Source organism: Schistocerca nitens, chromosome 3, assembly GCF_023898315.1.
Source record: "Schistocerca nitens isolate TAMUIC-IGC-003100 chromosome 3, iqSchNite1.1, whole genome shotgun sequence".
In the NCBI taxonomy this organism is placed as follows: domain Eukaryota; kingdom Metazoa; phylum Arthropoda; class Insecta; order Orthoptera; family Acrididae; genus Schistocerca; species Schistocerca nitens.
In genome coordinates this window covers 558,197,526-558,269,614 of record NC_064616.1, presented here as the reverse complement: position 1 = coordinate 558,269,614, position 72,089 = coordinate 558,197,526, and positions in this window count along the sequence as shown.

Genomic DNA, 72,089 nt, shown 5'->3' with positions numbered 1-72,089 from the left:
CTGCTCCGTACCAATTCGTCAACTTGATATCCACTTTCCTGAACCTGTTTGTTCCAATTTTTCTTTCTTTTAGCTGCTTTGATCCTAGCTAAGGCTAAATCCCTCTTTTTGTCAACTGAAATATAATCTCTCTGCGGTAAATTTACTATCTGTTCAATTACCCTTGGTACATTTTTCCCTGTTAACAGATCTCGTGGTGGTATTTCCGTGGCAGAATGCGGCAATTCATTCATAACTCTCTCCAATTCTTCCTTGTAACTAATTTAGCCACTCGTGATGTTTTCTAGAGCAGTGTGTATTCGACAGTCTACTAAATTCTCTCGTGACTCTTTCACGCATATTTCATTGAGGATGGTATTTAGCTACATATATAGGTCTTATGCCAATGTACCTCAACATATTTTTCCAGCTCTCTGATATAAATTGTGGTCCATTTTCACTGATGATCCTATCTAGTTTACCTACCATCGTTACGTTGTCATTCTTGAGTTTATTTGAAAGCGACATACCTGTAGCTTTTCCCAGTGCATACAGTTTTACATGTTTAAAGAACATGTCCAACACGACGAACAGATATCTGTACCCTCTTTGTGAGGTGGGAGGGGTCAATGCATAACTTTTCCAGAATTTTTGCTAGGATAATTCTACGCACATCCACTTTGCTGCACAGGTAAAATGAAAATGCCGTGTGGCTAGTGCCTCCCGTCGGGTAGACCGTTCGCCTGGTGCAATGTTTCGAGTTGACGCCACTTCGGCCATTTGCGTGTCGATGGGGATGAAAATGATGGTGATAAGGATAACACAACACCCAGTCCCTGAGCAGAGAAAATCTCCGACCCAGCCGGGAATCGAACGTGGGACGTTAGGTATGACATTCCGTCGCGCTGGCCACTTTTTTTTCCTGCAAATTCTGCAACATTTGACGCCTTGCGACAAACCACGCCGACAACAGTTTGCTGCGGATATGCTGCAGCGTATTGATATGGATGCCAGCTTCCTGGAAATATGAAACTTCCTGGCAGATAAAAACTGTGTGCCGGACCGAGACTCGAACTCGGGAACTTTGCTTTTCGCGTGCAAGTGCTCTACCAACTTTTTTTTTTTTTTAAATACAAAATTAGGCAGTTCACAAACACTAAATGAAATGCATCCTCTGCAAAAAAAAAAAAAAAAAAAAAATCATTGTAAAACAAATCACAAATGTAAAGGAAAAGGGATACAGGGATGTTGTTTTTTATTTATTTATTTTCCATAAGGACCACTCTGTTAAAAGGAACATGTAGATCATTTCATGGTATAGTATGTGCATTACATATGGAGCGGTGAGAGAAGCGTGAGGTTCACTATCAGCTGTCAAATGTGCACACCGACTGCACCCGGCACATCCCAACTACGTGGGGGGTCGAGGAAGACTGCCTGAAGATAGTTGGCAAAGGTTTTCCGATAGTGTGACCATCTATGAACCTCATTGTGGGCTTGCTGCAAGAAATACCAAAAGTCGAGTCGCGACTTGGCAGCATTCCCATAGAGGTACGCGATCGTCCAACCTTTGACCCAGATGATCGACTGTGATTTAGTCGCCGGAAAGTAGTCACTCTCCGGATGTAAGAAGGAAGCAGCTGTAATATGTTGCGGGGTCACACGGAGGTAGCAAGCCACCATCTGTCTTCCTAGGAGCCATACGTCCTCCACCGCGATACAAGTTAAACGGTGATGGTCGTCATCAACTTGGCGACATTTCGGGCATAGTGGAGTGTCCATTAGTCCAATTGCATGGAGTCGTTGGTTGGTGTTGAACTTGCCACACGTGACAGAGAACCACAGTGCCCGAACGAAGGTAGGAAGGAATTTTTGGTGCACATGTCTCCAAATCTTCGGCCAATGCAACTTGGGGTGTTTGAGTTCAATGACATTACGACTTATCCGTCGTAGCAGCCAAACATAAAAATCCTTCGTGCATGGCGGTCTCGTGCGCGGAAGCTCGTCTCTGATATAACTAAGTTCCACGATAAATGTTGATACATGCGCAAAATGTGGCGTAATGTTGCCCACCGCCGCCGGAGGTGTGAGGGACGCTGGAACTAGGAGATCCAGTAGGCGGGATGTAAGGGAATCACGCCCGCTACGCCATTGCTTGTACAAAGTGGCTAGAAGGAGCGCCGTCGCTCGGCAGTGAACATTCGTAAGTCCGAGTCCCCCCTTGTCCGTAGGGAGCGTGAGCGTTGCGTATCGCACCTTGAGGGGCGACCCAATCATCACAAAATAGCCTAGTGCTGACTGAAGTCGACGTCCGAGCGTGAGTGGGAGGTGCAGGATCTGCGAAATATGCACCATTCGAGAAACCACATAAGTGTTCAGATATTCGACTCGCTGCAAAGGATCAAGGCGCCGTAGGAGATGTTGTCGGACCATGGTACGTGTTGTCTGTAAAATACGTCGGTAGTTAACTGCCGCAGTATGTTTTACAGATGAGGTAAAGTCTATGCCGAGATAGCGGAATCGTTGCACATAAGGAAACGGACTGATTTCTTCCGCGTAAGGCGCCTTCCAACCGCCATTGCTGCAGATTTGTTCATGTTCACTGCGCTACCCGCCGTCACACTGTGGTCCAACAACAGTTCAAGGACCGTCTTCACCTCTTCCTCAGAACGAACGAGCAGCAGGAGGTCGTCCGCATAGGCACGACATTTGAAGGTGTAGCCCCGCAGTTCCATCCCAGAAAGAGAATTTGTTAGCCTCCCAGTCAATGGTTCCAACGCTATCGCGAACAGCAGCATCGAAAGAGGGCAGCCCTGGCGAATGGATCGTCGAATTTGAATGGGCCCTGCTATACGCCCATTAACCTGTACCAAGGATTGTGCGCCCCCATAAATCCTTCTAATGAGACCAGTAAAACGGTCTGGAAATCCCATTTGTTCCAGTACAGCGTACAGATAGTTGTGGCGCACCTTATCAAAAGCACTGTCAAAATCAACCGCCACCATCGCCGCTTTAAGCCGGCACTCCTCCGCCAGCGCTATCACATCACGGCATTCGCCAGTAGCTGTTTGCACATTCTCCGATCCACCCGGTGTCGTCTGTTCTGGAGAGAGAACGCTACGAATTAATATACGACATCGGGACGCTAGCAACCGTGCAAAGACCTTATAGTCGGCATTAAGCAGGGTGATGGGGCGATAATGTGTGACCGTAATTCCTGGCTTCGGTTTATGTACTGGCACCAAGAGGCCTTCCATAAAAGCCGGTGGAATAGGCGCATCGGAATTTAACATCTCGTTGTACATTTCCGTCCATCGCGGTGCCATTTCGTTGCGAAATTCTCGATAAAATTCAGCAGGAAGTCCATCGATGCCTGGGGACCTATTCAACGCACCCTTTGCGATCGCATCATGTACTTCCTCACAGCTAATGGCTTCCAGTAAGGTTCCCGCGGCTTCCACCGTCAGTGTACGGGAGACGTACGTGGCTATACGCTCGAGGTCATCGACAGGGGCTGCTTCTTCCCGATAGATGTGTTGGTAATGGTCGACGAATGCAGAGACAATGTCCGCTTGACGCGTCACTCTTCGGTCTTCGCGGGTAATTAATTCCCGTACCAAAACGCGTCGTCGGTGCTTTCGTTCATTCACGACGTGGTGCATGGAAGGAATCTCGTGCATTATCGTATCGTGACATCTGGCGCGCACCATGGTTCCCTGAAGATGTTTCTGAGCTAATGCCACTAGTTTAGCTTTTATCCTTTTGCGTTCGATCCAAACGTCCTGTCCCGGAGGACCATCGTCCAGGTCGCGCAGCGCTGCAAAATAAAAGTCGGTCGTACGGCGGCGCCATTCTGCCATCTCCCTGCTATATGAGATCAACCCATGTCTCAAGGATCCGTTGACGGCATTCAGGATCATGTAGATGTTGAATGTTTAATTTCCACGGGGCCTTACTGTTCAACACCTCTCTACGGGGAAGAAGCACCGTACAGATGTAAGCGCTGTGATCGGAAAATGCCAATGACCAGTGTTCCGCGTCCTGGACATCAGTTGCATGAGCCCGTGAGATATAAATGCGATCTAACCTGCTCGCCGAATGACTTGTCACATAGGTGTATCCCGGTGCATCTCCATGTCGTAATTCCCACGTGTCACTAAGTACAAGGTCGTTGACAACGATTCGCAACTCTTGGCTGATGTTTGCTTGCGGCCATTGGTCTTTCTGGCTGAGAACACAGTTGAAATCTCCACCAATTATTACACATTCATAACGTCCATGGAAAAGTGGGGCAATTTCCTCTGCATAAAATCGCGCCCTTTCCCGCCGCCGATTGTTTCCCGACCGTGCATAAAGATTGATGATGCGTGTCCCAAACGTCGTGAAACCCATTCCCCTGGCCGACGGAAGGTAACACACATTTTCCACTGGGAAGCCATCTCGCACGTAAACTGCCACCCCACTCCAATTGTGATCTCCATGTGACGAATAGGATTGGTAGCCTGCGATGTATGGGAGTGCAGCTATGTGGACTTCCTGCAGCAAAGCAATATCCACACAGATGCACAATCGTTTCCTTCAGTAGGTGTATTTTGGCCGGTGAACGGACGTCATTTATATTTAATGTCGCAATACGGTTCGCATGGCGTTGAATCCCATTCTGTCGAGGCGCAACAACATCTCCCTGCATCGGCGCTGGGGGCTGAGTTAGAAGACGTTCTCTCGCCCCTCTCCCTTCACCTTCAGCAATTATTAGGCCGTCTTCGTGAGTGCCGGCTGCCTCTGTATGACGTCCGGCGCCTCCTCAATATCGTCATACCACATCTTTGCAGGCAGTGATATATTCGTGTCCATAGCCACAGCATCTGCGTCTGGAGAGCCAACTGGTTGTGAGTCCTTTTCAGCATCACCACGTCCCGGTACCGTCAATATGACAGACCGCTGCGGGTCTGATCGAACAGTTTCCATTGCCTCATCCTGTTTCGTAGAGGCTGTTGTGTCATCTTGGTCCACAGGCACATCGTCGTCGGGGCAAGGGGAGTCATCCCTAGGAGATGTCGTGCGACGACGCCGTTTCCTCCTTTTCGGGGAACGTTGTTTGCGTGATCTTCCTTCCGTGTCCTCAGATTGTAGGGAATCATGGCTGCCCGACAGAAAAGCATCCGTAGGAACTGGAAGTGTTTCGAGTCCCATCGTTGTACTTGGCGGGAGTTCGGTCGAAACTGATGTTGTCGTCACAGAGTGCGTTCCAGACGGAACAGCATCCGTAGTGGCTGGAACTTCTTCGTGTACTATCGGTGTGCTTGGTGGGAGTTCGGTCTCATCTGATGTTGTCGCCGTAGATTGCATGCTCGATGGAGCAGCAGCCTCTGTCATCCCGACGTCTGCTACAAGGTTTCGGAGAGTGCCATCTTGATCTTCCACCGGGGCTGTGTCCTTTCGGTCATCAGCGGACGCAGTGAGAGCCTTGGCATAGGTGATCGGTAGTACTGTCATCGCCGGCGACGGCTCCCGGACATCTGAAGGCAGTTGCGTAATCCGCCGTTGCATACAGTTCGACCTGAGGTGTCCCTCCTGGCCACAGCCAGAACATGTACGTGGTTGACCATCGTAAATCACCACCGCCCGACAACCACCAATTGTCAGATAGGACGGTACATGCTTCTGAAGATCAATAGTGATCTGTCGCACTCCGTTAAGAACGGGATACGTGGCGAATTGTGTCCAGCGTTCTGCTGTGTGACCATGTACCGTGCCGTATGGCTTAAAAGCCTCGATAACTTCGTCAGCCGGGAGCTCAAATGGCAGCTCAAAAACACGTATTGTCCGTACACCCAGACCAGCATGTTCTACAGTTACCGTGCCGACATTCCCGTCACTATGGTAAAATCGGAGACCAGCTTTTGTCGCCTGTAGAATTCTCTCACACGTCGCGTCATTTACCATCTTAACATAAACCGTGGGACTAACGATGGACAGGTGAATTCCGACAATATCGTTTGGCGGTATCTTGACGTCCTCTCGAATGAATCGTTCCACTGCTAAGGCCTTTGGTCGTTCGTAGTCTTTGCAGAAATTGAATCGTAATGTAGTTTTCCTGTACTTGTTCGCCATGATCGTTGTTACTAGCCCGCGCGCAGACTAAGTCCACAAGTAAACAAACACTCGCACACGCCGCACAGACGGAAGTATCGGACCTGCGCTTCGCACGGCCGCTAGCGCTGAACTGCGAGGCCACTCAGCTACCAGAGGCGGACGCTGCGCAGGTGTGAAGCTTTTATTTTTTTGGCACACTTTTCATAACTGTAGAACTTTGTTTACCCTTTTTTCTAATTATCAAAACAGCAATTTTCCTCTATTTTCGCCACACATTTCTTGGTATCAAAATGAGCATATGTGAAATGTGTGAACTACACAAGCCTTTCAGTTTCATTTTCTGACCAATACACCTTCCACTGCTTTTTTTCTACGCTAACATACACTTTTGTATGAAATAGTGCTTCCTTACCTTGTCTTTCGTTTTCATACTTCAATCACTTTTTATCATCCCTATTGTGTTCCCTTCTCATACATTTTAATATGGTTTTTTTTGTATTTTTATTGTGTTTTATTTTTATTGTGTATAACCTGGAGACTTTTGTTTGTTCCGAATCATTAAAGTCTGTTTTATCCATACTCTCAGGCAATCTGGATAACGGAGCAGCTACTGTATTCTTTCTCCCGGCAAGTGCTTTATTGTGAAATCATACTCCTGAAGCACTAAAGTCAATCTCGTTAATCTGTAATGACTCGGTCTACAATCGGTCAGAAATGATAGTGCCTTGTGGTCTGTAAGCACTTTTACTTTCCTCCTCATACCATACACTATGTGATCAAAAGTATCCGGACACGTGGCTGAAAATGACTTACAAGTTCGTGGCGCTCTCCATTGGTAATGCTGGAATTCAATATGGTGTTGGCCCACCCTTAGCCTTGATGACAGCTTCCACTGTCGCAGCCATATGTTCAGTCAGGTGCTGGAAGGTTTCTTGGGGAATAGCAACCCATTCATCACTGAGTGCTGCACTGAGGAGAGGTATCGATGTCGGTCACTGAGGCTTGGCATAAAGTCGGAGTTCCAAAACATCTGAAAAGTGTTCTATAGGATTCAGGTCTGGACTCTGTGCGGGCCAGTCCATTACAGGTATGTTATTGTTGTGTAACCATTCCGCCACAGGCAGCGCATTATGAACAGGTGCGCGATCGTCTTGAAAGATGCAGTCGCCCTCCCCGAATTGCTCTTCAAAAATGGGAAGCAAGAAGGTGTTTAAGACATCAATGTAAGCATGTACTGTGATAGTGCCACGCAAAACGAAAAGTGGTGCAAGCCCCTCCATGAAAAACACGACCACGCGATAACACCACAGTCTCCGAATTTTACTGTTGGCACTACACACGCTGGCAGATGACGTTAACCGGGCATTCGCCATACCCACACCCTGCCATCGGATCGCCACATTGTGTACCGTGATTCGCCACTCCACACAACGATATTCCATTGTTGAATCGTCCAGTGTTTACGCTCCTTATACCAAGCGAGGCGTCGTTTGACATTTACCGGCTTGATGTTTGGCTTACAAGCAGCCGCTCGACAATGAAATACGTGTTTCTCACCTCCCACCTAACTGTCATAGTACTTGCAATGGATCCTGATGCAGTTTGGAATTCCTGTGTGATGGCCTGGATTACTCATTACGACCCTCTTCAACTGTGTATGTCAGTCAACAGACGAGATCGGCCTGAACGCTTTTGTGCTGTACGTGTCCCTTCACGTTTCCACTTCTTTATTACATCGGAAACAGTGGACCTAGGGATGTTTAGGAGTGTGGAAATCTCGCATACAGATGTATGACAAGTGACACCCAATCATCTGACCACGTTCGAAGTCCGTGAGTTTCGCGGTGCGCCCGATTCTGCTCTCTCACGATGCCGAATGACTACTGAGGTCGCTGATATTGAGTACCTGGCTGTAGGTGGCAGCACCATGCACCTAATACGAAAAACGTATGTTTTGCGGGTGGCAGGATACTTTTGATCACGTAGTGTAGTATCTGAATTTCTTAAACGATCACACCACCCGCAATCGTTTCCTTTTCTGCTACCGAATATCTTCTCTCCAATTTGGTCAGTACTCGACTGGAAAAGGCAATAGATTTTGATTCCACACTGTGTCTGTTTTCTATGAATCAACATAGATGAGCTCCCAACCCGTATTCTGAGTGATCAGTAAGGATGCAAAAGGTACCTTTAAATCTGGGTGTGAGTGTGGTATCGATAACCACGATGCCACGGCAGAAGTGCAAGTACCTAAGTTGACACTACGACCTACACCGACGATAGTGCCCTCTAGCAGGCGCTGTGCAGATCTAAGAGCTCCGCTGCAGATTCTACCCATTTGATGAAGAGCAGACGGCCGGGACACTTTGCTTCAACTTCGCACCTCATTGCAAAGTTATGTATTCTTGCTAGAGTAAAGGTGATTTAAATTCATACTGCAGTACCGACTTGTTTTACCTCACCCTCTCCTGCTCGCTTCCTTCATTCGGCCAACCTTTCAGTTACCGGAGCAGACCCACGCGCCGCCTTCCAGGCGGGATACAAAAGTGAGAAAACAATTATTACATATTTTACCTTTTGTTTTTTGAAATTATTGTTCGCACTCCTGGATCCTGATCCATGTGACAGTCTTCTTCGTCATTTAAAATAGGGCTTTCGCATTACGTGCTTGATTTGTCGCAGATTTGCTATAGAATACGATTAAACTGAAGAAGGCTTTCATCTGCTTTTTGTTCTTAGGTTTTGGAAAGTTTCTTACGGCATTTAACTTCTCTGGGTCTTGCCTGATACCCTCATCCGCTACAATATGCCCTCTACATTAAATTTCCCATTTTCAGAATTCAGATTTGTCCAAATTTATAGCCGCTCTCCTTGAACCTTATCTAAAATACATATAAAAGCAGCTGTTGAGATCTTTAAACCAAATGGAGTAATACTTATTGGTAACTTCGTCCTCCATAAACAAATTCGGTAAATATTCTGCAGTTTTCTACTAGTGGGACGTACCAGCATCTGGTGGTCAAGTCTACACTTGTTCGTATCTTGACGCCATTGAACTTCTGTAGAAGCTTCTTTAGTGCCTCACGCCCATCCATCTGCGGTAAAATGACTTTGTTTAAGGCTCTGGCATGCAAAGTTATGTGTAATGGACCGTCTTCCATTGGCACAGTTACAAGAGAATTAAAATAATTACTCTGAGATAGCTCGAAAGTCTGCCATTCAATCACTTTCTTAATTTCTTTATCTACTGAATCTCATTTTGCCAACGGAATAGAATATGATATAAACCTAAACTGATTATGTGGTTTCATCTGGAAACCATATTCATAATCCCCCATGTACCCTGCTGTCCTTCAAAAAGCTTTTTCATGCTATAGTATTAATTTTTCCAACTCAAGTGCCTCCTCCTCACTTAATCCCTCAATAACTGCGACTTTTTCCTTGGTTTTAGCTTCTACGCTACCTCTTCATCTGGGGCCACCCCCATTTGCAAATACATGCTTTCTTCTGGTTCATAGTTCCAGTACATGCGTTCCATCATAATTTGTACTCTTGCATTAACACCTTTATTTTGTGTGGCCTCATTTCCAATAAATTGGAATACCTGTTCCTCCTGTTCTTCTTTTATCCCCATTACACCCTCTGAAAAATCTTACATTGCCCTATTAGCAATTAACCAATTTGTACTCAAAATTAAATGGACGCAAATTCTGGTCACCACCGTAGCATTCACTGAGAATCTTCCGTTTAACATCTTAAATTTGATTAAAATCTGCTTCTTTATCGTTTTACTTCTACACCCACACGTTGTAACCACTTTAACTCCTTGTACAGAATAATTTTTTATTTCTTGGTATAAATTACTAGAAGCAGCACAAATTTCGCAACATGAATCTAAGATCACAGTTGTTTTCATGTTTTGTATTTCAATTTCAATTGCCAGGTGGTACATTTCCTTTAATTCCTGCCTTCTATGAGTGTAATCCTTATTCCATTTATTCCATCCCTTTCGTCACACCCCAAGAACTTTACTGAAGGTCCATTACACTCGGCCGTTCGGGATTGGACCAAGTCCAAAGGGCTCACTAATTTTCTGGCTCTGTATGATTACTATCTCTTTCTGCAGCATGTTCAATAGCCTCCTCTGATCATACCGCTTTGAAAGGTGCCTCTCCCTCTTCTGGACAGGTTGCAACTGTGACGTTGTCTGTTTTCATCTCTGTCACGTCATTCATCATATCGACTCGTACTTCTGTTTCGGCTTTGATCGCTATCTTTACGGTTGTCTGTCCTCCACCTGTTCTTTCTTTAACCCTCCGGTAGTTGCCTGTTGCTGGACAACGCTTTTAATTGCTCCAGCACGTGCATTAGGCAACGGACGTCACTTTTATTTAGAGTGATTAACTTCCCTTTCATTGACACTTGGAATTTAAGTATAACAACTTCTATTATGTCAGGTTCACTTAATGGGTCGATTAACTATTGTTCCTTTTCTTAGTAATGTTGGAAAAAACTGTTTATATTTGCTACAACCACTGCTCACAAGGCTTCTGTCCTCAAAAATTTCATTTCTGCTGTTTTGTGTGCTAATAGAACAGTATTGATTTAAAAATGCTTGCTTAAATTCGTTATGTTTTATATGACCTCTGTTCCCCATGATATTATTTCTGCTTCTGACCTACTGTCCCCGAATTTGTTTTTTTTTTTTTTTTTTTTTTTTTTTTGTTATGTCATGTTTTCAGGAATGATGCCCTCAGACTGTCTAATGAAGTCTCCTGGTATTATAGTTCCCTTACTAGAGAAATGATGCAATTTATATACATTAGCGTAATTTTCTACGTCACTTACAGGAACAATGCGTTACTTTCTTTCTTGTTGACACCAAATTTCTTCTTGTTTAATTTCATTTCCTATTTTGTCTTGCATATCAGGACGTGCTTTTTGCTCTATTTCTCTCAATTTACCGTGAATCGCAATTGTGTTGCCTTTTCAAGAATAGGTACTCTACATGTGAAATATTACGACTACCTATTTCATGTCCATTTTGGATACTCTGTAAATTACTCGATTGTATCTTATATTTATCATTACATGCCTTGATAGCTCTGCTTTGCTCTTTCCTTACCTTACTTACGTCAGTAAGTGTTGTTTGTACTACCCAACTTTGATGCTGCAAATCCTTATTTAACTTTTTTATTTCGTGGTCAACCTGTTGATGTATTTTTGACTTACAAACTTCTAATTTTTTACCCCATTCTTTTGTCTTATAACATCTTTTCTTCCAATATCCCTCAGCTTTAGCTTCAAGATTTGTAACCTTTTGTTCCAAAGCGTTGAACTTAGCATTAAGTTGAGCCAGTCTTAAATTAATTCATTTAACCCCTTATTTAATTTTACTGTTTTGTTATGTACAGAATTTCTCTTAATTCCTTCTTATTTTCCTTTTGTGCTACTTTTTGTTCTTGCAAAATTAATTTTAGCGTAGATCTTACACCTGATCATCATCTTGAGTTGGCAAAGTGTCAGCTGATGCTGTATCATGACTTAATGTACGTAACTCATCTGTCGGCTCGTTAATAATGTCGTCGTCAGATTCATTTTCTCAGGAATCGTCATTCCAACCACTCACTTCATTTTGAGTAGGTATTACATGTTCTTGATTCGCATTATCATTATGTTTCACTGAATTTACATTTTCGCTGCAATCATTATTAGGTAATTCTACATTCCCAGTGAAATCATTTATGGCTACTTCAGAAGTCTCAATCAGATCATTGGTATTTGAATTTACGTACTATATCGGATACATCACCAAAGTTTTCATTTGACATAGCATTAAACTATAAATTCACTGCTATTTATCTATATCTGATCCTCCGGATCGTTACTACTACTACGAGACTGAACTACTCTGCTTCCGAGAGCGCACCTCATTTCCCTTTTCCCAGACATTTTACTAATACTAACATTCCAATTATAAACCTTAGACTGCTGTATGTTAGCGCAACACTTACATTAAGTTTCTTCCTCCACGACGCTGATTCTAGTAGTTGTGGGCTGTGTCGCAGGTTGCAACTTCGCTGTCGTGATGTGCTGAAACTCGCACGTCAGACGCGTCCTGTAATAACTGCACCGATCGCTGCTTGCTGCCGCCGCATGTGTTGTCCGTGGCTCCCTCCCACTTCGTTACAAGCTGCGGCGTCTCTTGGCGTGAAGAATCTTGAAGTGATGACTTTTACGACTCCCATGCTCCGCGCACACAATGTTAATCTTTATTCTCACAGCACTTCAACACTTCCTATTCTTGCGTTTTACCGATACTGATTTCACGGTAAAAAAAAATTTAATTTTGCGACATCAATTATTATAGTTCAACTAAAGTTCAAAAACAATTCTCTTGTTATTTGCAGTTCGAACGGATCACAACCCTTACACAAGTTTCTGGTCGGTTACAGTTCACAGTTCGCGCTAATAAAATCTAGTCTCATAACTATAACACACTTTCACTTCAAAGACGTACCCACCAAGGATGCCATGCACGGCAAGGAAAAGATATAGCGAGAGGGATTTTCGTGAGTATGATAAATACCTTCCCTCGAAAATTTCCTCCCTTCATACTTCCTCTATGTGGCCACAGATGATCTGTCACTGATCTCATTTGTACTAAGGTTGCATTATATGTGAAATACCTAGTTGCTTCCAACACCCTGAGTGGACTGCTTAAGTTCTGAATAACGTTCAGCAACCTGCAGTCTTCTATAGTTGTAGTCGCCTGCTCCGAAAACAGCATGTAGGTTGTGAGTTCATTATCTTGAGGGTGTAATAAGCTGTTAGCGAGGAACTGGTATTGTAACAATTATCAAGTTTTGAATTGGTTTGTTGCAACGGGTGCAACTCGCTTTTTATTAGCAGAGCACAAAACACTGCATGAATCACAAATTATTTCCATTCTTCACACTCTCACAAAGAATAAACAAAATAATGAAATGCGTGTTAACGTATTTACTATCACATTATTCCTCAATTACATGTCCAAAAGACCAGAGAATATTAATTTCAATTTTAACCAATAACGTGAAGAAAACATGTCTGTCCTCGAGATTACCGATCGAGCTACACATTTGCAAACCAGAGAATGTGAATTAAGTCTTAACTGATAACAACCGCCTCAGACAACAAGTTTGTTCTCCGAGACTGTCGAACTAGCTACGACCCGACAGCCGAACAACATCCCCGCCATCCAAGTTAGGCGTGACCCGAAAATCTCTGAAGTGCTTCATCTGCCTTTTCGTTTAACGATTGTTTATTATTCTGCTAGTAACTAACCATTTTGAAATAATGGAGTGATAGCCTTCCTACTATTAAGAGATGCTTTTATGTGCAATGCAAGTAAATTCACTGTTTAGTTTTTCTAATATATATATATATATATATATATATATATATATATATATATATATATATATATATATATATATATATAACAAATGTTCATCACTTTGGTGCGCTATTTCTGAAGACGGCAGTCACTCGTGGGGAAGGACCACAATTTGAGCGATCTTTCTCACGACGCATGCACCGAATAATCTTCTGTCACCCGTACCTCACACCACATTACATCTTCCCACTGCTGCCTTCTCGACTGCTCTGCGCTTCTTGTAGCTGAATGTGATGCCGTAAAGCCAGAAACGTCACAAGCTACACTTAATTTAACTATAAAGAATGTCCCATAGGTGCGGCCAGAACAGTGTCAGAGAGAGTTTGAGAGTATCAAGGAGGCCCTTTGCAAAGGAGTAATACTGTTCCACCGAAGATAAGACCAGGATTTTTGCGTATCTACTGACATTTCGGATTTTGAAACTGGAGTTCATTTATTCCAAACGGTGTACAATAACGATCAGTTAGCTTCGCTAGCAGCATGCTAACGAAATGTGAACATAACTACAGAGTTACTGAACAAAGAGGGTTAGCAATTGCGTGGCCTTTAAAAAAGTTCCGCTGCTGTTTGGTAGGGAGGGAAGTAAATGTATATATCCACCATAAGGCACTTTCTTTCATTAAGGGATTACCAGATGGGCCATTACTCTCCACGAATACCAAATCGGCTTACATTACAGTCCAGGCAAAGACAACGTGGTGGCGGACGCATTATCCGGATTGTCATTGGTAATAAACCAAAGGGAACAGAGTGGGTGTGATTCTAGAGAGATACGTTTGTTTTGCATGACAGGAGTATGGTACGAAATTACACGAAAAACATACGATAGCAACAAGAGAAAGACCCGACTTTGGCTGTGGCAGAGAAAAATAGGGAAGGAAATCAGGAACCCAAATTAAGGAAATATTAGTATATGGAAAAAGGGGTATTTAATGTGGGAGAACTGGAATCTGTATTTACCTGAATACCATAGAAGAGTTCGTGTGGTATATCCACGTTAGCTATGGTCACTTTGGACCCTAAAAGTGTGCAGAAAAGTTCAAAGAAAGACGCATTTTTAACAGTTTTGGTGAAGAGGGCTAGGAAGGTACTAGAAAAATATGAGAAGTTTCAGAAAACGGAAACACCTACGACCAGTTACAAGTGTCAGATGGGTTGCATCATACAAAAAGAAGGAGATGAGTTAGCTGCAGCCGACGTGTTAGTGCCTGTTTGGACCAGCAGAGGATGTTTCAAATATGTACTGGTAGTAATGAATGTATTTTGCAAATGTTTTAGATTATATCCACTGAGAAAATGTACTTAGTCATTAATAGCTAGAAACTAGGACAAATTATGTACACACAGTATGCAAACCTAAATAAATAATCAGAGATAATGTATCTCACTTTTTATCGAAACCTTGGAAGAATACACTGAAAGGATTAGGTATGAAAGCTATATATAGCTTCCATCAGTTTTGATCCCTTGAACCCCGTGGAAAAGCTATGCAGAGCTTTCAGCCATAACCATTGTACTACTTGGAGATTGTACGTCAAAGAAGTAGAGGAAATACTTCACGAACATCGACGTTCAGCAGCCGAGATATCACAATATCAAATACTGAGAGGTAAGAGACCTTAAACTATAACCGAACGCTTGTTGAAATTTCCGAAAAGAACTGTCATGGATTTGGAAGAAAAGCGTAAACTAGTTTTGGAAAGAGCAGTAGCGAAAGGGCAGTCTCCAAATGCGAGACATGACAAGAAAATGACACCAAAATAATACGTTGTGGGTGATACTGTACTAATAAGGGCTCATAGGAAATTGGTCAAGATACACGAGAAGATAAAGAAATCCTATGAAATTTTTGTAGGGCTAAATGTGCTTAGCAGGGTACCCCATCCAAACGTCATGCAAGCAGTAAATCCTGAGTCACAAGTAATAAGAGGCATTTACAATATAGTGGAATTTAAGAGATTCCGTGGTAGTTTAAGGGAAACCTAAAGACTACCGAGCCTGAATACGAGCTACCAACGAGAATATCTCTCTAGTAGGAAAAAAATGAAGTATGCCCTAAACGACCCAGATATGACTTATTGTACATGGTGGCACTGTAAGCATATTAAGGGAAACATTAGTTCTAAGAACCTTGAAATAACGCGTCCTCAATTCTTGTTTATTTTTATTAAGTAGCGGGGATTTGACGAACTGTACGAGGACCTTGACGAACTGACTATGACGAAAAGGTTGGTTGGTTGTTTTGGGGAAGGAGACCAGACAGCGAGGTCATCGGTCTCATCGGATTAGGGAAGGACGGGGAAGGAAGTCGGCCGTGCCCTTTGAAAGGAACCATCCCGGCATTTGCCTGGAGCGATTTAGGGAAATCACATGACAAAAAGAACCAGTGCAGACGGTGCAATGTTAATGGCCTCTGATGCAGCCGGGTGAGTGAATGAATCGACGTCGGCATTATATAATCAAGGATGCATCCCAATAGATCTGTTAGTAGACATATCAGGTGGAGGATATTGTCCCCAAGGAAGAGGTACAAACAAAATTTGTAAACTCGTTTGTTACACATAGGGGATTAATTGTTACCGTTAAATGATTACTTAAAGACTAATATAATGAACTCAGTGTTGAATAGACTTATAATTGGGAAATAATTCTAAGAAAATAGGGAAAATAATAGTATTTCATCTAATGAATTAATTTGTTATGGACTAAATGACTAAAAATTTTTTTAAAAAAGATGAGTTCACTAATTAATAGGACTAGCAGTTTGTAAAGTTTTTGAATTTTGCCACTTGGGCAGAATAAAAATTATGATTACTAAAACACTGGTTGTAAAACATGTTTCTTTTTTGCGGGTACTCATAATATATATAATCTTGGATGGAAACACGGGAAAATTCGGAACACACACAACCAGATTATGTGCACTGACGGCAGATGAACAATGAGCAGCAAGAGACGCGTGTGTTAGACACGAAAAATAATAATTTCTGTAACAGAGCGAACTTAGGTCGTAAATACTTCTTCAAAATGTGTTATGGTGAGCAGTAATACTCCATAGTGGGGTAAAGAGAAATAAATTTCCCATGTGTATTGTGTATAATACGCTTGAGTATTCTGTCTATAATACGTCTGTATAGTGCAAATCATGAAGAAGAGCTCCGATGGATTTCTTTGGGACCACCAACTAGCAGCTGGAAAATGTAAACAAAATGTGTTTATTATTTTCTAAAAGTAGGTAAAGTCAGACAATATCTTGCTGATGTTCTGAGCATATTTTATGTGGATAATCAATATTCTGAAACTTACGTTTACTCTCTTTGATGTTGTATTTGATGTGTTACGTTTCATATGTTATTAGTGTTCAATGATCTTCTATTTGAAAGAGTGATGATATTTAATTTTACGTGAGCATGGGAGGTAATATCCCAACGTTCTGTTAACACAATTAACCGGGAAGCTACGAAAAGCTGTTTATTACCTGATAATATAACAATACCTCATCAAATAGATTTTTTAATATCCTATAACGAAATAACAAAATTAATATGATGGTAAATGAGGAATATATAAAACAAACGGCGTAAAAAAATGAACTGACCTAAATTGTACAGGCTGCTTCTAAGAGCTGAAAGACGGCATTCCCAGTGTTTCCCAAATTACTATTTTCTTTTTAAAAAATCACAATGTGAAAAGAAATTACCGAGATGTGCCAGCTACACCTTCCGTTCTAGCCACAATTTATTTCCATTTATTTCCAGTTTTACAGTTTTGCAGACGTCACGTAGCATTGAGAGAGTAAAACGGTACTGCAGATCGTACACAGTGGGGAGTAAGATTTCATTTCACACGCTGGCTGAAGGAACGGTGGACCATACGGCATTGCCAGTGTAAGATGGTGTGAGGCGCTGCGGCTATACACGTGAAAAGTACAGTTATTCTAGCGCGGAGCAAATAAGCAAGTAATCTTACTTGATAAATGTTTGCTAATAAAAGTCGCTTTTGCCCGCACAGACAGCTACATATTTTGCAATTTTATACAACCCTCGCTCACAGAAAGTTCCGTACCTAAATACTGGAAAATTGCTCAAGTCACACGAATACCCAAATAGGGAAATAGAAGTAATCCGCTGAATTACAGGCCCATATCACTAACGTCGATTTGCAATAGAATTTTGGAACATATACTGAATTCGACATTATGAAATACCTCGAAGAAAACGAATTATTGACACATAGTCTGCACGGATTCAGGAAACATCGTTCTTGTGAAACACAACTAGCTCTTTATACTTATGTACTAAAGAGTGCTATTGACAGGGGGTTCTCAAGTTGATTCCATATTTTTAGATTTCCTGAAGGCTTTCGACACCGTTACTCACAAGAGTTTTCTTACCAAACCGCGTTCCTATGGAATATCGCCTCAGTTGTGTGCCTAAGTTCGTTACATACTGCCAGAAAGGTTCAAATGGCTCTGAGCACTGTGGGACTTAACTGCTAAGGTCATCAGTCCCTAAGGTTACACACTACTTAACCTAAATTATCCTAAGGACATACACACACACCCATGCCCAAGGGAGGACTCGAACCTCCGCTAGGATCAGCCGCACAATCCATGACTGCAGCGCCTTAGACCGCTCGGCCACTCCGGCCGGTCCTACCAGAACGGTCACAGTTCGTAGTAACAGACGGAAAATCATCGAGTAAAACAGAAGTAATATCCGGCATTCCCCAAGGAAGTGTTATAGGCCCTCTATTGTTCCTGATCTATATTAACGACATAGGAGACAATCTGAGTAGGTACCCTCTTAGTTTATTTGCAGCTGATGCTGTCATTTACCGTTTAGTAATGATATCAGATGACCAAAACTAATTGAAAAATGATTTAGATAAAATATCTATGTGGTGTGGAAAATGGCAATGGACTCTGAATAAAGAAAAGTGTGAAGTTATTCACATGAGTACTAAAAGCAATTCGCTAAATTTCGATTACGTGATAAGTCACACAAATCTGAAGGCAGTAAATTCAACTAAATACCTAGGGATTACAATTACAAGTAACCTAAATTGGATGGATCACATAGATAATATTGTGTGTAGAGCAAATCAAAGACTGCGATTCACTGGCAGAACACTTAGGAGGTGCAACAGATCTACTAAAGAGACTGCTTACACTACACTTGTCCGCCTATTCTACATTATTGCTGTGCGGTGTGGGATCCGCATCAGGGGGGCCTGACGGATGACATCGAAAAAGTTCAAAGAAGGGCTGCTCGTTTTGTATTATCGCGAAACAGGGGAGATAGTGTCACAGACGTGATACGTGAACTGGAGTGGCAATCATTAAAACAAAGGCGTTTTTCGTTGCGACGGGATCTTCTCATAAACTTTCAAGAACCAGTTTTCTCCTCCGATTGCGAAAACATTCTGTTGGCTCCCAACCTACATGGGGAGAAATGATCCTCACAATAAAATAAGAGAAATCAGGGTTCGCACGGAAATGTTAATGTGCCTTGTTTTTCCCGCGCTCCATTCGAGAGTGGAATGGTAGAGACAGTTTGAAGGTGGTTCAATGAACCCCTCGCCAGACACGTAATTGTGAATATCAGAGTAATCACGTAGATGTAGATATTAGGAGTTGGCTACATGTGATAAGTACATTCTTGGGACAATGTTACAACGCCGGGAATCGATCATCTAAATATAGAAACGAATAATGTTTAAACTAATGAAAACGTACGAACTGCTACGAAATGTCACAAGCTTAAGTACGAGGTACTGGCTGCGCGCCATCGGAGCCAGTCGCCGTTAGGCTTAGCTCTGCCGTAAGCAAATTGTTAGTTTTCAGTTAATTATCATTAATTGTGTCTATATCATCAGTTAATGTGGTATCTAGTAAATAAATACATCGTAATTGAGTCCCTATGGAACGTTACACTGAATAATATAACGTCCCATATCATCACATAGAATCAGAGGACGTAGAACTGCACTTTGCAGAGAATCCGCCGGCGCTGATACCGCTTCTGAGAGGGACATTCTTGGCAAAGCAGGTAGAACGAATCCTGCGCGACGACTCGCTAAGATAGTCCAAGGACGGGCATGGCCAGACATACTGTACGCCTCTTATACCGTCCTCTACGGACTCACTGGCTGAACGCAGATATTTCTGGAGGTTTAGTTCAAGTGAGGGGTTGTTGCAAGATGCTTCAGGAACAAAAATGGAAATCCCCAGTGGGGAGGTGACGTCCTATTTTAAAGGAAGACTACAGAGAAAATTCAGAAAACCGGCCCTGGAAGCTGACGTCAGAACGGCTGTATTGCCGCCAACGTACATTCCACGTAAGGACCACGAAGAAAAGGGAAATTAGGACTCGTACGGAGCCATATAGTTAGTACTTTTTCCTCGCTCTATTCTCGAGTGGAACAGCAAAGATATTGGCTAGTAGCAGTGCAAGATACCCTCTGCCACTCACAGTACCGTGTATTGCAAATTATGTACGTAGATACATATGTAGATATAGCAAGCATTTCTATGCACTTCAGATATTAAACAAATTTGTGTGTGGTGTCTCAATTGTCCAATGTAACGCGAACATTGGGTCTTCGGTGTTAGGTCACGTGTGGTGGACTGCTGTTGAAGTTGCTCGTCAATATTTTATAAAGTTTTAGGCTGCAGTTACTTATTTTAAAGGTTATTTGTGTTAATATTTGCTGTAATAGTAAATTATTAGTGGATTTTGATTAATATCTTCCTTCTTGTGTTATTGGCTCGGGAGGGCTGTCACTCGTGTGTGAGCCTACGTCGTTCGTCCAAGACTCACGCCTCAGTAGTGTGTTCAGATTTTGCGGCGTGCACTTCCATCTGTGGCGCGTATAAAGCTAAGTACTGACCAAGTTATTTGTGCACAATTATGCAGTTGATAAATTTCATAGCTTTCAGCGGTTTTTCGTGCTGTTTGTAGGGAAATAAAAATTTAATAAACTTTTGGAAACTTTCGCTTGCTGTGGAGTTTTTTAGAGTTTTCTGTGCGTTGAAGTCGTTTAGTAAATCTAGTGCTTTAGTTTCCAGCTAACGATTCCTATTGATTCTAGTGAAATATTTTAGTAAAATTTTCATTCACTATTTTAACTTCGTTGAGTGTTCCAGTGGCCGATTGAAATTTTTGTTTTAGCTAACGATTTTGTTAGGTTTTGATGGTATTGGTACTAGTTTTAATGTAGTAGTAATAAAAGTAGTTGATTTCGTAGTAGACAGAGAATTTCGAGACCGCTATTGTTACTCCTACAAACAGATGTATTAATGTAACTGAACTTAGGTAACGTAGACGTAGTTTCTTTCAGTAACTATAAAATTTTACCATGAGTGAGAAGTCTGGGTTCTGTCGTAGGTTGGTGAATAGTGTATTACGATGTGGGATTTGTTCATAGTACTTTCATTGAGGGGAATGCAGTGGGGAAGCCAGTGGGCATTCTAGAGAGATAGTCTGCTGGGAGTACAGAATCTGTAGTAGAAATAACCTGATACAGGAGCAGGAGCGTAAGATATGTGCCCTCCATGTGCATTTACAACGCGCAGAGGAGGAGCTATATAGGTTGAGGAGGGTGAAGTGTGGTGAGGAATGGGAACTGGCCGTTGGCAAGAAGGAAGCTACGAGGAGGGGATATTCAGACAGTTATACTTTGCGTATATGCAATAGATTGACCAACCGTCAGAGTTGAGTGGAGAGGACCGTCTTGTAGCTGTAGGTGTAGGAAACATACAACAGTCCACAGCAGTTAGGTCGCCTAGGTCAGCTGCAAAGTCTAACTGAAAGAAGAAAATTCTGCTGCTAGGTACTTCGCACGGTAGAAGTGTGGGCCAGCAGTTGCAGGAAGTGTTGGAGTGAGAACCAGGTCACCAGAATTGTGAAGCCAAGTGCAAGGATTTTACAAAGGAGGATCAGGTAGTGCCAGTTGGTGAGGAAGGGAATAGTCTTGATCGGGAGGGGGAATATGATGTAGGTAGTAACCTGGTAAAGATAGCTACTCAAACTGGTGGCACTAATGTGCATTTCGTGCAGCTGTTTCAGTGTCATGATCGGCCACATCTTAATGCGGCTGTAAGGCGCGTTAACATGGGGCTGGAGGGGGGCTCATGGCAGAAGGCATGGGTCACATTTCAGTGGTGCCAGTTGAGTCTGTCAGGTTTCACTAGGCATGGCCTGCACCTCAATAGGTATGGGAAGGGGAGGCTGGCAAAGTTTATATGTGGCACTGTAGTGAGTGGTGGTGGGACCACCCATGGACAAATTCCTGTAGTAGTTGGTGTTACAGGTGCAACTTTCTTAGATTGAAGTCAGCTGATAAGTATACCTGCTTAAAGGAAGTCCCTCTAGCTCACCTTCAGAGGATGTCATGTTTCCAAGTAGAGAACGAATTAGTATATTTCAGCAAAATATAAGATGTATTAGAGATAAACTTCGTGAACAACTTCCTGATGTCGACTTTGATATTATTGGTATGTCGGAGCACCACTTAAATAATTTGACAATTCAGAGGCTTCCTTTACCAGGATACAGATTAGCTGGCTGTTTTCAAGGTGTTCCTTGCAGGATGGGGGAGTGGCCATGTACGTAAAAATCAGTATTCCATTTGAGTCCATAGACGTATCACGACACTGCACTGAATAGATATTTGAACGTTGTGCAGGGGCAGTTGAATTTAGAGAAGCTAAACATCTACTTGTTGTTGTTTATAGGTCCACTAACTCTTAAGTCAGAGCATTTCTGCTCAAGCTAGAGAGGGCACTTGATTCACTTTGTAGGAAGTACCAGAAATTAGTTATATGTGGTGACTTCAATACTAATTTTGTGTATGATGGTGCAAGAAAAAGTATGTTGGTAGATCTCCTAAATTCATATGAGCTGATGCAGACTGTGTTTTTTCCAACTAGGGTGCAGGGGAACAGTAGCACAGCCATAGATAATATTTTTATTCATTCTTCAGTACTAGATGGGCATTCTGTTAGTTAAAGGGCGAATGGCCTTTCAGACTACGATGCACAAAATTTGACGCTAAAAGCCTTTTGTACTCAAACAAATGTAACATATAATTACAAATTATGTGGGAAAGTTAATCCACCAGCAATAATTTTTTAAAACTATTCAAGGTACAAGAGTGGCAGGATGTTTATATTGCCGATAACATAGATGATAAATATAATGCTTTCCTTAACACATTTGTCATGTTCTTTGAGAGTTGCTTTCCATTAGAACGTTGTCAGCGGGGTACTAGCATCAATAGGCAGCCTGGGTGGCTGACTAGTGGGATAAGGATATTATGTAGAACAAAGCGGGAATTACATCAAAATATTAGAAGTAGTTACTGTCAAGCTGCAGCTGTCAATTACAGACAGTGTTGTAAGGTGCTTAAAATGTTATTAGGAAGCCAAAGAGTATGTAGTGCCCAAATCGAATAGCTAATTCACAGGATAAAACTAAAATCATATGGTCAGTTGTGAAGGAAGTGTCTGGTCAGCAGCACATGATTGGCGATGTAAAGTCAATTCGCAGTAAAAATATTTCTGTTACTGATAAATCAGATATATGTACAGTATTTAACAATCATTTTCTGAGCATTGCTCGTGAATTAAATAAAAATTTAGCTTCTACACGGAATCATATAACACAATTGGCAGATGCCTTTCCGAGATTGATGTCTGAATGCTCCTCTGTGATACAGACAAGGGGGAGATTGAGTCAGTAATTAAATCACTGAATACTAAGGACTCTCATGGTTATGATGGAGTGCCTAGCAGAATATTAAAGTACTGTGCTGCACATGTTGGCCCTGTATATTGCCATATTTGTATTTTTTCCTTTAGGAAGGGTCTGTTTCCTGACCGATTAAAGTTCTCAGTAGTAAGACTCCTTTATAAAAATGGAGAAATGGATATTGTAGACAATTTTAGACCTGTTTCTATGCCATCAGTGTTTGCTAAAGTTACTGAAAAGGCTGTGTATGTAAGGATAATTGATCATTTTATATCACACGAATTCTATCAAATGTACAGTTTAGCAGTAGGGGGGCTACAGGATTTGCCACCCCAAAGTACTTTTATCCAACATGGCAGCAGTGCATCAGCTGATGACGTCATCAAAGATGGCGGTAATGACGTCAGATGATGAGGCAAGTACGTGACGTCACATGACTTTAGCTGATGACGCGACTGACATCATTCATGATGACTGCCGTGCCGTCAGCTGATGACGCGAGTGCTCTTCCCAAAGATGGTGGGAACGTGCGAACACCCCTGGCGGAAAGTTTGAATTTTGGAGGCAAGATAGTTCAATTGGGCTACCTCCATTAACCTAAGAAAATGGCCGGAAAGAAAGGGCACTTTGGCTATCTCTACTAGACTAAGAAAATGGTGGGAAAGAAAGAGCACTGGGCTACCTCCACTAACCTAAGGAAATGGCAGAAAAATAGGTCACTTTGACTACCGCCACTAACGTAAGTCATCCGACTGCCACCTCTTCCTAGGCATTCATGTGAAGAGAACTCGGCCGCAGTTGGACATGTGTTAGCGCTGGACCATTATTTCCTCCCATGTAACCCCCTGCGGGTCAGGGTTAAGAATAGGCACGAGGTATTCCTGCCTGTTGTAAGAGGCAACCAAAGGAGTCTCACACACATTTCGGCATTTATGTGATGGTACCATGTAGAGCTTGCTCTCCTTTCTTCAAAATTTTTCTGAAGAGCGAGCCAACTGGGGAAGGGCGCCTTACATGGTGCATTGTGTCCATCATGCCTTGAGATCTGTACCCCGATTGCTCGTCGTCGCATTGGAGTGCGAATCATTTCCCATCGCTTGGGCGAGGACACATTCCTGAGTGCGTTTTCCACCACGCACCATGCACAATGTAGTGTCGCTTTCTGCGCCGACAAAGGCCGTGAACTTGTTTACACCTGATAATCAACATGGTGGCCAGTCAATTGTGGCGGGACCGTCATGTACAATGATGGTTGTAGCCTCCTGACAACACAGGGATCGCTCTGCTTGTGCCTGTGCCGTTAGCGCCCCATGGAAGCCAAGGAGTAGATGCCCGTCACTCTGGGGCATCGGACACCCGAAAATCGCCATCCTGCCAGGAGGCCCTTGCTGTGGCTGCGTGTCGCCCATGGAGAGGGCCCCTGGACGGAGTGGGTGGCATCAGGGCAGATGACGCATGATGAAGCGCACCATGTCATCACTATATTATGTCTGTATAGTGCAAGAAGAGCTCCGATGGATTTCTTTGGGACCACCAATTAGCAGCTGGAAAATGTAAACAAAATCTTTTTATTATTTTCTAAAAGTAGGTAAAGTCAGACAATATCTTGCTGATGTTCTGAGCATATTTTATGTGGATAATCAATCTTCTGAAACTTACGTTTACTCTCTTTGATGTTGTATTTGATGTAAACACTTAGTGTTTAATTTTACGAGAGCATGGGAGGTAATACCCCAACGTTGTGTTAACACAATTAACCGGGAAGATAAGAAAAGCTGTTTATTACCTGATAATATAACAATACCTCATCAGAAATAGATTTTTTAATATCCTATAACGAAATAACAAAATTAATATGATGGTAAATGAGGAATATATAAAACAAACGGCGTAAGAAAATGAACTGACCTAGACTGTACAGGCAGCTTCTAAGGGCTGAAAGACGGCATTCAAAGTGTTTCCCATATTAATATTTTCTTTTGAAAAAATCACAATGATAAAAGAAATTACCGAAGGAGATGTGCCAGCTACACCTTCCGTTCAAGCCACAATTTATTTCCATTTTTTTCCAGTTTTACAGTTTTGCAGACGTCACGTAGCATTGAGGGAGTAAAACGGTACTGAAGAACGTACACAGTGGGGAGTAAGATTTCATTTCACACGCTGGCTGAAGGAACGGTGGACCATACGGCATTGCCATTGTAAGATGGTGTGAGGCGCTGCGGCTATACACGTGAACGCCCGTTGCGTCAGCGGCGAGGTACGTAGGAAAAGTACAGTTATTCCAGCGCGGAGCAAATAAGCAAGTAATCTTACTTGATAAATGTTTGCTAATAAAAGTCGCTTTTGCCCGCACAGACAGCTCCATATTTTGCAATTTTATACAACCCTCGCTCACAGAAATTTCCGTACCTAAATACTGGAAAATTGCTCAAGTCACACGAATACTCAAAAAGGGAAATAGAAGTAACCCGCTGAATTACAGGCCCATATCACTAACGTCGATTTGCAGTAGAATTTTGGAACATATACTGAATTCGACATTATGAAATACCTCGAAGAAAACGAATTATTGACACATAGTCTGCACGGATTCAGGAAACACCGTTCTTGTGAAACACAACTAGCTCTTTATACTCATGAAGTAAAGAGTGCTATTGACAGGGGGTTGTCAAAATGATTCCATATTATTAGATTTCCTCAAGGCTTTCGACACCGTTACTCACAAGAGTTTTCTAACCAAACTGCGTTCCTATGGAATATCGCCTCAGTTTTGTGACTCAATTCGTTATTTCCTGCCAGAAAGGTTCAAATGGCTCTGAGCACTGTGGGACTTAACTGCTGAGGTCATCAGTCCCCTAGAACATAGAACTACTTAAACCTAACTAACCTAAGGACATCACACACATCCATTCCCAAAGCAGGATTCGAGCCTGCGATCGTATCGGTCGCGCGGTTCCAGACTAAAGCGCCTAGAACAGCTCGGCCACTCAGGCCGGTCCTGCCATAACGAAAAAAATGTTCAAATGTGTGTGAAATCTTATGGGACTTAACTGCTAAGGTCATCAGTCCCTAAGCTTACACACTACTTAACCTAAATTATCCTAATGACATACACACACACCCATGCCCAAGGGAGGACTCGAACCTCCGCCAGGATCAGCTGCACAATCCATGACTGCAGCGCCTCAGACCGCTCGGCCACTCCGGCCGGTCCTACCAGAACGGTCATAGTTCGTAGTAACAGACGCAAAATCATCGAGTAAAACATAAGTAATATCCGGCATTCCCCAAGGAAGTGTTATAGGCCCTCTATTGTTCCTGATCTATATTAACGACATAGGAGGCAATCTGAGTAGCCCTTCTAGTTTATTTGCAGAGGATGCTGTCATTTACCGTCTAGTAATGTCATCAGATGACCAAAACGAATTGAAAATTGATTTAGATAAGATATCTATGTGTTGTGGAAAATGGCAATGGACCCTGAATAAAGAAAAGTGTGAAGTTATTCACACGAGTACTAAAAGAAATTCGTTAAATTTCGATTACGCGATAAGTCACACAAATCTATGGATTACAATTACAAGTAACCTAAATTGGAAGGATGACATAGATAATATTGTGTGTAGAGCAAATCAAAGACTGCGATTCACTGGCAGAACACTTAGGAGGTGCAACAGGTCTACTAAAGAGACTGCTTACACTACACTTGTCCGCCCATTCTACAGTATTGTTGTGCGGTGTGGGATCCGCATCAGGGGGACCTGACTGATGAAAGTTCAAAGAAGGGCTGCTCGTTTTGTATTATCGCGAAACAGGGGAGATAGTGTCACAGACATTATACGTGAACTGGAGTTGCAATCATTAAAACAAAGCAGTTTTTCGTTGCGACGGGATCTTCTCATAAACTTTCAAGAACCAGTTTTCTCCTCCGATTGCGAAAACATTCTGTTGGCAACCTACCTACATAGGGAGAAATGATCCTCACAATAAAATAAGAGAAATCAGGGCTCGCACGGAAATGTTAATGTGCATTGTTTTTCCCGCGTTCCGTTCGAGAGTGGAATGGTAGAGACAGTTTGAAGGTTGTTTAATGAACCCTTCGCCAGACACGTGATTGTGAATATCAGAGTAATCACGTAGATGTAGATATTAGGAGATGCCTACATGTCATAAGTACATTTTTGCGACAATATTACAACGCCGGGAATCGATCATTTAAATACAGAAACGAATAATGTTTAAACTAACGAAAACGTACGAACTGCTACGAAATGTCACAAGCTTAAGTACGAGGTACTGGCTGCGCGCCATCGGAGCCAGTCGCCGTTAGGCTTAGCTCTGCCGTAAGCAAATTGTTAGTTTTCAGTTAATTATCATTAATTGTGTCTATATCATCAGTTAATGGTATCTAGTAAATAAATACATCGTAATGGAGTCCCTATGGAACGTTACACTGAATAATATAATGTCCCATATCATCACATAGAATCAGAGGACGTAGAACTGCACTTTACAGAGAATCCGCCGGCGCTGATACCGCTTCTGAGAGGGACATTCTTGGCAAAGCAGGTAGAACGAATCCTGCGCGACGACTCGCTAAGATAGTCCAAGGACGGGCATGGCCAGACATACTGTACGCCTCTTATACCGTCCTCTACGGACTCACTGGCTGAACGCAGATATTTCTGGAGGTTTAGTTCAAGTGAGGGGTTGTTGCAAGATGCTTCAGGAACAAAAATGGAAATCCCCAGTGGGGAGGTGACGTCCTATTTTAAAGGAAGACTACAGAGAAAATTCAGAAAACCGGCCCTTGAAGCTGACGTCAGGACGGTTGTTAGGTTTAAGTAGTTCTAAGTTTTAGGGGAGTGATGACCTCAGCAGTTAAGTCCCACAGTGCTAAGAGCCATTTGAACCTTTCTGGCAGGATGTAACGAACTTAGGCACACAACTGAGGCGATATTCCATAGGAAATCTAAAAATATGGAATCAACTTGACAACCTCCTGTCAATAGCACTCTTTAGTACATAAGTATAAAGAGCTAGTTGTGTTTCACAAGAACGATGTATCCTGAATCCGTGTTGACCATGTGTCAATAATTCCTTTTCTTCGAGGTAATTCATAATGTTCGAATACAGTATATGTTCCAAAATTCTACTGCAAATCGACGTTAGTGATATGGGCCTGTAATGCAGCGGATTACTCCTATTTCCCTTTTTGGGTATTCGTGTGACTTGAGCTATTTTCCAGTATTTGGGTACGGAACTCTCTGTGAGCGAAGGTTGTATAAAATTGCAAAATATGGAGCTATCTGTGCGGGCAAAAGCGACTTTTATTAGCAAACATTTATCAAGTAAGATTACTTGCTTACTTGCTCCGCGCTAGAATAACTGTACTTTCCCTACGTACCTCGCCGCTGACGCAACAGGCGTTCACGTGTATAGCCACAGCGCCTCACACCGTCTTGCACTGTCAATGCCGTATGATCCACCGTTCCTTCAGCCAGCGTGTGAAGTGAAATCTTACTCCCCACTGTGTGCGCTCTACAGTACCGTTTTCCTCACTCAATGCTACGTGATGTCTGCAAACTGGAAAACTGGAAAAAAAGAAAATAAAATGTGGCTTGAACGGAAAGTGTAGCTGACACATCCCCTTCGGTAATTTATTTTCACATTGTGATTTTTTCAAAAGAAAATAGTAATTTTGGAAACACTAGGAATGCGGCATTTCAGCACTTTGAATCAGCCTGTACGATTTGGGTCAGATCATTTTTTACGCCGTTTGTTTTATATATTCCTCATTTATCATCATATTAATTTTATTATTTCGTTATAGGATATTTTAAACTAAAAATCTGTTTTTGGTGAGGTATTGTTATATTATCAGGTAATAAACAGCTTTTCTTAGCTTCCCGGTTAATTGTGTTAACACAACGTTGGGATATTACCTCCCATGCTCACGTAAAATTAAATATCATCACTCTTTCAAATAGAAGATCATTGAACACTAATAACATATGAAACGTAACACATCAAATACAACATCAAAGAGAGTAAACGTAAGTTTCAGAATATTGATTATCCACATAAAATATGCTCAGAACATCAGCAAGATATTGTCTGACTTTACCTACTTTCAGAAAATAATAAAATCATTTTGTTTACATTTTCCAGCTGCTAGTTGGTGGTCCCAAAGAAATCCATCGGGGCTCTTCATAATTTGCAATATAAAGACATAATATAGACAAAATACTCAAGCGTATTATACAGAACACACATGGGAAATTTATTTCTCTTTACCCTACTGTGAAGTATTACTGCTCACCATAACACGTTTTTTCAGAAGTATTTACGACCTAGGATCGCTGTGTGACAGAAATTATTATTACTCGATCCCAAATTAAGCATAGTACCCCAGTATCGATGTCATTTGACAGAAAAGGTTTTTATTGACACTTAGATCCAATCAGTTCCCAGGTATGGCATTCTGAGTATTCTAATCAGATTAATTATTTTCTAATTTGTCACAATATTTTCAGCAGTAACGAGGTGAGCGTAATTCTGTGGTATCAAAATAACTTCTCAGTTTATAGGTTATAAGTAAGTTCTGTTTGAAAAATAATCATATTTTTTATTCTCCCGACAAATGTTAGATTTGACACATAGAGAGTTTGGCATTTCATCTCTTCAAATGTATTCTTTAGACTTTCATAAATACACTCAGTTTTATGTAAAGGGATCATTATTTTCAGTACACTAAAAATACTGTACAATGATGGCGGATCAAATTCGAAAATCACTTAAGGTAAATGGCAGGATGGTTGCTTTGTAAAGGACATGCGCGATATCTTTCCTTAATACAAGCTTGTACTCTGTCTTTCGTGGTCTCGTCGTCGACGGAACATTGAATCCTAATCTGCCTTCCTTTTGTTATGACGTGTTATAAACTAAATTTTGCTTGCATATGGCAGAAAATAACGTCCCTTCTTGTACAAATATTTTAAAAACTATTTGAATATGGTAATGAAGTTACAACTATAGCCAACAGATTTCATTACTAGAAGGAAAACTTCAATATAATATTTTATATTACGTTAGTGCGTACGCTCGTGGCGTTTTTGTTTTGCATGTTAGTATTCCGATTGCTTAGGGGTTATTTATCGATTATCATATTATAATTGTAGTTCAATGTTGCTATTTTTGTTTACATATAGTTCTTTTTGCCATTTGGAGATGGTGAATGGAGCTCTGGACGCTAGAAGATGGAGTGCCAAACGAAGAAAATGGAACATTTCTGACATATTCTTCTGTTTGTGTTCAGTAGAGGGGCGAGAGCAGCGGGGGCAGCCAAAAACATTTTCACCGTGATGGGGACAATGCCACTGGATAGTGCATTGCAAGAAAGTGGTTTTCTTTTTTAAGGAGGATCGTTTTGACATTAGCGGCGTCTTTATGACCTCTTAGACAACTTTGAAGACTGATGCGAATTTTTCATACCTTTCTTTCCTCTAAGAGATTTTTGCGCTGTATATTAGGATACGACCTACTTAATCTTTGCAGAATTTTCCGATTACGTATTTTTGTCTGTCAGTCTAAGGGTCTTTTGAATCTTTTTTGTTGCATCTGGCTCATTGTCGTTGACTCAAGCCTTGGTCTGAGCGTTGACTCAGGAGTGAAAACTGTTTGTTTCTAACATCTGCTTTGCTATATTTTTGTGTTTGCGAATGCTATTGGGCAGTTTCCAAACAAATTTCTTGTCGGCTGCCATGTGTGCAGCTGTGATGATCACAGTCTACCACAGTTAATTTAACAGTTTCTGCACTAAATCCGGAGATTGTACAAAATGTTGAAATTAATCGTCTGTGTAATTTTAGGTAGCAGGGGAGAATGGTTTCGGTAATCGAATGAATGGCCAATCTAAAAGTCTTATCCCTGACATCTCGTGTAGCCATATAAACCAGTATTAATGCTAATGGTATCTCAGGCACGTTATACGTGTTGCTTCATCCGCACATTTGCTTTTAACGTCTCACAGTGCCACGGCATCTGTGAAATCAGGTCTCAGCTATTTTCGAATGAAAGTTACGGTAATTCTGGCTTATAAACGGTACAAGAAGAAGGATTAATTTCTGAAATTAATATTTTAAATTTAACAAATAACAAACAACGCAGTCTAATTTACGAATGGATTAATTTTTCTCTTGCAGGATTTTCATATCAGACTGTTTCAAAGGGTAAACGTCCAGTCGCGATCGAAACGCAGCTGTTGTTCAACAGGGACGAAACAGGAAATCGATTGTTAACTTATTTAAGAAACTGTACCAGCATTCACGTCAAGTAATTTAATAAAATTATAGAAAACGGCAGTGAGGTGCACCGAATGGGGATTTAAATATCGGTATTTTCGAAGTCAAGTTCCACATTCCGCTATCTCGTAGGCTGTCAGTTGTTCGGATTGTGGGGCGCTCAACTGCGCGGTCATCACCTCCCGTGCAAAGTCCCTACTTTTACACAATCAAATCTAGCTACAGTCAGGAATCATAATGATGAAATGATGAGGACAACACAAGCACACAGTCCACGGGCAGAGACCATCCCCAACACAGCCTGGAATCGAAACTGGGGTAGCCGCGCGGTCTTAGGCGCCTTGTCACGGTCCGTGCGGTTCTTCCCGTCGAAGGTTTGAGTACTCCCTCGGCCATGGGTGTGTGTGTTGTCCCTAGAGTAAGTTAGTTTAAGTTAGATTGAGCAGTGAGTAAGCTTAGGGACCGATGATCTCAGAAGTTTGAATCCCTAAGACCTTACCACAAATTTCCAAGATTTTCCGAAACCGGGATCCCGTGATCCAGAGGGACAACGCTAGCCACTAGACCACGAGCTGCGGACGCCAGTTGTTGTGCGACATACACTTAACATGGCTATGTTATAATAAACTTAATGCAACAGTGCTTGTGACGGATCTTCTTGCGAAAAGCAAGTTTTAGAATTGTTTACACATCGTCCGTCACAGCTGTGGCATTCTCATGGGATGTATATTTCTTTAATCCGTAACTACACTGAAGCGCCAAAGAAACTGGTATAGGCATGCGTATTCAAATACAGAAATACCTAAACACTTAGAATACGGCACTGGCGTCGCACAACGCCTATATGAAACAACAAGTGTGTGGCACAGTTGTTAGATCGGTTACTGCTGCTACAACTGTAGGTTGTCAATATTTAAGTGAGTTTGAACGTGGTGTTATAATCGGCGCCCGAGTGATGGGACACAGGGACACAGCATCTCCGAGGTAGCGACTGTTTGGTGTTGCCCACTCAACTCGTATGGGGTTCCTAAGGGGTGCTGCGTTCTCAGAATGCTATACAACAATTGAAGCAAATAACTTTAGTAGTTTTGTTTCAATAAAGCAGGTTGACAATACTTACCTTGAATGTTCAAGGGTGTCGCAAGTGGGGACATGCAACATAAATCCGAGTCCTTATTACACACAATGTTCAAACAATCAGTGGATATGGATCACTACAATCTGACATCGTAGCACTCTCTGCTAGGCCGGGCGAATACTCCACGAATCCTGTCCACTAAAGTCCACTAATGACCGTAGACTGAGGCGATGTGAACGGCCGAATCTTGCAGGAGATTCGCTTATATTCATTTCGACTTGAGGGATCTCCTGTCGTGGTGCGGTCATTATCCTGCAAAGTAAAGACAAGAGAAAATTAAGGCGCCAGCAAAAGAAGAGAAAATTCCGTGGCCGTCAGGTACGGGGTTAGGTTGTAGCTCCTCGTCGCCAAAATATGGGGTCCTTTCCACTCGTCTCGTATAAGGTGCCTAAAGGATGCTACGTTCTCGGAATGTTGTATAAAAATTCACGCAAAATCACAGTAATAGTTTTTATTACAAATAAGAAGATTGAGAATACTTAACTTCGAATTTACAACGGTGTCGCAAGCGATGGGCGACATGCAAACACCAAAGTCCTTTGCAGTGTACAAGGTCCCTGTAAGCAGATGATATGTATCACGCGTCACTGCTATCCTAGTGCCAGTCTACTATTGTGCTAATACTTCGAGTTCCGGTCTGGTTTTGTCCTAATACTGTGCCGATACTGAGTGGCCGAGGCTGGCAGGAGCGGCGCTTACATTCTCCTCAGCTAGAGGGCGCTCCTGTCATCGTACGGTCCTTGTCAGCGCACCATTGGCCGACGACGTTTCACCGCCTTCTCTGCTCTTGCGTTCTTCATCTGCATTCCTGCGCTTGTGTTTAAGCCAGAACACAACCATTCATTTATTTTCCTTATGTTAGGATACAGACACCATTTGTCGTCACCAGTAACGGTACAGGGTAGGAATGGTCGATGTTGTTCACAAGTCAATTGATGACGAGCAAGTAGAGATACACATATGGCCACCTACTGATTTTTGTGATTTTCACTTAGAGCATGCGGTACGCAACACACAATTTTGAACCTTCCCCATTGAACGCAGATGTCGCAAGATTGTGAAATAATCAGAGTTCATCGTATTTCTTGGGTACACTGATGTGAATCATTGTGGATTAATGGGTACAAACGAACTTCATCAAACCCAGAAGGTCTTGCTGATGGTGAAGAGTCGCCGCTAATGTCAAAACGATCCTCCTTAGAAAAGGTAACCATTTTCTTGCAATGCACTGTCCAGTGGCATTATCCCCATCACGGTGAAAATGTTTTTGGCTGCCCCCGCTGCTCTCGCCCCTCTACTGAACACAAACAGAAGAATATGTCAGAAATGTTCCGTTTTCTTCGTTTGGCACTCCATCTTGTAGCTTCCAGAGCTCCATTCACTAACTCCAAATGACAAAATGACTATATGTAAACTCAAATAGCAACATTGAACTACAAATAAAATATGATAATCGATAAATAACCCCTTAGCAATCGGAATACTAACATGCAAAACAAAAACGCCACGAGCGTACGCAGTAACGTAATATGAAAATATTATATTGAAGTTTTCCCTCTGGTAATGAAATCTGTTGGCTATAGTTGTAACTTCATTACCATATTTAAATTGTTTTTTAACATTAGTACAAGAAGGGACGTTATTTTCTGCCATATGCAAGCAAAATTTAGTTTATAACACGTCATAACAAAAGGAAGGCAGATTAGGATTCAATGTTCCGTCGACGACGAGACCACGAAAGACAGAGTACAAGCTTGTATTAAGGAAAGATATCACCCATGTCCTTTACAAAGCAACCATCCTGCCATTTACCTTAAGTGATTTTCGAATTTGATCCGCCATCATTGTACAGTATTTTTAGTGTACTGAAAATAATGATCCCTTTACATAAAACTGAGTGTATTTATGAAAGTCTAAAGAATACATTATAAGAGAAGAAATGCCAAACGCTCTATGTGTCAAATCTCACATTTGTCGGGAGAATAAAAAATATGATTATTTTTTTATACACAACTTACTTATAACCTACAAACTTAGAAGTTATTTTGATACCACAGAATTATGCTCACCTCGTTACTGCTGAAAATAATGTGACAAATTAGAAAATAATTAATCTGTTTAGAATACTCAAAATGCCATGTCTGGGAACTGATGATAAAAATCTTTTCTGTCAAATGCCTTCGTTACTGGGGTATTATGCTTAATTTGGGATCAAGTACATAAACACAGCGGTAATGTTTTAACAGGTATAGCTGTAGTCAGCAAAAATCTATAGCGTTTTCAAAGCTTTAGGTCAATAAAACATTGAGTTCTGAGCCCTCATTCACCTGACACCACAAATCTAACAAAAGGATTTAATTAATAAAAATGATTAATTATACAGTCTGCAGTCAATTCTAGGAGTTTGGTGCCAAGGTTCACTTGTGATCTGCGCTATGTTCCATATGTCAATTAAACGTATCTCCATATCACAAAATTTATTACGTAAATCAGGTCACAATAAAAACACACAGTAACAAATACTGTCTGCGTTTTTCCACCCATGCCAACCATCTTTAGGAAGCCATTCACATAAATACAAGAGCTGTTGTCGTACACGACCTACCCCAATGTTCCATTACTCTGTAATGTCTGTTGACGTCTGTCAAAAACCACCTGATGCGTTTGGGTTACAACTGCATGCTTAAAACATATTTTGCTCTCTAGCGCTATTTAAAAGAACTGTTGCACCACAAAACTGAGCCAATGAGCCAAGGTAGACCAGAGCGCAGCTTCACAATCAGAATAGAAACAGGAAGAAAAGCCAATGCAGCAATTAGTGAGGCACACAACTGGAGCACTGCAACACCAGAAAGCGCAGAGTGCAACTGCAGCAGAATGACCGCATCATAACGTCATTCTGACAGCACTGCAAGTTGCCATAACAACATAAAACAAGTTGAAGAGTTGAAAACCACAGATGGGACACCGCAGTGTGGTGTAAAGAGCTGAAGCCTTAGAGAAAGAGGCCAAATTCACTCGTCTCCACAGCCCGATAATGTCATCGGCATGAGACGACCAGCATAAATACTGGGACTTCTGAAACAAACAGGCCACTCTAGTCTATTCTGTGCTGTTTAGTTGTAAGCAGTTAGTCGTCAGTTGGTGTGACAGTCTTCTGAATCACAGTGAATTCACGTCGAGGCTGTTCCGTGATGTTCTGCCATTTATCTGACGACTTCAGCTAGGAGACTCCACTGCCAGGTAAATTGAAGGTGTCGTTCAAGCTGCCGGAAGAGGCACATTCGTGGTGTCCCCGTAGCTGTACCTACGTCTTGGTCGTCTCTTGTTGGGAGTCCAGGGCACACATCTGGATGGTTACCGTCATCTTGTGTGGATCTGTCGGCCGATGACCCGTGCGTGTAACTACAATGTCTTCGAGAGCGCCCAGAAAAGCAGTGTGCCACGCTGCCGGCATCCGTGCAGGGAGGAGAACGCCTGCATACTTCGCGATCGGCAACCTGCATGACATCACCCCAGGTGAAGATGCACTTACCTCCGGTGTGCAACGTAGACGGCGCCTAGGTGAACGAGTCAGCAAATCCCGGCCACATGATTGTTGCTTATCATGAGTCCTGAAATAAATATCTTTACAGCCAACACTGCATCACTGACAACATCGAGAGTTTCCTCGGAGCACAGTCCCGCACTCTGAGCTCGCAGCTTTCTTCACCGACCACAGTTGATATATAGGGTTGGTAATTATGGCAAGTGACCAACAGTTCATTACGGGGTAACACATTTAATCGAATGATAACTCACTGTGGCAACAGGTGTCACGAGACGTAGGCAAGGAAAGGGGCACGATTACGTAGAGCACTTTAATCGGGAACCATACCTGCTACAGCACTACGGGTAATGAAAGATTAGCACTGCCGTATACTGATGGCTCTCAAAAACTTCACGGCACCAATCGAGTGCATGTCATAGCGCGAAGAACATACGCGTGTTTGTGCAAGGAGAGTAAATTTTGTTACTCGAATATCGAACCTCCTAGGGAGAAAATCTCGTAGAACTGAGAATAAATAAATATGTTTTCGTTTATACTAGATTATTCCGTTTTACAAGGTGCATTTGTATAGTTTGAAAGACTGAACGCTACTAACGTACTTTAGAAACTTATTCAACCATGCCGATGGGGCACGTTTACGCTATATTTAGCATTGTCATCTAAATGATACCCCAGGCTATAAAACTTTAAAGCAATAGCATCTGGAAATGTAATCTAAAAAGATTAAGGCACAGGAGAATAAAAGTTAGAAATTACTAAAAAGCTATCTAAACCTAATGAATCTCAAGCAGAAGGAAATAACTTTACGAGAGCAAGGACTGATGAGGACAAGGAATTTCTAGAAGTTAGAAAAAGGAAAATGTGTATAGGTCTGCTTCTGAGATCAGTGTCCTCCCCAAGGCAGGTTTTCACATGGTAGCTCAATATGCTCTCCTGTCTTCTGCCACCCTCTTCAGGTCTGTGTAATTTCCGGGTTCCTTTATGTCGTCTGTCATCTTGTAACTCCTCCTTCTTCTCTATCTCCTCTCACAGACTAGACCTTCCAAAGCGTCTGTTAGCCAGCACTCCCATCTCAAGGAATGTCCTAACCACTTCTCCTTTCGTTCTCTTATAACATGCAGCAGTGTGATGAAGGAAATGAAAATTGCCTTTGTATTTGCTGCTTGAAACGATACAACCAGTAGGTAAGAAATCAAGAATGGCTTCAGTGCCTTAGATGAAAAAGATGTGGTCACGACGATTGTGCCACAGGAAGCACATTATTCTTTTGTGTGAACAAATTGCACATCGGACAGTGTTGATGAATAGACCTTCAATTAACATTCGAATTTCTATATAGGTCATATCAAGCTAACAGGTGAGAGTGTTCTATAACATGAGTGTTCTATAACATGAGTGAAAGTGCCGTTCCGGGAGCAAATTTATGAACTAGATCTGAGACAATATAAAATTATTTTTCCCTCTTAAATGTGATGTTGAGTTAAGGAATGTGTACCATGTTAACAACTATGCTATAAATCTAAACAGTTTTAACACGATAAATATAACCAAAAAAAGTCAAAAAATTCTGAAGGAAATCCGCGTAAATATTCCCCAGTTTTCCTAGTACGCATAAAGTTTCATCGAAAAGAGAGGACCCATTGCAAAACCATATGCAGGAGATTTATTTCAATATACTCTGCGACTTACATAAAACTCTCTTTCAAATTCTGAAGGTGGCAGGGGTAAAATACAGGGAGCGAAAGGCTATTTACAATTGGTACAGAAACCAGATAGCAGTTATAAGAGTCTAGGGGCACGAAAGGGAAGCAGTGGTTGGGAATGGAGTGAGACAGGTTTATAGCCTATCCCCGACGTTATTAAATCTGTATATTGAGCAAGCAGCAAAGGACACAAAAGAAAAATTTGGAGTATGAACTAAAATTCAGGAAGAAGAAATAAAAACCTTGAGGTTTGTCTATGACATTGTAATTTTGTCAGAGACAGCAAAGGACTTGGAAGAGAAGTAGAACGGAATGGACAATATCTTGAAAAGAGGATGTAAGATGAACATCAACAAAAGCAAAACGAGGATAATGGAATGTAGTAGAATTAAATCAGGTGATGATGAGGGAATTAGATTAGGAAACTAGATACTTACAGTAGTAGTTGAGTTTTGCTATTTGGGCGGCAAAATAACTGATGAGTGTCGAAGTAGAGAGGGTATAAAATGTATACTGCCGACGACAAGGAAAGCGTTTTTAAGTGTCAGGAAGTCTTTTCTGAAAGTATTTGTATGCGGTGTAGATATGTATGGAAGAGAAACATGGACCATTAACAGTTCAGACAAGAAGAGAGGAGATGCTTTTGAAATGTGATGCTACAGAAGAATGATGAATATTATATAGGTAGATCACGTAACTAATGAGGAGGTACTGAACATAATTGGGGAGAAGAGGAATTTGTGGCACATCTTGACGAGAAGAAGTGATAGATTGGTAGGACCCGTTCTGAGTCACCCAGTTTAGTATTGGAGGAAAGGGTGGAGCGTAAAAATCGTAGAGGGAGATCAAGAGATGAATACACTAAGCAGATTCAGAAGAATGTAGGTTGCAGTAGTTACTCGGAGGTGAAGAGGCTTCCACAGGATAGAGTAGCACTGACAGCTGCATCAAGCCAGTGTTTGTGCAGAAGACCACAACAACAACAACAACATAAAACTCTGGTACGACAACACGAAATATAGCACACATACGGTACATTAAAGCGAAAATTGTGAACATCGTCTGACAAAAACAGCAGGACACAAAGTATTTGCACAGAAATCCACAAGTATGTGGTCGCAAAGGGTTTCGATCAATCACATTATAGGCCTATGAGAATTGTACTCGACAAGGAAACGTCTTATTGATACCTAAAAGTTCCAAATGGTACAAAGTATACCACGCAGACACACTATAGAGAATTTTATTACACTATTCATAGAAATACATGGCCCGACAAACGAAGTGAAATCCCCAGAAGTGGAAGAGAGAACAAAATGAAACTTCACGGGCTGAGAGGATATGTGACGTTATTTCAGCGACTACAAAATCGAGTTAAATTTGCAAAGAATTTAGCTTCGTGCGTCCATTTCTCAGTATGACGTTGCACCATCTCTCGCCAAATTCGATTGGAGAGTTTGTCGCCGGCCGATGTGGCCGAGCGGTTATAGGCGCTTTAGTCTGGAACCGTGCCACCGCTACGGTCGCACGTTCCAATCCTGCCTCTGGTATGGATGTGTGTGATGTCTTTAGGTTAGTTAGGTTTAAGTAGTTCTAAGTTCTAGGAGACTGATGACCTCAGATGTTAAGTCCCATAGTGCTCAGAGGCACTTGAACCGTGTTTAGAGTTTGTCGTTGTATCCTCCCATGAGGCAAGATAGCTTACAACTATTGTAGCTTGTCCTTGATGTCATAGATATTGACACTGGGGCGGCGTTACATCCGATCTGGGCCTTCATGTTCTGTCGGGGACGGATCTGTTGATCTTGCTCCACGAGAGTACAGCTACATTGCGCAGACAGTTCATAGTGACAGGTTCCAAGTGTACACGAGTAACACCTCTGAGCCACTCCAAAACATTGTAGAAAGGGACTCGCTTCTCATGTCGCCGCCAGATCACCGACGACGGCCATTCGTGATAGTGTAGAGCCACGATTCATCGCGAAACAACATGCCACTCCAGTCATCAGCAATCTATGCTTCCCAGTCGCGGCATCTACGCATGGGAATGTAGTTCTCTAGTCCCTGTTGCTAGAGCCCCACCAATGGTATGGGATGACGCAGATCGTTGCAGAGAATCGATTACCTTTTCTGGGATAACAGTCGCAGTTGTGAAAGGGCTACGATATTCTTGTTGCACAATACAGTGATCATTTCTTGTGGTGGTCAGTCATGCTCGACTACAATCTTGATGTGAATATGTCTGCAATAACGTTCCCACGCAGTCGAATCTCGAACCATTGTCACATCCATATGCTTCACAAATCTGGATATTGCATAACTCGAGTAGCCGGACAAGTATAGACCCACAATCAGAGTCCTTTCAGACTTTGCCAGGTGCTTTTAACGCTGTCTCACAAGAGTAAGCGTCATCTCCGTGTTCTTCGCAGTAATCATTCAACATCTGACGCTGTTGACGCCCCTTACATACATTACCAGGCCTGGCAACAAAACTAAACACAAGCAGCACAAAGCAACTTTGGTGGTCCTTCTATCCGTCACAGAATAATCCAGCTCTAATGATTAATATATCCACCGATGGTGTACGAAGTTACATTAACATCGGGCAAAGTCTTCTGGATGCTTCACATTCTTTGTCAGCCAATGTATATGACAGTAAACATTTAGGTACAACGAACAGCGAAACTAGCATCACTTCATCTGGTGTCGCAGAGACAATTATGGCTCTAAAAAATAGGAAACTATGTGAATGCGTAGTATCTGTTCTTTCAGAGATGTCAAAAAAGGGTTCACTCGTCGCCGATGATGACGCACAAAGTCCTGATGCAGCTGGTACCAACAGTCCCTTCCCTTTCCTTTCTCCCTCCTCCTAGTTCAATTTTCAAACTGAGAACCGTCTTTCGCCTTGCACAAATTACAAAATACACTTCTGGCCACTAAAATTTCGACACCAGGAAGAATAACAGGTAACGAAATTTAATTCATTATGCATATACTGTGTAGTAGGACAAATACATGGCTGAATTTCTAGGGCAAAAGGGGAATACTGGATGCGAAATTTAGTAGCAACAATAGCACCAAAGAAGCTGGTCATCGAGTCAAAATGAACTTTGATGGTGGTATGGGTACCTCATTGCATGCGGCCTCACTCTGTGCCAGAGTTCATCAGCTGTGCTGACCGGGAGTGATGGTGGCCTGGTCTGTCCAGAACCCATGAATAGATGTTTTCAGTGGATAAGAGATCTGAAGAACGTGCTGTCCATGAACAACCGCTGCATCAAAGTGGGTGAAATCATCATGGAGAACATCTTCTTATACGTTACCCTGTTGAAAGATAATATCTTGGAACCTCGAAAGTGGGCCAAGGGGACTGCCCTAGGAACGTGTTAGATATAAGAGTTACTGTCAAAATTACGGTCTGTACGAAGTAAAGTTGTTCATATTAAGTACATAATGGCTCTCCATACCATCACACCAGGTACTCGGCCTGTATAATGATGACAGACACAATCGGATAACTTTCGTCCTTCTCAAAGTCTCCACAGTTGTATTTCCACACTGAAGCTGTATGCAAACCCAAAACTGGTCTGGAAAGGTGACGTGATGCCACTGTTGTGTCCAGCAGTTCATTGTGCGCACCACAATCGGTGTCCTCCTCTCTGCTGTTTCGTCAAGAGAGGCCGCAACAATGGTAAAATGCAAATAATTTGCACATCATCCAACTGGATGATTGTTACGTGCCGCCTTCATAATGTTACAATTGCAATGGCCATAAGTGTAAATGACGCAATTAAAACAGCGCCGTGGTACCAATTTGTCAGACCTTGTGGGTTTCCCATAGAATTTAATCTCAAATTTGGTCATACCCTACGACCAAAAATAACTATTGTACATGGATTAATTAGTATAAATGCAGATATTTTTATTGGTGTCTGAGGACGGTGCACTGAGCAACATTACATCAGTATTTACGTCATTTACAAACTAATAATTATAGCAATTACAAGTCGTCTGCTTTTACGCTGGGTAGTACTTCCAAGTACATGTGGAAAGAGCAAGCCATTAATGCTTGCTTCTCCTGAGCAACAGGTCAGGTGTTAAAGTGTGGACCCGTGCACCCAAAATGGTTGGTCTACACTGACAGGGGTACTCCACTTAGCAGTTATGTCCGTGCAGAAAACATCAAGTAGTAAATTATGTGACATGTCTACAGGAGGACTGTTTGACACAGAGAGGAAAAAACAAATGTGTGCACATATTAAAGTACTATATATAAAAATATCTGCGCTTACAGCAGTTACACCCTGTATATAATGAGATCGTAATGGACCTACAGTTGCTAATTAATCTCATTAAAGCAGTACCCCTGTTGGTGTTACGTGATGACTGGGTGTTGTGTGACGTCCTTAGGTTAGTTACGTTTAAGTAGTTCTAAGTTCTAGGGGACTGATGACCATAGATGTTAAGTCCCATAGTGCTCAGAGCCATTTGAACCATTTGAACCTGTTGGTGTTAAAAAGGCCCAAAATAACTTCTATTAGTATCTGAAAGCCGATAGCAACATTAAATTAAGACTTCCAGGTAGTTAAACGCCTCATGAACGCAAGAATAAAAAGCATCCTAATCAATAATTTAGGAGCTTAAATGAAGTCACCAATCAGAGGACGTCTGATGATGGTATTGTTAGTTCAGTGTTTACTTCACTTACTCCTTCAGGACTACTCGTGGCAATTCGATGTCTCGATTTCGCAATAGCAGTAGTCCTGACGGAATGTCATAACAGTGATATTTGAGCAGATAGGCATTAAAGGTATTAGAAATAGCATGCACAAACCATGACAATTAAAATCAATAACAGTCCAACAGGAAACATTAAGGCCCGAAGAACTCTGAAACAAGGCTCTTCCTTTATCCATGATGCTGTCTGCTACAGCACAGAGCCCTCTTTAAGGAGTCTTCATGAGAAACTCTAAGGAATATATACAGACATCAAAAAAAGTTTTGCGTCACCTCGGTTTTTTACACTCATAAACACAAAAAATCTATATAATTACTGTTATTATTTTGTACTGAATAGAATGTTCTTCATTATGATCAAAGGCAAGAGTTTCATATTATTATTAATAACTGTGAAAGTTATTTAGCAATAACAGAAACATGTTTCAGATAACGTTTTTACTAGATGCGTATAGAATTAGCGGTTACGTAGTCTCCTGAATTAACCATTTCCTTTGATCATGCCTAAGTTTTTTCTCTAATATGTCTTTCTGTTATTTCTAAATTTTTGACCAGTCCTGTTTTACGTTAATCAAAGGCACCCTTGAGCATTTAGGGCCCACGGTCGTATTTCTGTGCAATAAGACATAAATGGAGACAGAATTCCTCTTCCACACATATTTGGTTAGTTGACACGCTATTTCCATTTTTATGATGTGTGATACAAAGACTTCTTTCTCGTGGTGTTCTCTGTTTCTTCTGGCTGTTCTTAAGGTTTGGTGCGTGGAAGTTTAAATGCATTTCGAATTTACGTATCAGAGTACCCGTTTTGTACAAGCACAGAATAGAGATGGTTAAGCTCTGTTGATAAGCTCTCTGGGTCTGAGATATCTCTAGCCCCAAGAACCAACAGTCCGTAAAACAATAATGCATTGAGATGGCTGATGACAGTTCGTAGCTCTTAGGTATAGGTCAATGTGAATTGGTTTACGGAACACTCTGTAAACAAAGGAACTGTCTTCTTTTCTGCGGACTAAGACATCTAAAAACGGGGGTTCACCATTTTTCTCCACTTCCTGCTCAGATGGACGGAATTAAGGTGTTCCAAAATGCAGGAATCGTTGTTGTCCCATGCGGCCATTCTACATATGGGTTTCAAATCTGCAGACTTGAAGTTTTCCATAAAATGGCTAGCTGTTGTGGAAGACAAAGGAGTATCTACGAGGTGTGGCTAGAAAAAAACCGGACTAGTACTGGTGAAACAATAAAACGAATGCAATAAAGCTGAAAGTCGCGTGGCCTGTCACGTGACTCTCGCTCCGCCTACTGCTCGAGTTTCATCTGCCTCCTGCACTCAGTCTGCCCGTGGCGTCTGTTTTAAGTAGTTGACGTTTTGTCTGTGCGTCGGAAAATGTTGAGTGTACAGAAAGAACAGCGTGTTAACATCAAATTTTGTTTCAAACTAGGAAAATCTGCAAGTGAAACGTTTGTAATGTTACAACAAGTGTACGGCGATGACTGTTTATCGCGAACACAAGTGTTTGAGTGGTTTAAACGATTTAAAGATGGCCGCGAAGACACCAGTGATGACACTCGCACTGGCAGACCATTGTCAGCAAAAACTGATGCAAACATTGAAAAAATCGGTAAACTTGTTCGACACTTTCCTTGTCAACTCCTGTTAACTCAGACACTGCTCTGATTCTTAAACGGCGATCTTGTCGAACAAGTTTACCGATTTTTTCAATGTTTGCATCAGTTTTTGCTGACAATGGTCTGCCAGTGCGAGTGTCATCACTGGTGTCTTCGCGGCCATCTTTAAATCGTTTAAACCACTCAAACACTTGTGTTCGCGGCCATCTTTAAATCGTTTAAACCACTCAAACACTTGTGTTCGCGATAAACAATCATCGCCGTACACTTGTTGTAACATTACAAACGTTTCACTTGCAGATTTTCCTAGTTTGAAACAAAATTTGATGTTAACACGCTGTTCTTTCTGTACACTCAACATTTTCCGACGCACAGACAAAACGTCAACCACTTAAAACAGACGCCACGGGCAGACTGAGTGCAGGAGGCAGATGAAACTCGAGCAGTAGGCGGAGCGAGAGTCACGTGACAGGCCACGCGACTTTCAGCCTTATTGCATTCGTTTTATTGTTTCACCAGTACTAGTCCGGTTTTTTTCTAGCCACACCTCGTATAGCAACACCTCAGTTTGCTCAAGATATTGTCCGTTAAAGAAGAAGTATGTCGAGACAAGGAATACACCAAATCCCGGCTCAGTGTGGAAAATCGTGCATTTGCCAGATATGTCGCACTGTTACAGATATATGTGTGAAACATGGACGTCACACCACATTAAATTAGCCAGAAAAGCCTACTGTTTCTGAAAACTGACATGATACGGGACCTAGCATGAACTACATACAGAGTGAATAGCAATAGCACCCGCCTCCAAGTACTGCCACTCCATCACTAAAGAAGCAATCGAAACTCGTGTAACGACCTGATTGATAGGGACACGGGATTTCAGCTTAGTACCTCAGGCATTGGCGGTACTGAGGCATCGTCCACCGCAGACGAACGGATCCAACGAGTCAACACAGACGAGGAATCTGAGTCCTGACACCTGGTCGCCAACACACAGCACGCGTGTGCGCTTGGCTGCGATTGGCTGTGATTTTCCCGCGTCGCAAATGCGAAGAGCGTGACCCTTTTCTCCAGCGGGGGGCCTTGGATGTCTGAGTTCTCTACTATTCGTCTATGATGACGTTATAGGCCCATCCCTTGGCGCCTGTTCTTTTCTGGTGAGTCAGCGCATATATTGGCGAGCCACTGCAGCAACACGTCAGTAAGCACTTCAATATGACGAACAGCAGTCTCGTTGAAATATTGTACAGCTTTCATAGCGTTACCAATTCCACGCCTGTTAACCACTGAAGCTATCCAATTCATGTTTTTATAGACGCGCCTGACTCCATTTTTGGCACCTTCGTCATTCATTCTTTGTCGCCATCCGTGGATCACTTTCTTAAGTATGCAACTGAAAATAGAGGCAAGGGATCAACCACTTGGCTGAACTCCTACCTGGTTTCAAAAGCATCTGAAATGTTTGGCATAAACTTCTCTTCGGAGATATCATCAGCAAGAGTCTGTAGGATAATTGTCCTTGTTCTGTTACTAAAGCTAGATTCTTTGCGAATTTCTGCAAGCGTTATTTGGTCATAGTATGAAGGCTTTCACGACCGGATGACATATCTTCTGGTAAACCTTCCGGGATGTAAGGTCGTGGTCCATGAAACTCTTCAGCTCCTAACCAGAAGATACGTTATTTGGTCACTTGAATCTTAGGCCTTTTCGATACCTACGAAGGTGATTACGAATTTATTACTTACACGTTTCAGGAAAGGGAAAAACATTGAAGATACATGATTTAGAAGGACAGCCACATGGGACTTCCTCATTTTTCCACAGGTAGTGGATTATTTCATTTCGTTTATCAGTGCCCTTGTTTCCTGTATTCACCCTGATTTCGAAAACTATTAGGATTCTTTAGTGATCTACAAGCTGTGTAACTTCTCTTGTAGGAGATGATCAATCATGGTGAATTGTTGTGCTGTTTTCGAGCTTGAAACTGGATTTTAAAGCCTCACATCAGAAGCGAAAATCAAAAGAACTATTAATGTCATCTTATTTTAAGATTTGATTTATAATTACATTTTTCACAAAAATAAGACTTCATGGCCTATACTGAGGTGATAACAGTCGTGGAATAATGATATACAAACATAAAGATGGAGGTAGTATCGCGTACACAAGGTATAAAAGGGCAGTACATTGGCGGAGGTGTCATTTGTACTCAAATGATTCATGTGAAAAGGCTTCAGACGTAATTATGGCCGCACGAATGGGGTTAACAGACCTCGAACTCAGAATGGTAGTTGGAGCTACACACATGGAAGATTCAGTTTCGTAAACGGTTAGGGAATTCAATATCCCGACATCCACAACTTCAAGAGTGTGCCGAGAATACCAAATGTCAGGCATTACCTCTCACCAGGGAGAATGCAGTGGCCCACGGCCTTCACTTAACTACCAAGAGCAGCGGCGTTTTCGTAGCTTTGTCAGTGCTAACAGGCAAGCAGCACTGGGGGGACATATGGCAACGTAACAGCATAGTGCAAGCGACCGACGCGAGTGCCTTTGCTACCAGCACGACATTACCTGCAACGCCTCTCCTGGACTCGTGACCATATCGGTTGCATCCTAGACGACTGTAAAACAGTGGCCTGGTCAGGTGAGTCCTGATTTCAGTTGGTAAGAGCTAATGGCCGAGATCGAATGTGGCACGGACCCAGAGGACGGCGTGGACTCAAGTTGTCAACAAGTCACTGTGCCAGCTGGTGATGGCTCCATAATGATGTGGGCTGTGTTCACATGGAATGGTCTGGCTGCTCTGGACCAGTTAAACCGATCATTCCCTGGAAGTGGATATGTTCGGCTACTTGGAGACCATCTGCAGCCATGCACGGGCTTCATGGTTCCTAACAACGATGGAATTGTCACCCGGCCACAATTGTTCGTGATTGGTTTGAAGAGCATTGTGGACAGTTCGAGCAAATGATCTGGCCATCCACATCGCCCAACATGAATCCCATCGAACACTGATAGGACATAATCAAGAGGTCAGTTCGTACACAAAATCCTGCACCGGCAACACTTTTGCAATTGTGCAATTGTGACGATTACAGGGGCAGCATGTCTCAATATTTCTGCAGGGGAAGTATAACGACTTGTTGAGTCGAGACCATGTGGATTTGCTGCGCTATGCCAGACAGAAGGAGGTCCGACACGGTGTTAGGAGGTATTCCGCGACTGTTTTCGCCTCATTGTAAATACGCCACACATCACTGGCGACTACACTATCCTTACGATAAATATTCCACTCTGAATTTAGGATTTCGTTGCTATTCACTTCTGGTTCCAACCAACTTTCTATTAGTAACTCCATCTGGACCTTGAAAGTTTCGCTAAGCGGAATCAATTCTAAGACCTTATCATCGATGCTCCTGCAGTTTACTAGTCTCGTATTAAGCTTTTGTATTTACGATCTGCTGGGACTAGTGTTCTCTGAGAATAATGTGGCAAACGTAACTTTGGTTTAAGAAGGTTAATCATTTCCGATCCCAGGGGTAGGTTCTTTTAACGTAAAGAACCATCATGTCCACGCCACATGGACGCCGGTACCCAAGCTACCACTTCCTGCGTGTAGCATAAGCCCTGATCTATTACGAGCTAGCCTACAACTCTCCACCCTATAACAGGGGTCGAGAAATTCGCAGCTAACACCGTCGCAGAAACGTCTGAACTTCAGGTTCAGCCAATCTACTCACTTTCAACACACAAGACTCCGATCGGCTCTCGGTTCTATGCTACAAAAAAGTGAGATTTGTCTGTACACCGCATGCGATGGTACCTCTCTTCACCAAATCAACCACTGGGCTGTAGAAGCTGAGGATGGCCTCAGAACCCAATAGGCTTCATTCGTACTGACATGAGCCACGATTTGCAGCTGCTTGCAGATAATGCGCTCCATAGCCGTCGGCAGAGCTCGCTCCAAATTTCACAGGAGACCCTATAACACTACTGGCGGCGCGTGGCTACCTGTTTCCTAATAACTGAACTTCTAGTCCTGTCACAGGAAAGCCAAGGATAACACTAACGCTTCTAACGCTTCACAGTTAAGCCTCAAGTATTACACCGCCATGCAGTTTGCCCAGTTACACCGTTCTCAATTATGTCACCAGGAGCCACTATAAATGACTGATAGCTGCCAAATATGGCATAAGCCTGCAATAAGTGTTACCCTCTGGGAGGATTTTTCGCATTGATCGTGCATTAACCTAACGGATAGAGGGAATCGAACCTGAATTTCGTAACTATGGCTGTTGGTAGAAATTAAAAGGACTTGAATTTTTGTAAGAAATTACAGTAACAGATTCAACGTAAATGAGATAATGAACGGTCGCCAGCCTAATTAGGAATAATAATGTGAAAACATTATTTTCAATGGATTTGCATATACTCCTGCAAAAGTGACTTTCATAGATTCTTTCTCAGAAAAGTGCAATGAACACGTACAATAACCAGGCAAAACTACACTGTGGGTAGCAGTAGCACTCAATTGCATAGACTAGCATTCCCAGAAACAAAATGTAGATTTTATCCCTGCTGACTACAATCACTACTTCAGTCTTTAAATATTTCAGCACAAAAAAATGTTCACAAAGACTAACACGAGACTAAATAGTATCTGACCAGAGTGTAATTTAGGTTAACACTCTTATACATATCACAAATGCAATAAAATTCACAATACTCACATTTCATATGCATTACACTTTGTCAATGTTTTAGGGTCATTAACAGACACATGCTTTCAGTATGACTTTTCTGTTATTAAATATTATAGTGCAAACCTACAAACTGACCACTCCTTTATCCACAAATATATTATAATAAATGCTGAACTACAACTCCACTTAAGATCATTCAGCCCTCAAAGATTGAAAACAATACACACTAGCAATATTTTTATCTAGGTTGGTAAGAAATTTCAAAAGGTTTCAAATTTTTCTGTCTCTTTCATCACTTGTGAAGCAAGTGATTTTAAATAATCACATTTAAATTCGTTAGTCCTAACCATTTGGCACTTTCCTATTGAAGTATTTCATAGCAAATTAAAAACTTTTCATCAGATACATATTATGTGCCCCTTGTATTACTCGTAAAGTAAGTAGTTTTCACTGACAGTCTTAATGTTCCTACACATTAAGCAATGACACTGGTAATTAGAAGCTATTCAAAGTAAATTGGAGCTTTTCATAAATCCAACGTAAAATAAAACAGATTAATGTCAGTCTTTCACAAACAGGATACTCGGACTCAAGTATTTTAGGGAAGGGCCCTGCTTGGTTGATTGAAGGGGGGAATTTCATGGTTCAAATACCAGTTCTGGCAATACTTGGATTATTATTGCAAAATTAAACACACACAAACCGACTGGCTCATACTGTTATACAATTCGAACCTCCTGAAGTTGTTAGAACAGTGGCGCAATAGCGGTGGCGACCACGTGGTGGCTACCTGGTCTCTCCTCTAGCGGATTATTGCCCTATTTCATTTCTTCCTGGCGACATAAATATTAATTTTAGAGCCATTCCCAATGCGAGAGCACTCTTTTACAACAGTAACCACATTCGAGGCCGTTCCTTCATGGATTAGGATACCGAACTCATCACTCGGCACTTGCGGTGTTGACTCCACAACTGCTGGCTACTGACTGATTGTGTTCTCCCGCTTCCCGCTCAACCAGACCGCCATCCCACCTTTTCTTTGCGCGACAAATCACTTTCGTAGCGGAGGGGAATCACTATGTCTTTTATATTATACAATACAAAATCCCTAAGTATGAACCAGTTTTTACATTGCAGTTTTTCATACATAAACAAACAAACATATTTAATAAAATCCCATTATTTAAGGACACTATTATGTTAAAAAATTTATACATCATAAAGTACCACCTCTCTCCAATGATCCAAAGAACTTAACTAGTAACGACTAAATACTTCTTAAATAAAATTACACTGTACCGATTGCTCACAATCTATTGTGGTGTTACAACCACCCAAAAATACAAACCGGCCTGTGGCGCAACGCAAGTTGGGATGTACGCAAAATACAAACGAGAAGGATAAACAAACAATAACATTGTTCTGTGGAGTTCTCACTATAACGTAAGATCCTAATATCTGCAGGCTCTTACAACAGAACAAATTTCTCTGCTGATAACATATGTATCAACAGTTACGTGTGACTAGAGACTCTACTATCGCAAAAGCTACTGCAGAAAATAAATACACAAATTCTAAATGTAAATAAATAGTAGTCAGTAAGGCAAAAACACAAATAATGCTCTATTCTTGTCAGAAGTTTGTTTAGAAGAAAAAGCACTGAACTGAACTAAACGCTGTATACCAAAACAAACAGCTGGCGTTGTCACTGCTGAAAACTCTTGCCTCTTAATTGGCCGACTCTAGAATGTCAATAACAGGTTATCAGACATGCTACGCATGTGAGCAGTTGTCTTTGTAGTGTGTTATTTATTACGTATACTACTCGTCGGTTTCTTTGTCTTCTCATAACATTAGCCCTTCCATTGATTAATCTGTAATATTCTCAGTAATGAAGTAGCACTGCAAAGTGCACTAACGTGAGCCCGAAGAGTGTGTCATCAAATTGGTAGTACATACAAATTTGAATCAGTACGAGGTAAACGTTAAGTGAAAGCGGCTATTGCTTCACATCGAGAAATACAATAACTAGACAGTTACTGACGTCACAAGAGTCCCTTGAAATATGGCAACAGTAAGTATTAGAATCGGCATATTCTAGCATTTATTACTTTAACACACGTTTTCCGAATTTAAGATTAGGCATAATTTTCCGCTGATATGTTGTTTGTGCTACAGCTAACATGCTGTATTTGGCTTAGACATTTCACTGACAAGAATGGGTAGCCTCAGGAAAGTAAAAGTTAGTTTAATGCGATGTCCAACAAACTGAAGTCTCATGTAAACGGTTGCAATAAGTTTAGTGCGCGCGGGCCCTAACGTCACATATTTCCTGTCTTTATATATAATTAAGTAAACATCCAGTGGCGAGGCTACATTTGGGACAAAGATGTGGCCTCTTAATCATTGTTTCATGACTGTATCAATGTAACGACTTTCTCTACCCAGATAACAGTATAAATGTATTCAAAATTGAGTGTTGTAAATTAATGACAAGTGCCATTCACTAAAAACCACGAGTAAGGCCTGGACGGATCAACTGAAACTAGTTATACGAGCATTCCTCACATACGGCCACAGCTCCTCTTTTCGGCATCTTTTTCCAAGCAACCTAGTAGTCCACCTCTTACGATCTGTCTTCCAATAAGATGTTGAGATCTTGCATTTATTCCTTGCTCCTCCACTAGGAGACTGGTAAAACCCAGAACAACATTCCTAGTCAACAAGGTACATACACGAGGGCTTATCATTTATTGAAGTAACTTGCCTGTGAGTGCCTGAAAAATGTTACATCTACATCCACAACTACGTAGATACTCCGCAAGCCACCGTAGAGTGCGTGGCGGAGGATACCCTGTACCAATACTAGTCACTTCCTATCCTGTTCCACTCGCAAAGAGACCGAGGGAAAACATTTATCAATATGCCTCCGTATCAGCTCTAATTTCTCGTAACTGATCTTCTTAGTCCTTACGCGCAATATCTCATATGTTGGCTGCAGTAGAGTCGTTTGGCAGTCAGCTTCAAATGCCGGTTCGCTAAATTTTCTCAATAGTGTTTCTCGAAAAGAACGTCACCTTCCCTCCGGGGATTCACATTCGAGTTCCCGAAGCATCTCTGTAACACTTACATGTTGTTCGAACCTATCGGTAACAAATCTAGCAGCCCGCTTCTGAATTCCTTCGATATCCTGATATGGATCCCAAACACTCGAGCAGTACTCAAGAATAGGTCGCTCAAACGTCCAATATGCGGTCTACTTCACAGGTGAACCACTCTTTTCTAAAATTCTCCCAATGTATCGAAATCGACTATTCGCCTTCCTTCCCACATTTCTAACGTGCTCGCTCCATTTCACATCACTTTGCAACATTACTCCAAGATATTTAAAGGACTTGACTGTATGAGGCGGGGCGCTAGTAACATTGTATGAGAACATTGCAGATTTGTTTTTCCCACTCATCCACATTAACTTACATTTTTACACATTTAGAGCTAGCTGCCATTTATCACACCATCTAGAAATTTCGTCTAAGTCGTTTTGTATCATCCTACAGTCACTCAACTTCGACACCTTACAGCGTCATCAGCAAACAACCGCAGAACTGCTACCCACATTGTCCGCTAGATCATTTATGTATATAGAGAACAATAGTGGTCCTGTCACATTTCCCTGGGGCACTCCTGACGATACTTTTGTCTCTGATGAACACTCGCCATAGAGGACAACATATTGGGTTCTATAATTTATGAAGTCTTCGAGCCACATATCTGTGAACTGATTCTATATGCTCATACCTTCGTCAACAGCCTACAATGGGGCACCGTGCAAACGTTTTCCGGAAATCTAGAAGTATGAAATCTGCCTGTTGCCCTTCATCCATAGTTCGTAGTATATCATTTGAGAAAAGAGCAAGCTGAGCTTAGCACGAGCGATGCTTTCCAAACACATGCTGATTCGTGCACATAAGTTTCTCAGTCTCAAGAAAGTTTAATGCATTCGAACTGAAAATATGTTCAAGGATTCTGCAACAAAACGAAATTGGCGATATTGGCCTGTAATTTAGCGGGTCCGTTCTTTTACCCTTCTTGTATACTGGTGTCACACGCGCTTGTTTGCAGTCGCTTGGGACTTTGCGCTAGACGAGAGACTCACGATAAATACAGGCTAGGTAAGGGGCCAATAGCGTTGTGTACTCTTTGTAAAACCGAACTGAAATCCGATCCGAACCTGGTGATTTATGATAACAGTTTTTATAAATTGTAAACGACTCTAACTAAACGACGTGGACTCTTAGCAGAATGAAAAAATGTAGGAAAATAAGAGAATTTTGACACACCATTAACCACATTAATTGACATTATTATAATTTTTTGAATATCAGTAAATTCCTCGTCTTTACTTGGAATCAATGCACTGACTATCTTAGTACGATACTATGAATTTTAAGTACATGTTAACAACATATTCATCTGAAAAGTAGACTTTAATGATGTCATTTCAGTCACACGTTTTTGGTTCAAATGGCTCTGAGCACTATGGGACTTAACATCGGAGGTCATCAGTCCCCTAGAACTTAGAACTACTTAAATCTAACTAACTTAAGGACATCACACACATCCATGCCCGAGGCAGGATTCGAACCTGCGACCGTAGTGGTCACGCGGTTCCAAACTGATGCGCCTAAACCGCACGGCCACTCCGACCGGCTTACATGTTTTTATTATAGAAACATCTACATCTTATAATCGGTATTATGGCTACGTTTTTATAATTAATCAGTATATGTTTTTCTTCCAGTTTATGGTAGTCTACTTCCCTACAGATAGTATCCAGAAACTTCCTAAAATGTCATGATTATAGCTCAAATAGATTTTTTCTGCATAAAATAAACATGTCAGAAAATTCTCAGGAAATTCAGTTCAAAGTTATATTTGATCTATTCCTCACTTCTTTTTTTCCTCATACATTCCACAGGTATAATCTTCTTGGTTTACATGTTCTTCATCTTCTCTCTTCCTTTTCATTTTTTTCCATGTTATTCTGGCCTTTTTAGTTGCCACAAGAACCGACTTTGCAGCTTTGGGCACTCTCATGGACTCAGTCTCCGTCAGTGATTGTCTCCTACTGAACCCAGAATATATTCCACGTAACTCTAGAACTTGCTGGCCGCTAACTGCCACGTTAACAAAACAGATTACAGCATCTAACGCACGTGATCTCATTGTTTTGAGTCAAATAAGCACGGTTTTTGGCTGGTGTTTCCCTACCAAATGGCTGAAACATTCGACCACAATTTGTGTTTTCCCAAGAAAGCAACATGGAAGTAGTTTATTCTCACATAGGTCCCAGTATATGGGCTTAATTACTTCTAACACTGCAAATGTCAGGGAGTGATGGTGAACACAAACTTCACCAGTTTCAAGTCCTTTTCCGTATCCATACTACGAGTCTACACCACTGTAACAAACTCGGTCCGTGGAGTGTCATTTGTAGAAATTTTATAGAAGAAGGTAGCCCATACTATTTTCCGCATGGCCATTATATCACCTTGACTGCTTCTTATGGCCTAACCATAACAGAGCTACAGCAAACTAGAGAAAAGTTTATAGGCAAGACAACGATCGAAAACCAAAGTTATACCAAGGAAAACCTATGGGCATCGACAAGCGTAGCTTCCAACAGGGCTGCCTACTCGAAAAACAGTTCCATGGTATATCTATTTCGAATGGGTCTTTAAAGATGACATTTCAGGCGCGAAAACACCGGAAATGTAGGTGTGGCCGCAGACTGAGAGATCTTCAAGTTAGTTTTTAAACAACTTTCCAATGTCCAGCTCAATTCTAATAAGCATAAATTAGTTCAAAACACTTAAAACTTTGATTTAAAACGCAAAACGAAAACTTGAGTTTCTGGAGCGGATTTACAGGTAAGTGACCTTATTATACGCAAGAACTAGGTACACCTTCCAGCTACTTCTTTACATAGTCGCCGTTCTGACTTAGAAATGTTCTGCAGATCATTGTCTATGCCATCATGTTGTCTTTATAGCTAGCGGTTCATGTGAGCAGAAATAAAACTCAGAGGGAGTGTGGTGAGTGATTAAACATTTACCACCGTTTTCGTACAGGAGAGTCATCGTAGCCCTGCAGTGTGCGCCCGAGAATTGTCACGAAGGAAATGCATGACAGGTTCATTATGTGGGCTACATGAATTGAGGCGAAATTTCTCAGCAGGCACTCATACTTGCGGGAACACAGTATTTTCTAGGCATTTTTATGTGCTCACTGAGCGCTCAGAACTGAGAAGAGCGATGTGACGTTATCGACGGGTATACTAGAGACACTGTCCAAAACATCTGTGCAAAGATTCACTGGATTTTCACTCTGGTTTCCATTTCGCTAGTGATCGGACCTTAATAATCGACAAGCCCTTGTACAAAGAAAGGAAATGACGTACTAGAACAATCTAGGAACGATTCGGATTACAAGACCGCTCGTGCGAAACGGAATGCCAGCGCGCAGGGAAGGTTAATACTGTGCTACTGTCAGGTAACGAAGAGCCAATTAGAGAATTGGATATTTGGAAGTAAGTACATTGGCATCAAAAGAAATTTACCCGAGGGAAGAGGTGGCAAGGCTCTACAGCTCCCATGTTTTATATAACTGATATGGTGAGTTTGGTTACGTGTTATATCACAAGAACTAATCTTTATAGGAAACAGAGAAAACTTGTTTTATCTTAAGAGCTGTTGGCTACTATAGGGGCTCGGACTGCTTCAAGGGGCCCAGACATAGCGAATTTGTAGACTATTTTTAAATTCTGAGTTAAAGAAAAATGTATTTAATGAATAGAAGTTTCAATTTACTACGCGAAGACTACCATCTTCTTTGTCAGAAAATAGTGAGAAAGGGTGCGACAAGACACTCGAATATGGGCCTTTGATTTCGTTCCGTTTTGAGTCATTCTCTCTTCCATGTTTTCCAACTAGCTGTTTAACTACAACAAACGAAGGCGTGGGATAAGGCGCTCTTTTGTGCCATATCGACTTCCATTATTGCCTCCTTCTACGTACTGCTCTCAAGCTGACTAGGGCCTAGCTCCCAGTTTTTGGGATAATAAGATTCTCTTTGTTTTTTATCGCTAAATGGAGTATAGTTTAGGTCCTACATGTTACATGCTTTTCTAAAGAGAGGTGGTTGTTGTGCTCGCTGTTATGCACGCTCTAAGAGGACTCTCAGAGTGGTAACTTAAGCGACGACTTCAATCGATGAAAAATAAATGACTATGACCAGTATTAATTGATTTTGGCCCCTGATAACGTGAACCAGCGGATAACACTGTTTATTGCCTCTACGTCTACGAGAGGAGAGATGATACGCCGAGCCAACGATCGCGGAAATGTTACGCGTAATTGATTTTGGGAGAATACTGTTCCACCCCATGGCAGAAAAGGGAAAGGAAATAAAGTTTTCCTTAATTGACGTTGGTGTAGCAACCACCAGACAGAGGTGTTGACATAGCTGTGCAGCAGCAAGAAACAATCAACACTGTAAGTCGGTCGCACATGTTGGTTGCTACGTCGGAACCAATCGCCAAGCACGAGTCATCCATTCAACAAAATATCAACCGAGAGAGAGGGACGGAGACGTATTAATTAGCTACCGTGATGTGAAGCGACAAGCGGTACCTCAGAATCAACAAACACACTTCTGAGTTAAGAGCCTGTAACAAATTGTTAAGCAAACGCAACGAAACAAGGACCACTGACAACTTGCAAAAAAGAAGACCACACTCAGTCATTACAAATAGAGCCTCACGCCATTCCCTCACGCCGGTCTATTTTAATACCCCAGTTCTTCAGCTCTGAATCCAGCTGGTCATTAGGATCAATGGTGTTCTTAACTAAGTACCCGATTAAATGATTATTATCGTCTACTAACACCCATGTGTTAGATGTTCCAGCACTTCTCGTGAAGACGATGATTGTCATTGTCAAGATGGTAACATTCAAGTAGCCACGACGTGCTACATGCGGGGCTTCGCACTGGTCGCCGCCTGCCACATCACTGAAGGGGGGACTGAGGGTTTTCCAACAATAGTACATCTCGTGGTGCTTATCACCCTACCATCGTTATCACTGGTGGGTGAGAGGACCATCCGGTGTCTTTTCCTGATCATCAGATTAGGAACGTCTGGCTACCATGGCTAATCCGTCCGGTGGGGCCAGGATTATCCGAATACGTGACATCTGACAGAGTGGCACACGCCGAAGGGTCATGGCGGGTCATCGCTAGACGGCAGCCTGCTGGAACCCCAGCTGAGACATGTCAACAACAGGATTAAGTGGAATTCCATCATATTGCTGGCATGAGATGTCAACTGAAGCTGACGTGAAGACACTTAGCTGTAAATTTGAACCAATAAATATGAACGCGTTAATCACGTTTTATTGGCGTCTAAATACACCCTACAGGTCCACATCACCATCCTGACAACGTGGAGGTGTCTCTGCTCCGTATCCCCTAAAACAGTTTTTGCAGAAATATTAGACCCATTAAACACAGCGTTGTCTGCGGACTAAAGTTGATAGCGATCGGATAGGAGTCAATCCCGATTACGAGCATTCGATTTCAATTGACGCAGTTACTCCCTTCAGTCACTTCACCAAGAGGCAGCATTGTTACAATCAAATGACACACACTGTAATAACAGAGCTTAAATTTTTCTAAATTATTGTTTCACGCCCACTTACACGTGTTTAAAACATATTGCCGAAAATATTCAGTAATTTTTGGAATACAGAAAGTGAGAATGATGGGATTTACTTCAGAGCCTGTCCTCTCTCTGCGTATATTGCTGCAACAACCTTAGAAACTGACTACTTATGCTCTTGAAACAAGTGAAACCACAAAGAAAACTGTAATAACCAATTTACAGCACTCTTACAGTTGCACACTAGCTTCAACGGTCTTGTATTTTAATTTTCTGTCTGAAGATCAATCAATTCAGCTGAAACTTGTCATAACGGGTAACATATACGTCTTTATCATACTCTGCAGGCCCTCTAACGATGTGTGGTGGAGGGTGTTTCTGGTACCACTAACCACTAACTGATTCCTACTTCCCTGACGCCCCCCCCCCCCCCCCCCCATCGGACGTTCCAGTCCTCCCTTGGGCACGGGTGTCTGTGTTGTGTTGTCGTTAGCGTAAGTTAGTTTAAGTAGTGTGTAAGCTTAGGGACCGATGACCTCAGCAGTTTGGTCCCATAAGATCTTACCACAAGTTTCCAAGTTTTCCCACTTCCCTGTACCACACGTGAACGGCACGTGGGAAGAATGATTGCCAATAAGCCTCTATATATGCTCTAATTTCTCGAATATTCTCATTATGATCATTTCTTAAGATGATATGGGAGGAAGTACTATGTTGTTCGACTCTTACCATAAAGTGCTCTCTCGAAATTTGAATTGTAAACTTCCTGTGATGCACAAGGACTCCCTTGTAGCGTTTGTCACTATTGTTGAGCATTCTGTAACGATCCTGTGACGGAAGGCGCCGCTGCTGATTGAATCGCCTCTACCTCTGCTATCGATCCTACCTGGTAAGGACCCCAGAATGATAAACGATACTCAAGAATATGCCGAAAAAGCGCCTTGTAAGCCACTTTCTTCATGGACGAGTTACATTTCTCTAAGATCTTTCTGTCAATCGCAATCTGGCATCTGCTTACTGTTTTATGTGGTCATCCTACTTTAGATCACTCTGAATGGTTACACTTAGATAATTTACGGTAGATACTGCTTCCAGCAATTTGTCATCAATGTTGTAGTTGTGCAGTAGCGGATTCTTTCCCATATACGCGCGATATGTTACATTTATTTACGTTCAGAGTCGACTGCGTTGCCTGCAGCATTCATCAGTCTTCCGTTGGTCATTCTGCGAATCGGTACTGTCTTCTAACTTTGATACCTTCTTACAGACAAACGCATCATTTGCAAGCACTGTTCAAGAGCTTCCAACGCAAACTACTACATCATTTATAAACAGAGGAAACAATAACGATTCTATCACCCTTCCTTGGTGTCTTACGGCAATTACCTTTATATCTGTCGATTTTGTTCCGTTAAGGGCGACCTATTGAGATCTGCCAGCAAGGAAATTTTGAATCCAGTCATAAATGTGGTCCCATACTCAGGAAGCTCGTGTTTTTAACTAAATTGCAGTGCAGGATGTTGTCAAATGTCTTCCTGAAGTCAAGGAAAGCGACATGAACCTAATCGCCGTCGTCTACAGCGCTATGAATCTCATGGAGGAACAGAGGATCTGAATTTCGTAAGATCTCTGTTTGCAGAGTTCATGTTGATATTTACAGAGGAGATTTTCGTTCTTCAAAAATGACTTAATTCTTGACCATTAAACATGTTCCACAATTCTACATTATATTGACGTCAAAGATTATAGGCCCATAATTATGTGTATCTCCCCTACGATGCTTCGTTAAACCTAAGATGACCTGATCTTTTTTACAGTCGATAGGTACCCTTCGTTGCTTCAGCGATCTACCATAAGTTGATAGTAGAAGGGGAGCAAGCTGTTTCGCATAATCTCTGTAGAAACTTACTGGTATCTTATTTGGTATTTACGTACTTAAACTACTACACGGTTATAGTTGCTTTTCTATTCCGCTGTCGGTTACGTTAGTATCTGGCATTTAGACGTTGGTACGGTGAGTGAAACGAGGAACCATTACACGATCTCCCACGGTAAAATGATTTCGGAAGGCAGAATTCAGTATTTCCATCTTCTCTCTGTTATCTTCCATTACGGTGCCATTTTCGTAACTGAGAGACGGAACAGACGATTCCTAACCGCTTACTCCTTTTACGTAAGAGCAAAACCTCTTGGGGTCTTTAGTCAGAACGGTTGAAAAAATTTTACTTTCAAAGTCACTGAACGCTTTTCTCAGTGCCGTCCTTAGGCTAATTTTCGCAACAAATCGTGATCGGACTGTTCTGTTCAGACAATAATACGCCTTTCTGTGACGCACATCAAGTTTTAAACGACAGGTTATTCTGTAAATTTAGATAAATGGAAGTTTCCCTACAAAATCAACAAATCCACCCCAGTTTCATTCCATGCAGCGACGTTTCTAAGCTATAATTACTGATTAATTACTAATTAATGATCCCAATCATTAAGGACTACGAACTACATATAAGAGTCTGTACTAAGGTTTCAGAAAGCACGTCTTATCTATTAGATGACTGACGATTTTGCACAAAGGCCTCGCACCGATTAACACAAGCACACCTACTGTGCAACACGTCGACCTTCTTCGGTAATCAGTCCAAACATCTGCCATATATAACTGAGTAGTCCCATCCACCAGGTCTGTACTCAACAACAGCGGATACGGGAATCGACAGAAAAAAGACTGGAGGGTGGGGGCGGACAGGGCTATGTTTCAGCACTATTCTGAAAAAGTTTTTACCTGCCTTGAGTTCCGTTCGCACAAAACGCAGATGCACTGAATGAAAGAGCCCAATTCACTGTAAAAATAGTGCAACAATCAAAGAAACGTAAATTACACAGCGATGGCTAAAGCCATAATATTACTTAGTGTGGTCGTTTACATTATATTTGAACTGCCTAAAACTATGGTTTAGCGGACTTGCACACAATTGTTTCTAGAAGTAATTAGGAAATCTGTAGTGAATGAAAATTCTCTCATCTGTACTCCAGAATCGAGAGGGGGGAGGGGGGGAAGGCAGGCGGGTGGCAAGTGCCTTCCTCTTACTGTCCTGCACAGCAAAGTCCCTCTCCTCCATGTTTCATGACGAACGTGTGTCAATACTTCACGATGGTTGGATACTGGGCCATGAAATTAAATTACAGAATTGGAGGCATCTTGTCCACATGGCTATAACAGACGGTAAATTTTCATCCAAATTGTTAATTCTCCGCTACAGCACTGTAATACATAAGACCTGTATGCCCGACCTGGTGAAGTACGTGCAAAACATCAGGAATACACGGATACAAAAGTTTCCCTCGTTTCCACACTCGTCTGACGTGCTTGGTATGCAGCAGGTCGAAAATCTGTGATCTCGGTTGCCCAGTTTCTCATGTTGGTTCAAAAATGGTTCAAATGGCTCTGAGCACAATGGGACTTAACTTCTGAGGTCACCAGTCCCATAGAACTTAGAACTACTTAAACCTAACTAACCTAAGGACATGACACACATCTATGTCCGAGGCAGGATTCGAACCTGCGACCGTAGCAGTCGCGCGGTTCCTGACTGTAGCGCCTAGAACCGCTCGACCACCCCAGCCGGCTCTCATGTTGGTACTCCGTCGAGTCACAGGGAGGGAGACGTCGCTTCATTGTGTTTCAGCCCACTTTCATTCCATGCAGCAACGTTTATAAGCTATAATTGCTCAAGTAGTTGGCTTTGCAAGACACTGATTCCTCAGAATCAGGTGTCATATTCGGTTTTGTAATCCTATCTGTTTGAATATTGTCACGTACAGTCAGTGACAGAATTCACGAGACCCCTCACCTTACCGTTATGCTGAACTAACCAGTTTTACCGTCTGTGAATCCGCATAACATGCAGGGAGACGGACTGATATCAACTTATAGCCTACAGGCGTGAAGTCAAAGAACTATATGAATTAGATTGTCAGTGGGCATTCTCGATAAAATTTGCACTAGAATGACCTCCAGACGTGCAAAGTGTAATATGTCAGACCGCGGCCACTTTCTGCAACGCGCCGAAAGCGCCAGAGCTGGACACCTTGGGCAGTCATTCTGCAAGGACACAGTGGGAAGCCGTGGCCGAAGTCCTCGCCACTCTCAAGGAGGGCAAGATGTGAAGGGGCCACCTGCAACGAGAAGCGTGCCGAGAGCTGATGGACACCTGCAGCCAATAGGACGGAACGCCAAGAATGTACGCGCAAAAGCATCCGAGTTGTTCTGCCCTGGCAGCAGTCATTTTACCTGCCTTAGAAAGCAGGGATGTGCCGACAGTTCCAGCACCATTCGGGCACGGGGAGGAGCGTGCAAAAAGCGCGGGGAATTGGCCCAGGGAGGCGTGTGGAATAATCAAGCGTTCTTAAGACGTTTTTCTCGATAGTGAGTATATTTCTTGTAAATGACGTACGCCAGCAGAGCGTACCTGGGCTCCGCCGCAAAGCCGCGACTGCTGATGAGGGAAGCCAACCCGTGCACCACAGCTCTGACGCGACTCGCCGCACCGCCGTAGTGCCTGCCGCCGATAGCAGTATGCGACGAACGATAACGAAGAATGGTGAGATGATTCGTCCCCTCCTACTTCCCCTTAATAACTGAGTCATGTCCATGCCCAGTCAAATGGGCCTTGAGATTTAGAATTTTGTTTTGTTTTGTCTAAACAGCCCAAAAATAAATACATTGTTTCATGTTTTGATCATTTAAGAAATCTTTTACATTCATAAATGAACTCCTTAATTTTGTACCATTTGTGTTTGATTTCATTTAATTTCTCGAGTTCACAACATTTTGGCGCCCATTGTGGGGCGACCGGTATCTGATATCATAAAATTGTTTCTCGAGTTCACTACATTTCAGCTCCTTGTCATAACTATTAAGCTTCTGATACGGAAGGTTGAAAGTCATGGCAAAGTGGTCCATCTATGTTCACGTGGCCTGTCGCACATTCACTTCAAAGAAAACAAAAATCTTCACACCTTAACAGTTATACCTACACTTGATTCACTGATGTGGGATACTGTGGGGATATTACGTTTTCAGTCGGGCCCTAGCGTGTCAAACCCAGACGACCATTTACATGTATGGTTGCCCTTAGTAAAGAGGTACAAGACATGTACAGATAAATAAATTTCCTTAAAAATAAACTGGTCATGAAGAGCTCCGTTACACTGAACTCGACGATAACTTCACATAGGTACACAAGACAAGACATGCTCAAATAAATGAAGATCAAAACAAGCAAACAGTACATGAGGAACGCAAATAACATTGAACCCAATGAACATGATGATAACGTCACATATGTACATTGGACAAGACATCCACAAATATATGAATATCAAAATAAGTAAACAGTTTATGAGAAATACAAATAACATTGAACACAATGAACGTGATGATGATGTTACAGACGTACACAAGATGAATACAAAATATACATGTATTCAAGATGAGTGAAAATAAAAAATAAACCGCTCACAATAGTACTGTTCATCACATTACAGATGAGAATACTATAAATCTATACTGCACATAGACTTAACGCATGTGAAACAAAAATGCGCTTTACACAGCAATAAAGTTTATAACAGACTTATTTGTCAGTAATGCCAACATGGAAATTACACAAGACAGAATTAAGGCATGTGACATAAGGGATGACCTTAAGTGGCATTGTTCATCGAAGAGCTCTATAAAATCGATACAGAATAGATGTCTGTTCAAACATCTGGTGACACAAAACAATAAATTTTCTAATGACACAATTTACTGAACTGATAAGTATATGATAGATAGGGTGGGACGGGTAGCACCTTCAAGTTTTCGTCAACCGTGTACGTTTTGTTACCTTTTAAGATGTACAAAAATAAGATTTGTACCTTTTTTTCTTCCACAGAACCCGCAATCAATATGCATAAAGCACTCATCACTGATCTTTGGGAGGCCTCCTTGTCATTTTCTAGGTTACATAGCGTCAGCTACGCCAGCCGCGTGGACTAATTCTAATGTCAAGAAAAAAATAAGTGTTCGTGTATTTAATTTTCTATCCCCTTAACTTAAACATGCAAATTCTTTTTACTAAATCCAATAGTGTCAGCGGTGCGAGCCGTGCAGACGCTTAGAATGTCAATAATCTAAAAACAAATCTTTTGTGTACTTTACTTTGTACACTCGCGCTATTTTTACCCAATCTTTAAATTCTAACATGCCAAATAATCCTAACGTGATTCAATCAACGTTTCATGCACTACTTTGCAAAGGAAAAATGCCTTCTTTGCGAACTGCAGGGCAACTTTGTTATGCCTCTGTAAGCTGCAACAGAAATCTTATCAAATATTAGTGCGTGTCTGTTTTTCGCATTTCACGCTAGAATCATTACACTGAACTCCTCGCGTGGTAATACAATAAAACATGGATCCCTCGCATTTCATTACAATTAAATACGTACAACAAATAAAAAAAACATAAATTGAATGTCATGGAAATGGCAATGGGCTTGCGTGTGCTGCATGATAATCCCGCGTAATGGGAAGCATCATTCTGTCCAAATGCGAGCGGCTCCTCTCAGCCACGCGCTGCGCGTCGCGACGGCGCACGGAACCCAGGCACACACAGATGCAACCGTCATATCATCTCTCCATATTCACATCAAGTGCCTCACAGTCCAGACACACTCAAAAATGACTATCGAAGCACAGAAACTACGTATTAATTATTACAACAGAAAATCTGTTCACAAGATGCAGTGTGCCGCTGTCAACAGACATCTACAATTTTCTACACCACTACTGCCGTACAATACTCTAATGAGTCACGTTTTCTGGCTGCTGGCGTTAAAACTCCCAACCTCGTTCTCGTCATCATAAACAGTTTAAGAAGTCGTTGTTGTCTACAATCTCCCCTGCTTTCGACTGAGACGTCAGTTTTTCTCGCCACTTGGAAGCATGGAAACACCTGCGATCCTCCGAAAACCGTCTGACTTTTGCACATTTTGCGACTGTGGAGGGAACAACATTGTCTTCTACTACTGGCGAGTGGTCGTTACTACTTCTGTGGCACACTTCACAGCGCTTCTCTGCCACTCCGCAAGTGCTCTCGCATTTTATACTCCACATGAGCTTCTCTGTTGCTGTTGGTGCTTCACCTTCAACGTTTTTCATTGTCTCGGCGCGCTTGTCGTCACAGCATTTGACTGTGGTCTCGCTCTGCATATTATCATGTTCCTTTTTGAGCGTGTCAGCGGTAATCGCATGGGGTATCACGGGAACGTACTCATTTACGACCTCTGGCCTTTTAAACCGTAATAGTACACGTACGAGGGTCTCTAACCCACGACCAGTCACATTATGTCCGTCAGATTTACTTTCGTCGGCTGTGTGCGTAGAATGCTCATCACGACTTACGGACGGCAAACTGACTTCATCTACAATCCCTTTTCCCTCTAATAAATCACCTTTCTCCTCCCGAGGCCCATCTATGAAAATTTCCTCGTTCTTCCAACATTTAACTGTTCCCTTTGTGCCCTCTGCACCCAGTGCGATCGGATCTTCGAACTGACCACCGTTTTAGTGGTCCAATGCATGACCACCGCTCTATTCGAAATTATGTCATTCCCAATTATAAAATCGAGCGATAACCCACAGATGACAATTACATTCACCTGGAAGGTACTTCTTCCGTCGCTTAACGACACCGAGACCTGTTTCTCTACCACCTTTCTTTTCGCCCCAAAAGTGGGAATTAGTGAGATTCCTTTTACGGGTCTCTCAGCTAATTTACTACCACTTTCTGCAAGTTTTGATTAAAAGACGTTGAAAGTTCTGTCACTTCCGACCCAGAATCCAGACATGTTCTAGTCTTAATTTCTTCCACGTTTATTTCAATGAGGGGACACCGATTGTCCGCTTTTTCCAACAACTCTGCGTCATCACAGTATTGTGCAATGTCGTCTTGCGCTTGTGATTGCCAGTACCGCTCATTGCGTATATGATGGTCCTTTTCTACCGTAGAGTCCCCTGCAGTATCCCATTTTTTCTGATCATTTATTTGTGTGATCTGACGCTCCTCTGCCTGAGGTGGCATCAGAGGTGGTGAACCGGCATTATTCTCACTTTCTTTCCCATAATGCGACGCTTGAACGCAGTTCACGTGGCGTCTTTGGCACTTCTTCCCTGCCCTGTTCTCCATGGTGTGGACCGAGACGTCTAATTCGCTCTCGCCTATTCCCCTCTTCTCTCCTTCGTCCGTTATTGCTCCAATTCTGTCTGCCATTGTGAAACACAAACTCTGCGGTGCCTCATTTTCTTTCCTAATTGCGTTTCCATTTGATGTCCTTCGCTTCTCTTCACACCATCCGTGCGCCTGACATCTCACACAATGAGATTAGCGTATACTAATAACTGAATGGGGATTCTTACTGCGTCGTGTCTCAAAACTTATAAATTCTCACGCTAACAACAATGTGACAAATGGTTCGAATGGCTCTGAGCACTATGGGACTTAACATCTGTGGTCATCAGTCCCCTAGAACTTAGAACAACTTAAACCTAACTAACCTAAGGACATCACACACATCCATGCCCGAAGCAGGATTGGAACCTGCGACCGTAACGGTCACGCGATTCCAGACTCAAGCGTCTAGAACCGCACGGCCACACCGGACGGCCAACAGTGTGAGAATGGAGTCAAATCGATGAGCAAAGCTAGGCGCCAAAATGTAATGAACTCGAGAAATTAAATGAAATCAAACACAAAGGGTACAAAATTAAGGAGTTCATTTATAAATGTAAAAGGTTTCTTATATGATCAAAACATAAAAGAAATATTTTTTTTTTCGTGCTGTTTAGACAAAACAAAACAAAATTATAAATCTCAGGGCTGATTTGACCGGGCGTGGACACGACTCAGTTATTAAGGGGAAATAGGAGGGGACGAATCGTCTCACCATTCTTCGTTATTGTTCGTCGCATACCGTTGTCGGCGGTAGGCGCTGCGTCGGTGCGGCGCGTCGCATCTGAGCTGTGCTGAACGGGTTGGCTGCCCTTATCAGCAGTCGCGGCTTTGTGGCCGTCCCAGGTACGATCTCCGCGTTGTTTGCCCGTTGTCGATTGCGTGGCCGAATCTGTGTTGTCACGGTTTCGGAAGGCGGATGTTCCTCTGGGTGCAAGAGCACCCATGTCCTCTCGGTTCCGCGGTATCTCCACGACTCCCCTCTCGATTCTCATCCCTCTCTCAGATGAGCTCCACTTAGCAATATTTTTCCTTACGGCGCTGTCATTGGCGGACGAAATTTTCAATGCAGCCCAATGACAGATCGCTGTTTCATCGCCACGCCTCTCCGTGCGGGGCGGAAATATCCTGTCTAGTGTGGGCTGGCGTGCGGCTCGTGAATCGTCATCTTTCTCACGGTTTCAGATTCTTTAGATGTTTTCCTGCATTCCAAGGCCCTTGGGAGAGCAGCTACACAACACTTCTTCATAACCGCTCTCTCTGCGTGAGGCCTGGACAGTCTCATGTTTGGGCTCCGTCTCAATGTCTGCTGATGTCCTTCATTTACAAGGAATGTCCTCACTGTCGAGAAAAACATCTTCTTAAGAATGCTGGCTTCTTTCGCACTCCTCCCTGTGCCAATTCCCCGCGCTTTTTGCACGCTCCTCCCTGTGCCCGTGGAGTGCTGGAACTGTCAGCACATCCCTGCTTTCGAAGGCAGGTAAAATGACTGCCGCCAAGCCGAAAGAACTCGGATGCTTTTGCGCGTACATTCTTGGCATTCCGTCCTAAAGGCTGCAGGTGTCCATTAGCTCTCGGCACGCTTCTCGTTGTCAGACGGGCCTTTGGTATCGTTCCCTCCTTAAGCGAAGCGAGGATGTCGTCCCCGGCTTCCCACTGTATCCTTGCAGAATGATTGCACCCGGGGACTCGCCCCAGGGTGACCGGCTCAGCCGCTCGCGGCGCGTTGGAGAAGTGGCCGCGGTCGGGTGTATTGCAAAAGTGTGCCAGAAATTCCATAGTGATGTCATTATTTATATCATTGACGTAATGCATGACGTCACTGATCACTTTTAACTCATGATATCGTATCAGTGACATCATAAACCTTATCAACACGCCCTTTCCCCCTGTCGCACATTATCTCCAGCCAACCATAATGCAGTGTTAAAAATGAAAGAGGCAACGAAAAATCCAGACTGGCCGAAATACCCATATTGGGTTAAGAGAAAATTTAAAAAGAACCATTCCCTCATCACCAACCAATCACACTGCAGCATTCCTTGTCTCCATACAATAATAACACTACATTAAAAATGATAAATTCGAGACAATAAAAGCAGCCCATTTGCGTTAATGGAAAATTATGAACCCTTTCGCTGTCCCCCTCTCCCTCCCCCTAGCTCCAGCCATTCATAGCACATTATTAACAATCCCAGTCCGTGGAAATAGACAAATTATGCGTTATACCCCCCGTTCCATCTCCCCTTTCTCTAACCAATCAGAACGTAATATTAAAATGATGTGCTAGGTATTCAGTAAAAAATTACGCAACTTCCACTTGAAAGTCAAGGATTTGCGTTGCCTCCAGTATAAAAAATTTTGTCAAGCTACATTACTTACGTACACATGGAGAACTGCCAAGTAATGTTAAAGGGATGTTAATGACAAAGTTATGCATTACTTATCTACAAATACATACCTCTGTCTTAAAGAACTGCAAGGTCAAAGTCATGCATTATATACATACACACACACACAGTTATCGTTTTACTTAATACGTCAAATACTGTGATCTGTAGTAATTGTCCACATCTCTCTCTCTCTCTCTCTCTCTCTCTCTCTCTCTCGTTCTCTCTCTCTCTCTCTCTCTCTCTCTTGTTCTCTCCCCCCCCCCTCCCCACACACACATACACTTACAGGAAACTATCTCAGGTTGTCTTATCAATATAATGTACTACTGGCGGAATGAAAGGGTAAACAATGTCTAAAAATCAGCTGTTATACTGTATGAAAGTTTTCAAAGGAAACTTCTACATTTATACTATCACACTGTGGATATACATAAATTTAATGCGATTCTACATCAACTACTACACTTTTTAGAACATAATCTATAGAAAACAGTAATTTCTTGCAATTTGAGTAAATTTTTGAAAGAACTCCATTACACAAGCAAGGTGTCACTGCTGTATCTGCATTCATGAAACCGAAACGGCGCTGAATAACATGTTTCAGGCAGTCAGTGTACATTATTAATAATATATATCTAACGTAGCAGTCAATCACCTTGTTATTCGTGTACAGAAGCAGTTCTGTGCAGTAAATACGTATGTAGCTATCACATACTTCAAAAACAACTTCGTGTTCAGAATCGGTAAAGCATACTCTCTGAAAAGTATGTATTATTCTCTCATTCACTTCTGTAAAAGCTTTAATATCACCAATGACATTATATGTGATAACTAAACACTCCTGAGTGTAAAACAAGGAGTCACAATGGTCTTCTTTTATAGATCTATAGTGACATTTCTTCTTCTTTTTCCACTGTGTGAAGCTTATGAGCGTTGGTAGCTTTGCGAATTCTATCATATTTTCAAGATCTTGTGCTGTGTAACTCTTTTAGGTTTAATTTTAAACGGAAGATTATATAATCCTATCGTTTCTGGCTATCTTACATTGTCAATTATTAAATCATTTCCATCGACATCTACCAATTAATCACCAATCATCCGAAATCTTGCTTTTGGTTCCAATCTAACGTAATATGCAGTATCACGTGTTTTGCCTGTTAGTTCAACAGAAACGTGTGCTCCAGTTGACCCTCTGTCCCTTCTTCACCTCCATATCCGTCTTCCACGTCATATTTATCGTCTACTTTTTATCTAACTCTAATACCTCTGCCTTCTGCTATTACAAATACACTGTTATCTTTGGCTTCATCTTGGTCTTTCTCCCTTAGAAATAAATGTCCTAGTGTCTCTAGAGGTACAAAAATTGGTTTAAATACATTTTCCATTACAGAGTTAGGAGCTTCCGCTTGTCTTTTTTGAAGCAATACCAGCTTCACTGTTGATATTTTTTCGAGATTTCAACGCCTGCCTCTTAAGACTACTCCCGTTGAATCAAATTGAATGACATGTTGACAACTGCTGTGCTCAATCATAGCTGAACCTGTTACAGGCAAGTTTATCAATTTATACCACTCCTCACAACATTAGCCAGTAGTTGTTATTCGGTCTTCAATATTATTCTAACATCAGATGGATGTTAGCCACTCTAGGGGGAAAAACTGTACCCCCTGTGTAATATACTATAATGTTGTCTGGCGACGTTGCTAGGCTCTGGCAATTAGCCGTTATGTATTAGCGATAGACATTTTTTGTAGTCAATCACATTTTTAAACACATCGTAGCTACTGTGTTTGCAGATGGAATGTCATATTTTCTTCCTAAGCTTGACGCTGATTCATTTCCACTCTTTAATTTGCCTCACAGTGTGATGCCAGGTGTTTTAAATTTCTCAACAGCCTTTTCATTCGGTAACCGAGCAGAAGCAGCAATTTAGCCTTTCACAAATCTTTTGCAGTCCACTTGCTACCCACCTGAAAAATAAAGAAAAGGTAGACGGTGCCTGGTTTCATTCGACGACTATGTGATGCAAAATGTGGGGCTTCCTTACACGCTGTGTATAATCAGTAGTATGTGACAATTAATCTGTCCTAACACTGTTGCCCACTCGATATTCTGCCACTAGATCACGGGGTCCCGGGTTTGATTCCCGGCCGGGTTGGGAATTTTCTCTGCCCAGGGACTGGGTGTTTGAGTTGTCCTCATCATTTCATCCTCATCATCATCATTCGTGATCGTGGCTAGATTGGACTGCGTAAAAATTGGGATTCGTACGGGCGCTGATGACCGCGCAGTTGAGCGCCCCACAAACCAAACATCACCATCATCGCTCGATATTCAAACAATAACTGGCATGATAGCTCACACTACGCCTGTTAAATACAGAACACTGCTGCGCTCACCATCGCTAATGACGGAGTGGGCAACATTATTTTCCCAAATACGCTAGCAGCATATCTTTCTTTCTTGATGTCACAACACACATGTATCCACCCATTGTATCTCTCGGATTTCATGTGGCTAGCATAAATATTGATCTCTTAAAACTCTTTTGAACCGGTTCACTATGATTATTTTTTTGAAAGCAACTGCATGCATAAGTAGGAATTTCTGGCATGGGAAACCCCTCTGTGAATTCTCTGTTGAAAGCAAATATAAACACTGATGTTTTAAAAGTAGTTTCTTTTTAAATGAAAAACGCCTCATCCGCTTCTAGAGAGAGGGCCTGGAGACTTTCGCAGTCGGGAGTTAAGCCACTAGCAAATTTGTGGGAACAATATTCATTTCTTCTGCTTCCTCGCTCAGCTTGCTAAGGTGTAAATGTTTCTTTACACTTGGTGAGGTACTGGCTTCGCTGGGGAATATGATGGCACAATTTCTGATTCAGCATATGGCGAGGGTACAAAAAGCACAGCATGGAGTCCCAGAAGTCATTCCTGCTGAAACTTCAGAGCTGTGAACATCTCCCAGAACAATCAGCATTATGGGATCACCTGGGAACAGGCTTGTTTTCTGGAAATCTGATAGAGCAGCTGCGTGGTGAATCAAAGTTTGTGTGAGCAGTTCGTGGTGAGAGGGCAAAGACGATAAAATGTAAGTCTTCTTCTTCTTCTTCTTCTTCTGATGTCATCTGTGATTCAAACATTTGTCGTATATGACAATACATGTTTTTATTCAGTTTTTCAGAATCTAAGATCCTTTTGAACGACCATCTGGAAAAAGCCCGGAAGAAGAAGAAGAAGAAGCAACAGAGAATTAGTAGAAGAAGACTACGTGAACTTTGTGGATATCGTTGTCGTTGTGAACGTCATTATCATCGTCCTCAGCGTGAGACCATCTAAAATAGTATTTTATATAACTACAAATAATGGGTGCGCTATCTACAAAGCGTGCTGAAGTCAGGGACAATAGTCTATAAGCAATTTGTGAGGATTCGTATTTTAAAAATCGAATATTTACTGGTGTTATGGTCTATCATGTGGGTTCAAACACCCCAAACAATTTAACGTGCATGTCCCCCGATTTTCACAAACAGAGTGTGGAAGCTGAATAGTTCATTTAAGATGAACATGTCACTACTTACTTGTAAGATCCTACAGCCCACATCATGGGAGATTAGGGAATTGTATATGAACACAAAGAACACGCCTTTATCGCCCTCTTATAACGTCAGA